At 36.9% G+C, this 64,020-nt stretch overlaps 1 protein-coding gene and 1 long non-coding RNA gene across 3 annotated transcripts; one reads left to right on the plus strand and one right to left on the minus strand.

Annotated features, from left to right (window-relative positions):
• Nucleotides 1-28,136: 28,136 nt before the first annotated feature.
• LOC122687445 lies at nucleotides 28,137-29,084 on the minus strand. Its single transcript, XR_006339145.1, has 2 exons — nucleotides 28,974-29,084; nucleotides 28,137-28,419 (listed from the first exon to the last, which is right to left on the minus strand). It is a non-coding gene; the product is annotated as an uncharacterized LOC122687445 (long non-coding RNA).
• Nucleotides 29,085-29,258: 174 nt separating this feature from the next.
• Nucleotides 29,259-59,709, plus strand: CHMP2B (charged multivesicular body protein 2B). 2 transcript variants are annotated; one of them, XM_043892958.1, is made up of 6 exons: nucleotides 29,259-29,391; nucleotides 45,996-46,087; nucleotides 50,072-50,266; nucleotides 53,790-53,892; nucleotides 57,706-57,812; nucleotides 58,013-59,709. In XM_043892958.1, the coding sequence occupies exons 1-6, from the start codon at nucleotides 29,358-29,360 to the stop codon at nucleotides 58,121-58,123; spliced, it is 642 nt and encodes a 213-aa protein (XP_043748893.1). In that variant the 5' UTR covers nucleotides 29,259-29,357; the 3' UTR covers nucleotides 58,124-59,709. The 2 variants fall into 2 exon arrangements, with proteins under 2 accessions (XP_043748893.1, XP_043748894.1); XM_043892959.1 differs by lacking the exon at nucleotides 45,996-46,087 and having other exon boundaries at nucleotides 29,261-29,391.
• Nucleotides 59,710-64,020: the final 4,311 nt, after the last annotated feature.

A 64,020-nucleotide genomic window follows, 5' to 3' on the forward strand; every position in this document is an offset into this window, starting at 1 on the left:
ATATCTGGAACAGGTCATATCTCATTTGCTATTGCTGATTAAAACAAATAATGGAGTAAGATGGCTTTCCATCTCTCTCTCTCTTATTTTAATCACCACTGTGCTTGTGTCTAAGATTATTTTGGAAATAAAACTAATACTTCAGTACTTGAATAAATATAATTTTCTAAATTGTTTTGGGAACTATGTTTGTGAGTATTTTTTTAGTGCTAATTTAGAAACTCTTACCTATCTGTACTTTATGTCTTTTGTTGACTATTTCAAGGAAGTCATTTCCGCATAGGTCATTAGAGTGTGTCAAAATATCACTACCTGAGTCATGTGAAAAGTGAAATCCCCTCCATGCATGATCTGAGATCATTTTGTAATCATTTACATGAATTGTCTCTAGTTCCTCTTTTTTCTGTGTGAATTACAGAAATGGTACTGGAACCCACCACTAGAGTCTCAGCTAAATGATAAACACCAAGGAGAGCCAAACCATTCTAGACCTGCCACTCCAGGCTCTGTGTTAAAGGAGCTGCCTTTCTCATCTCACTCACATCACGATTATCAGCTCCTTTTTTGTGAATTCAAAGATTTCTCCGACTCCTGTTGGTATATCATTAGTTCCACTTTTCATACAGAACAAAATCTTGAAAAGACAGATTATCTATGCGTAGAGGAAATGATTTTCCCTGAAGGGCATTTTCTTTCCCTTTACCCAGTGTATTTTTAAATGTCTCAAGCGATGAGGCTGGCTGTTCAACCCAGTTCAAGAACACACTTTTATTCAGCCCATTATCTATCATCATGAATTCAAACCTGCTGTTCCTCTCTGCTGATAATCTGTCATCTAACAAGAGCAAGGATGGCTTTAAACCGCAGGAGCAGCAAGCAGCCATTGATGTGCCTTCCAAGGAGATTTATTCATTGAACTCCACACACACAAAACAGATCCAATTCGATATTTCCTTGTTCATGTTTTACACAATTCTCCATGCTCTCTACCCCTTTTGGAAACTTACAGAGCTACTACAGAGAATTAAACAAATATTTAAAAAGTAGAAGAAGGGTGAATGGATGAATAAAATTATATACTTAGTCTCTCAAAATTAATCTTCAGGATAATATTTTAATTTAATGTTTATTTTATATTGGAGTATAGTTGATTTATCATGCTGTGTTAGTTTCAGGAGTATAAGAAAGTGATTCAGCTTTATACATATGTATGTATATATAATATATATATATATACATATACCTCCATTCATTTTCCGATTCTTTTCCCATATAGGTTATTATAGAATAATGAGTATAATTCCCTGTGCTATAGTAAGTCCTTGTTGGTTACCTATTTTATATATAGTAGCGTGTATATGTTAATCCCAAACTTCAAGTGTTATTATTTTTAATGGGACATAAATCATTATTTTCTGCACAGAAATAAAAAGCAGAAGGGCTGTCCTGCTGAAGGACTCTCTCTCCTGAATGTCCTTATTCTTCCTTCATTATGCTATCTATGTTCCCAGGATAGCAACATTAATTTGACATGGCTGAATTATGCTACCTACTGTTTGCTGTATAGCACTTTGAGTGCCTGAGGCTGGGTTTTCCCGCTTTGGGGATAGGGGGCAGAAAGACATGTCTAACTCTACTCTAGTATGAGAAGCAATTAAGCTACAAGTTGTTTAGCTGTAAGCAGTTAACCTCACAAACCTAATAAATTATTTGATTATATAGAATGCTTAGAATTTGACCCCTTTTTGAAAATAGGCAAAGCTTATTTACCTTGCAATAAGTAAATTGCAAAGTTTGTATTATTTTCCTTGTTTTGGTCATTTAACTATTTGAACATTGCCCCTCTTATTCCATGCTTTGGGATATACAAATGGCAAATAGGATAGCTGCAAGGGCCCTTTCGTTGCCAAATCATTTGGTTTGTATTGTCTTTGCCGCTACTATTATCACTTGTTTAGTTGAAGATTGCACCACTTTATTTCTGAATAAAAGAGAAAGCAGCCTTTGTTATTTTGGTCCCGTCTACTCAATTAAAAAACAAACAAACAGGCATAAAACCCTTCATGAACACTAATGAACCCAAAATAGTCTGCAATTAATTTTAAATTCACTGCTAGTTTCAAAAATTAGCTAACACTGCAAATTGCACTGACCATGATCAGGCCCTTAATAACAAGGCCTATTGTGTGAAATGTGCAAGTCAGCAGAAACACAAATGAAAACCTTTCGGCTTCAAACACATGAAAACAAACAGAGCAAGATGAAATCTGAATTTTCAAAAAAGCTTTAAGCTATTACATCTCACACCAGATAAATTAATAAATCACTTCAAAGAACACATTCTTTTTTGTGTACTGATTCTTGTGAGGTCAACCCATAAGAGGTATGAGAGCAAAATTCCTCCTTTTTTCCTAAAACCTCAATAATAATATACCAAGAAGTCTTAGGTCATCTACAGGGCTAATGATAGGTAAGTGACTTTTATTATTATTATGAGAATTAATTTGAAACTATGCAAAATTAAAGAAGTTCAAACTATTATTTAATCTAACACAAAGAAAGATAAAATGTTGGGTTATTATTGTACAGCTGAACAATTTTCTAATCCTGTTTTCAATCTAAGTATTTCTGCAGTTTCTTTGCTGTTAAAGAAGAATTCAGACAACTAAATCACAAATTTATGTTCATTTTCACTCTCTCTATATATTATTTTCAGTTTCCCTGGTGGCTCAGTGGTAAAGAATCCACTTGCTAAAGCAGGAGACAGAGTTTGATTTCTGGGTGAGGAAGATCCTTTGGAGAAGGAAAGGCAACCCATTCCAGGATTTTTGTCTGGGAAATCCCAAAGACAGAGGTGCCTGGCAAGCTACAGTCCATCAGATAGCAAAGAGTCAGACACGACTGAGTGACTAAACAACAATGATATATTATATTCACTATTTATGTAATTTAAGGTAATATAGACTTGTAGTAATCATTTCATATTATTTGTATTTGCTGTTCTTATTTACCTGCTTTTAAAGCAATACAACTTTGAGGTATAATTTTTGAAACAGTCCAAATGTTTCAAATAGCCTACCGAATCACAATATACCCTCTAGCATCATACTCCATGTTTAAATTCCAGTCTCATCATTTGTCAAATGGAGAAATCACTAAATCTATTGAAAACTTGAATTTGCCAGTCATATAGCAGGGATAACTACCTACTTCATAGGGACAAAAATTGCAGGGGCAATTTATAGGATTGATTCAAAGAATATAGGAAAGATATTTTTCTTCTTCCGTAATTGTTCTGTTGATGACCAGTTTCCATTGAATTCACCCCCTTGGCCTTTCTAGGCCTCCTCCAAAGCTCTGTAACTCATGGTCAATCCTTTTGTTCTTCATGCCTCATCATTTGCTGCTTCCTGTCTTATGAGAGTGCAACAATTTTCCTTCATTGAAACTCTGTCTCTTGAATGCCCTCTCAATGAAAAACCTTCACAACACTTCCTCCTATTCTTTGAAAAGTCTCATTCCAAATTCTTAATGACTTTCCCAACAAAAGAAAAGCAGATGCTCCCCCAAAACTCCAGGTTCCCTATATGTGACACCACACAGAGAAAACCTCATGTAAAGATTCCTTTTTTTCTCTTCATTAATTTTTTTTCCTATAGCACATTGTTCTGCATATGAATGTTATGTATACAGTCAATTATCCAAGCTAATGGAGGCGAGCTGTGGGAGAGATAATTAAGAAGAGCAGATAATCTACCCTGCTATTAGTGCAGGTGTCAGCAGAGTCTGGCCTGAGACAGCACTGTAAGGGGTGTGTGGTGGGGTGAAAAGGAGGCTTGTGGTCCCAGGATAGTTACAGAGTGGAGAAAAGACACTGAGGAGGGGCGGGGGAACCAAGCCTGGTGAGGCGGAGGCATTAGGACAGGTGATCACTCATTAATATGAATGTTGTGGATAATCCAGAATTTAGCATTATGTTTAAATGCCTACCTGGAAAATGATACTAATTGGTCTAAAGTCCCACCTTTGATTTGTATCATGAGCAGTTAGTTTCCCCTACTCCATAGTTTATATTTTAAAATGACAGGCCCTTCCATGTGTCCCAGAAGTCAATATCACAATTGTGCCCTTGTGACCAATAAAGGAACTGGCATAACCCAACACCAACACTGGGAAATCATTTAATACCCATATTCTATTGAGTATGGGTTGTTGCCATTAATGTACAAGTCAGAACTGTGAAAGTCACTCAGTCATGTCCTACTCTTTGCGACCCCATGGACTATACAGTCCTTGGAATTCTCCAGGCCAGAATACTGGAGTGGGTAGCCTTTCCCTTCTCCAGGGGATCGTCCCAACCCAAGAATCAAACCCAGGTCTCCCACATTATAGGCGGATTCTTTACCAGCTGAGCCACAAGGGAAGCCCCAAGTCAGAAAGTATACCTTAAAATTATGACCAAGTGATTTTTTTTTTTTGACCAAGTGATTTTTAATTAATTGTTTCAATCAAGTGATCTGTTTAAAAGTGCAAGAATATGTGAGCATCTCTTCACTAATTCAGTAACTATCATGTAAAGGCCTGTTATATGGTTTCCTGACCTAATAATGTTCATGTAGTGGTAAGGTTATATGTGTTCCAGGAGGCCATGTACTGTCTCCGTACTGTGAAGACAAAATAAGCATTTCAATACTCCATATATGGAATAAAGTCAAAATCATCAACCAATGAAAACTAAAGAAATATTTAAATATACATGGGAGAGTAGCAAGAGTTGTTCAGAGTACTTTATTTAGTGCCTTTAAAAAAACTGATAATAATGAAAATTCCTTGGCAATCTAAGAGCTTCTTTCACTTTTTACCATCCAGAGCGTCAAAGGAGGCAAAAAGTAGCAGATGCAAACCTTTCGATTTACAACCATCTTCCTCCAGCTTTAATGCTCTGGTGTCCTTTGGGCAGAAACACTCCAGGGTCTCAACTAGTGTGTTTTTCAATTACTGATACTATTCTGCCCTGATAGATAGGAAGTGATAAAACAACAAGTAAGAAATCATTTTTCATAATTCTTCAGAGTCCAATCTAGCCTCAAATCTGCTTCTCTTGCAGTCCTTCATGCTGTAGAAGCTGAGTTTTAGTGGATTCCACAGCCTCACGGTGGAATCACTTCACATATTTTTCAGTAGATTAGCCTCTGGAGTATTTCTTTCTACTCAAAGTCTACTAAAACAGAGGATGGCCCAAAAGCATTCTCACTGAGGAGACATAAATTTCAAACAAAATATTGAAGGAACCTTGCTTTCCAATAGTTCAAACAATATATTTTCATGGAATAAGCATCCCATTTTCTTTCCCAAATTGGTTGAAGGAATCTGGAATATTTAGATGAGGTGTTAAGCAGATAAAATCTCAGTTGATTTGTCAATCAGGAATTAGGAAAACTATGAAATTTCTTTGCTAAAAAAGAAATTGAATGTCCAAGGAAATTAAAATGGCAACTTGCCATAAAATGATCTCCTCTTTCAAAGAAGAGGATCAATAATATATTAAAGCACTAAAAATTGATATAAGGAGTCCATTTTAATTGGCTTCACTGTTGAGACTAATAGGTATTAACTTTCATTTTTATAAAATATTTCCATGTTAATGACTCTAAGATCTATTGTTTCAAGGATTTTCCTGAGGCACATGAAGCTAAGGTTGAAAGCAGTTAAGGTTGCATGAATTCCTTTACAAGCCTATTATAAGCCAATATTCAATCAAAATGATTATTGCTAGCCATTAAAAAAAGCTACTAAATATCAAGGGTAATAACTCTTGCATGTTATTACTGGGAATCCCTACAAAGCAAAAGGCTTTTGTATTACTGTTTGCAAAGACTGCTTAATTTATTTGACATCCTTGGGAAAAAGAAAAAAATCTGCTGTTCAACCAGAAAAGAAAAAAAAGAGAGAGTAGTCTTGTCCCCATTATCACTGAACAAGAAGTGTCAGGAAGCTTCAGGCTAGAATTAACATGAGATAGGCTATTACAGTTGTAAGAGCATTTAGCAGCCGTCCCTACTGACTTCGGGGTGATAATACACACAGCCCCATGTAATCTATCTCTTCTGCAGCTCTTTCTTTGCGTCTCTCCTCCTCTCATTCTTTACTAGTATACATGCTTTATTGTAAAGCTTACTAAGTGGTAAACAGCAGCATTTTTCTACCAAACTGACACCACGGCAAGAGTTTTACCTTCAGCAAAGTCATTTAAGAGTCACTGCTTATACGTAACCATTTTTTAAAAGCCAGATATAACATTCAAGTAAAGGAATATTTCATGACTCATGCTCTAAAGAGTAGACTATATCTGGCATCCTTTTCACTAGAAAAGTGATTTTCACATATTATTAATTTTCCTAGAAAGAGAATGCAAATATCAAATTGAAGTTCAAGAAAAGGATTGTTTAGAATGTGGTTTCATAGTTAATGAAATAAAATTCAGTAATGTTAAGAGGAAAAAATATTTCTTGATGATTCAGAATATCTTTAATTATTACTGTAAGTGATAATATCTACCTAGAACTGAGCATGCTCCAAAGGACATTTAAACCAGAGCAGCCCCATCTTTGAAACTTGCAGGGTAGAATGTATAAGAAATGATATTTGAGTATTTTTAGCTCCCAAATTTCTCCAGTTATTTCTAGTTTAATTTCCCTTAAGTTTCCCTAAGTTGGTATTATTCCATCCCTTGAAGTTAAAAATGAAAAGCAGGAGAAAAATGACACATGTAATTCAAATCTTAGGCATCCCAAAAATCCAACAAATACCAAGCTAATATAAAATCAAATTATTTCCATGAAAATTTCTCTTAAGCCAGGTGTTTACAACCTCAGCACTAATGACATGTAGAGATGCATCATTCTATATCGTGGGGTACCATTCCTAGTATTATGACACTGGGTTTGGCAGTATCTCTGATTTCTAGCCATTATATTCCATTAGCACCCTCCACACTACACCATGAGTTGTGACAACCAGAAATGTCTCCTGAGGGGCAAAATCATCCTCATTGAGAACTATTTCTCTAAGTGGAAGACCTAATCTAAATTTGATAATGTTTGCTTGCATCATTAACTTTGGAAAAAGGAACTATCACCGAACTCTCAGTTGCAAAATTTGAAAATGATTCACACACTAGCTGTGGCAAGACAGAGCTGGGCTCCGTGTACATTTCCTGCACACCTTCTGGGAAGCTGAGACATCATTATGCATATACAGGCTTAAGGCCCAAATACCATGAACATCTGGAAATACCAGTGTCTTAGTTTTCTCTGGCTGCCATAACAAAACACCACAGACCGAGTGGCTTAAACAACAGAAATGTATTTCTCATAGTTCTGGAGGTTGGAAATCTGAGAGTAGGGTGCCAACAAGATTAGGTTTTTGTGAGAAATCTTCTCTTGACTTGCAGATGGATGCCTTTTCACTATGTGCTCACATGACTTCTTCTTTGCATGTACCACGTGCGAGAAAATAGAGCAAGATCTCTTTTGTCTCTTCTTGTGTGTGCATGCTCAGTTGCTTAGATGTATCTGACTCTTTGCAATCCCACAGGCTGAAGCCTGCCAGGCTGCTCCATCCATGGGATTTTCCAGGCAAGAATACTGGAGTGGGTTGCCATTTCCTCCTCTACGGGATCTTCCCAATCAGGGGTTGAACCTGTGTCTTGCATCTCCTGAATTGGCAGGTGGATTCTCCACCACTCAGTTCAGTTCAGTCACTCAGTCATGTCCAACTCTTTGCAACTCCATGGATTGCAGCACACCAGGCTTCCCTGTCCATCACCAACTCCTGCTGCTTGCTCAAACTCACGTCCATCGAGTTGGTGATGCCATCCAGCCATCTCATCCTCTGTCATCCCCTTCTCCTCCTGCCCTCAATCTTTCCCAGCATCAGGGTCTTTTCTAAGGAGTCAGTTCTTTGCATCAGGTGGCCAAAGGGTTGGAGCTTCAGCTTCAGCACTAGTCCTTCCGATGAATATTCAGGACTGATCTCCTTTAGGATTGACTGGTTTGATCTCCTTGCAGTCCAAGGGACTCTCAAGAGTCTTCTCCAATACCACAGTTCAAAAGCATCAATTCTTTGTTGCCCAGCTTTCTTTATGGTCCTACCCTCACATCTCTACATGACCTCTGGAAAAACTATAGCTTTGACTACAGACGTTTGTCAGCAGTTTGTCTTTACCACTAGTGTTACCCTATACGTCCCTTGTAAAGCCACTAATCCCATCATCCAAGACCCAGTCCTCAAGTTCTCATCTAAATATAGTTACCTCACAAAGGCCTCAGTTCCTAATACCATCACATTGGAGGGATCTGTTTCTCTATTGTTGGAAGATAAATGATTGTCAGCTATGTTTTAATATATCATACATATAGGGTGTTCAAATTAGATAAGCCTAATTAATACTACTTGACACTTTCATTGAAATAGTTAAATCAGTTAAGTTTGAATTATTCCGGATCTTGAACTTGTCATTATATATATATATATGTATATATATATGAATAAAATACAAACATATATATATATATATATATATAAAATAAACAGAAAAATAAAGACTGCACAGATGTATTCACATAAGACCAAAACAACAATGTAAAATAGTTTCTTACTATTTACTACAGAAGTTTGAGTGTGGTTATTATTGGACAAGGGAAAGGTTTAGTGACTGAGGAGGCATGAGTGTAGCTCTGTGGGTCCCTCTGAATGAGAGGCAACTGATAATGATTCTGGGGGAAAATTTCATAATGAAAGTTGGGTACTCTTTATTATTCATCAAGTTGTACGCTTAGGGTTTGTACAACTTTCCTTATGTAATTGCTATAACTCAAATGTGTAAAGACTTGTCTTGAATTACATAGAATCTGAGTCACACATTTATTACTTTCATGGATTTAAAGGTAAATAAGACAGCCTCTATCCCCAATTGAGTCAAAGTCTAAAGAAAGATTCAGACCTATAAACAGATTGCACAATACAATATGATAAATGATAAATGAGATACATAAGCAGAGTTGTTTGAGACACAGAGGTAATTAACTCTGCCTGGGGAAATCAGGAAAGATCTTGTGATAAGTAGTGTTTGAACTGGTCAGAAGACATGGCAAGAGACCATCTTGCTTACATTCAAAGTAAGTTAGTTTTGAAGAAAATGTGTAACTAGAGGTTAGCTGATTTGGATTTCAGTTTTCAGATAGTTTCTATACTTTTGATTAAGAGTAAAAAAAAAAAAAAAAGAAAGAAAAAACATGAATCAGATGCAACCAGGTAAGAAATCTCTTGCTTTATTACCCAGAACTTAATCTAAATAGTAAAATGTTAAACATAGTAGGCATGAATATTTGCTTTTACTCTATCTTTGGGTGCCTTTATCATTGAAACAAACTTTAAAAAAACAATAACAAAGAGTGAGAAAATAATAGAAGAGATAAAATAATAAACTATCACATAAATGCTGATGGAGTACATTATACAAGCTTATACTATGCAAATATTTAAGCTTGGGCTTAGTAGCAAAGAGATAGAAAACCATGAGCAAATTTCTTCAAAAATGATTGACGATTTTCAGGGACTGATCATAAACACAAAAATTAACTGCTGAAGAAGAGGAATGGTTATTGTTCTCATGAATCCAAGCTTTAACCTTGAAGAAAATACAGGCTTCTAGAAGTAGATTAACAGCAGTACCCACATTAACCAGCATTTGGGGTTCAAAAGGCACTACTGTGAGTCCTGTGCGCTAGTAGTAGGCCTGTTTAAGACAGCCGTGAGAAAAAGGATTGCTTTTCATGAACTCAGAAGTTAGGTATAGGAATCGATGTGTTTTTGCAAGGGTTGTATTCTTGAGAATTATTTTTCTTTTTCAAAGCTGCTAGTGAAAGGTATGCTAGAAGAATTACTCAACTTGGAGTAAAATTCAAATTTTTAAGCTCCTATTCACTTTACCAGATATGATTTTAATTTGGGCATTTCTCATTCCTCCTTCTTTAGCAAAATTATTTCACGATGAGACACTAGACCTAGTCAGCTCCCAGGGGTGATTCTGAAAGTTTAAATCCTGAAATTCTTCTCACAATCACTTATTATTTCATAGCTCTCACTGTCTGTCTACACTACATTTCTGCTCTGACACCAAACAACAATTCTGTAATTAAGCCCAGCCTGTTTAGCAGCTCTGTGCTAATTTCACACTAATGGTGCTTTCACCACTTTCCTGAATTCTCTTCCTTTCTCATCTTTCCACTATTATACCCTCAGTGTGTGTTAGTTGCTCAATCATCTCCTTCTCTTTGTGACCCCATGGACTATAGCCTGCCAGGCTACTCTGTCCATAGAATTCTCCAGGTAAGAATACTGGAGTGGGTTGCTATTTCCTTCTCCAGAGGATCTTCCCAACCGAGGGATCGAACACTGGACTAGTACTCTGCAGGCAGATTCTTTACCATCTGAGCCACCTGGGATACCTGTATGCCCTCACTATCCATGGATCTATACAAGAATTGCCTTCAATTCTCTGTTATTATCAATGCCTTACACACTGGTAATGATGAATCACATGAAAATATTTATTGGAGTTCACTCAAGTTATAGTTTCTCATTTCACCTATACCACTAAAGCACTTACTACTATAATTCTCTTCTTTTCCAGTTCCTTGAGACATTTGTTGTGCTTACTCTTATATGCCTTTCAAAATCCCAAACATATCCTACACTGTTAAAAAAAAAAATGAGTATCACTCAAAAACTCCATAACTGTACTACCATGCTCAGTTACCTGTATGTAATGCCATACATTATTTTTTCCTTTTTTCCTGCGAATTCAGATTTTTCCTATTCTCAGAGAGTAAGCTTTTGACCCGTGAACTGGAAATTTTATTCTTCCTACTCTGGGCTCTCATTCCATTAAATAGCCTCTCTATCTTTACATTATTGAAACTCTGTTTTTCTAAACTAATTATTATAAGACAATTTGAGTTTTGTTCAATTTGTTCAATCTAAGAACTCTGCCTCTCACACCAATCCCCTCAAAATAAATAAATAAATAAATAAGCTTCTTTCCTCAATATTACTGTCTCCTTCAGTTACTGACTCATCTTCTTCCTTCCTTTTGTGGTCAAACATCTTGAAAGAATACTTTGTTCTTCATTCTGTAAATATCCTGAGTTTCTACTTACGCCTTGTCAATGGTATATAGAGTATTATAAACCTGCCTTTAGCTTTTATAGTAGGCTGTATATCCTTGGGCAAGTTATATAAATTTTCTAAGTCTGTAAATTTTAATACCTATGGCGAAAATTTTGTAGGACAATTATATGTCATAATGTTACATAACACTTGCACAATACCCGGCACTGTGTAAATGGTCTATAAATAGCAACTATCATCATTCCTATTCTTTCATATTCTTATTATTCCTACTATTGTTTCAACTCACTATATTTCACTTATGCCCATGACCTCACCCCCAATTATCTTATAGAACCGCTCTTCCTATACTCACCAATGACTCCTAATTGTCAAATCCAGTGAACTATCTAAAAAGCTTTATCCTATTTGAGTATTAATATTTCATACAGTTAGATGCTCTTGTCACTTGAAATACTTTCCTTGTGTTTCTGTTGTCTGCCTCTCTTAATTTTTCCTTTCGCTATTCCTTCACGGTCTCCTTCACTGACTCTTTGTTCTTTAGGTAAAAGTGTTAAGTCTCTCTGTCATGTCTGACTCTTTGTGACCCCATGGACTGTAGCCCACCAGGCTCCTCTGTCCATGGGATTTTCCAGGCAAGAATACTGGAGTAGAGTGCCATTTCCTCCTCCAGGGGATCTTTCCAACCCAGGGATCGAACCTGCTGCCTCTTGTGTCTCCTGCACTGGCAGGCAGATTCTTTACCACAAACACCACCTGCCTTAAATAATCCCCCTCCTACAAACTTTATTTTAGAAGTCTCTATCTTCTAGTCTCCAGTTCTAATTTTGGTCCTATCATACCTCAATTAAAATACTCAATTCATTGTTTGTCTAATGACTTTGAACTCCAGTGTACCTACCACAAGATGACCTTCTCAAAATTTAATGTTAGCAATCCAACGTGAATGTACTTATACTATGGAACTGTACACTTAACATGGTTAAAACGGTAAATTTTTTGTCATGTACAATTCATAAAAATAAATTTAAAAATCAAATGCTGGAGAAGTCTTCAGTGATTCCAATTACTACAATCTTCTCATTGCAAACTAAATACTTCAAAATCTGTTTCCAATTTATTCCTCTAAATTCCTCTAATACTGCTGTTTCTGTCGTTCTGATCTTTGCATATATTGTTCCCTCTACTCAAAATGTGTTCCCTTTTTGTCTAATAAGCACTTATTCATGATTTAATCCCTAATCTTTCTTCTGTTTTCTCAGAATCTCCCAGGCAGAGCCAGTGATTTCATATAGTTACTCCAATAATAGTGTTTTTGTACATACACACATACATAATACAGTGCTTAGGCTTTCCTGGTAGCTCAGCTGGTAAAGAATTCAACTGCAATGCAGGGAGACCCCGGTTTGATTCCTGGGTTGTTGGGAAGATCCCCTGGAGAAGGGATAGGCTACTATTCTATTCTTGGGCTTCCATCGTGGCTCAAATGGTAAAGAATCCATCTGCAATGCTGGAAACCTGGGTTCGATCCCTGGGTGGGGAAGATCCCCTAGAGGAGGGCATGGCAACCCACTCCAGTATTCTTTCCTGGATAATCCCATGGACAGAGGAGCCTGGTGGGCTACAGTCCTTGGGGCTGCAAAGAGTTGGACATGACTGAGTGACTAAGCACAGCAAAATACAATGTTAATCACCTTATAATTATTTCTTCTCCATTTCTCCCCAGCTAGACTGTAATGACATTAATCACAAGACTATATCTCATTAGACTTTTTATCCCTAGTTTTTAGTACAACTCCTAGAACAAAATTGCTACTTATTATGGATTGTACAAATAGATGCATGAGTGAGACTAGGTAGAAAAAATGGTGACATATAACATTGTGAAAATCCCTATTATAGTACTTTATTTAATCTAAAATGACAGCAGTTCTTAGAAGTACCTTCTCTTATGTGCAATTGAGAAGGAAAAAAAACTGCCAATAAAATGATATACTTTCCTGAAACATATACTTTTTATTTTATACTGTTGGAAGAGCTGTTAGACTTATTTAGATGCAAAAAAATTTTTAAATATAATTTATGAATATATTTAAAGAAAAATATAAGACTATATCACTTTGGGAAGGGTACATAATTTTCTAAGTCTCAAATTCAATTGATATGTAATTTCTAAAATATGTTTACTTTCAGAGACTACTTTTTTGAATTTTCTTTTATTCCTTCATCAGTGAGCATGTTTTCATATTAATTGTCATCTTTTGTCCTGCTAAATGTGTTTTTGATGCATGGTTATTTTTTTACATAGTCACTATTTCCTTCAAGATTTTCATTTAGATTCCCATTTGGCAGTTTTTATATCTGACACTAGATTAATCTTAGCAGGTGTTAACAGGTAGCTGTCTTTCAGTAATAAGGGCTCACACCCTCCTTTAAATGGTCCTTAAATGATTGGTTGATTGAAAATCATGAGGTTGCAGTTACCCACTCACAATGGCAGCAATTAACAACTAAGTCATTATAGTTTTGGGTAAGTTTATGTTCAAACTGGTTCAATGCATGCCCACTAAATAAATCAAGAAGTAAAATATTGCAACTCACTAAGAAAGGTTCCTACTTGTTTCTTCCAGAAAATGTATATCCAGTCTAATAGTTCAGACAATTTTTAACCTACTGTGTGCGTACATGAACCTATGTATGTGCATACAAATATGGAGTAACATTTCTGAGGAGATAATTTTCAGAAATATTTTGAGGTTAAAATGCAACATGAAGGAAACATTTGACCATTGGCAATTATGCACAATTTCTTGGTGACACAGTGTCTTTCTTCATCCATGCCCATAATCTTCATCTTCTCAGTGCTTTGGTATTGATGGTCTAACTTGGAGGCATGTCAAAGAGCTGCAGGATTCATCAGCTTATCCTATTTGACTAAATCGGAATTTATTCAGTTTTCTTCAACTGAATCACATGTTGCTGGAAGTGAAAGTGGTAATATTAAACTAGCTGAAGTTTCTGGCAAATGGATGGGGAAAATTTTAAAAATAATCTGTTACAACTCAGTTGGTCATACCATCTTCTCACTAATTGAAACTTCATCCATCTAGGCTGAGATACGTGGAAATTTCTCTTTCCTTTAGTTACAGAGCCTGGTGCATCATTACCAATCTTTTTACAGACATCTCGTTAATAAATATATGCATGTCTTATGTTCTTGGGTCTCATTAATGCTTTTGGTTGTTTTTTCGGTAAGAAATTATAGAATTATGTTCATTTCTCCTCTCACCCATACTTTTCATCCACTGTTCATGATTTTCACAATTTTGACTACTCATCCTTGAAATTCTCTTTCTTTCTGATTTTCCTAACACTAAACCAGAGATCCTCAACTTATTTATTTGTGCTGTTTATTTAATTTTTCTTGGATAAAGCTCACATTTCACAAAAGAAAGAAGATGAGCAAGATTGCTTTCTTAAAAAAAAAAACAAAACTGGTATGTTGAGAACAAAGTCGTCACAGAAAGTCATACAAAGAAAAGAACTGGAGACACACAACTTCACAACTTTTAACCCCACATTTCAAAACTCTGGTTTTCTTCAATGGTGGATAAAGGAGTTAAAGCAAAAAGGTGTTATCAGGCAGCAGAGACAGGAAAGTTATCTTTCTCCCATATACCAAAGGATCTAACTTGCTTTTAATAATATTCAGTAATATACTTTTAGTAACATGCTTATAGAAGTCAAGGGGGTGATTTCTTGGTTCACAAAGATTTTCCTGTATCTGCGAATAACCCACTAATAGGCTAAGTGTTACTTGCTCAGTCATGTCTGACTCTTTACAACCCCACGGACTGTAGGCCTGCGAGGCTCCTCTTTCCATGGAATTCTCCAGGCAAGAATACTGAAATGGGTAGCCATTCTTTTCTCCAGGGGGGTCTTCCTGACCCAGGTATTGAACCTCCATCTCCTGCATTGCAGGTACGTTCTTTCCTGTCTGAGCCACTAGGGAAGCCTGATTATACTAAGCCTGATTATATTATACTCTAACTTGCCTATTCTGAGTGTATCTGAATATCCTGGGGTAAATATTTGATCTGAATTAGGCATATTGACTTGGTATCCTTGGAATTCCAAATTTTTAAGGAAGAAACACAAAGGCTTACTGGGCATTTTACCTGTGTCATGTCAATAAATGTCAATACCTGGAATAAAAAGGCATTTCTTCAGCTCCTAACAGTCATCCTAGTCCCCCTTATTCAACTAAAGTATACTTTTCACTCTCTCAATTAAAGTTGTAATTCAATATTAAACACTGCATAGATTCACAGTGAGAATGTACCATTTGCTGATCCCTCATACAAGACCTTCCAAACGCTGCAGGGTTGGGAAGTGTGTTTCTCTTTTGTTGCCCCTCACAGACTCTGGAATAAAACCAAAAGCCCAAATCATGCACATTTTGTGAATAAAATTGAGCCTTATGAGAATCTTGGTAGGTGCACATTGTCAGAACAGATTTTTTGTTATCAGGTTAAAGGTGATTCTCAGAGTTTTATTAGAAAGTTCAATTCACTTACTTTGTATCTCTTAACCATTTGTTTTCCTTATCATCTGGGCTCTGAGGATGGTTGTATGTTCAGTTACTTTTTATTGTCTGCTCTTTACAACACACCTGTGAGTTAGAGAAATATGATTATTCATACTGTACAGATGGTGGGACTAAGGTGTAATGCCATCTATAACCTGAATAGCAGAGTCGGAACAAGAATTTATGATTCCCCAAACCTCGCGTAGAGCAGTATTTCCTGTGATATCCTTGCCCTCCCCTTAACATTTGTGAACAAAAAGCTGCCTATAATTGCAATCTTTAATCAAAATGCCAACTACTTTTCCAGAATGGGCTTGGCTCTTTCACTGTAAGTGGAATATATTATTCATTAAAATATAGGCAATGATTACTAGTAGTACTCAGAGATAAGTTTTAGCTTATTATTGGAAAGTATTATCTTCTGTGTTAGGTATAAGTTTAATTCCTTCTTCATTTGATTTCTTATTTAGGACATTAAAAAAATTTTATTTTATAATGGAGTATAGCTGGTTTACAATTTGATTTTAGTTTCAGTTGTTCAAAGAAGTGATTCAGTTATACATACACATATAGGACATGTTTACTAAAATAAACAACACTCTCTGGTGGGAAAAACGTGTTGGAAATAGCATGGAGCTAAGCTCTTAACCCTATGTGGAAACTTGCCAGCTTAGTCACCTAGGGTAAATGACGTTTTGTGTCAGAAACACATGAAAATTCAGACTAAACTTATTTTACTACTGGTAAAGAAAAGGAGGACATAGGGAGAAAAATAATTTGGACTGATACATTTTGTTATTTATAAAGCAGCTATACATCAATATTGAACTGATACATCAATATTAATAAAAAAGCCTTTCCCTCTCTAAAGACTAGATACAGAAAGAGAACATATTGGCCTATAGTGTGTATTTCCCCCACTCCTTTTCTTCTCTGGCTAATTTTGGAGAAACTAAATTACTTGAACATACAAAGGAAACTATAAGCAAGGTGAAAAGACAGCCCTCAGATTGGGAGAAAATAATAGCAAATGAAGCAACAGACAAAGGATTAATCTCAAAAATATACAAGCAACTCCTGCAGCTCAATTCCAGAAAAATAAATGACCCAATCAAACAATGGGCCAAAGAACTAAACAGACATTTCTCCAAAGAAGACATACAGATGGCTAACAAACACATGAAAAGATGCTCAACATCACTCATTATCAGAGAAACGCAAATCAAAACCACAATGAGGTCCCATTACACGCCAGTCAGGATGGCTGCTATCCAAAAGTCTATAAGCAATAAATGCTGGAGAGGGTGTGGAGAAAAGGGAACCCTCTTACACCGTTGGTGGGAATGCAAACTAGTACAGCCGCTATGGAAAACAGTGTGGAGATTTCTTAAAAAACTGGAAATAGAACTGCCATATGACCCAGCAATCCCACTTCTGGGCATACACACTGAGGAAACCAGATCTGAAAGAGACACGTGCACCCCAATGTTCATAGCAGCACTGTTTATAATAGCCAGGACATGGAAGCAACCTAGATGCCCATCAGCAGATGAATGGATAAGGAAGCTGTGGTACATATACACCATGGAATATTACTCAGCCATTAAAAAGAATTCATTTGAACCAGTCCTAATGAGATGGATGAAGCTGGAGCCCATTATACAGAGTGAAGTAAGCCAGAAAGATAAAGAACATTACAGCATACTAACACATATATATGGAATTTAGAAAGGTGATAACGATAACCCTATATGCAAAACAGAAAAAGACACAGAAATACAGAACAGACTTTTGAACTCTGTGGGAGAATGTGAGGGTGGGATATTTCAAAAGAACAGCATGTATACTATCTATGGTGAAACAGATCACCAGCCCAGGTGGGATGCATGAGACAAGTGCTCCAGCCTGGTGCACTGGGAAGACCCAGAGGAATCGGGTGGAGAGGGAGGTGGGAGGGGGGATCGGGATTGGGAATACATGTAAATCCATGGCTGATTCATATCAATGTATGACAAAACCCACTGGAAAAAAAAAATAAATAAAATAAAAAAAAATAAATAAATAAAATTAAAAAAAAAAAGAATAATATTAAAGTTGATTTTCTATTATGTAGAAATTAAATACATCTTTGCCATATTTATCATCTCTATAATATCCAAATTAAGATTTTTTTAAGTGTTTTCAAAGTTTAGTTTACCATCCACGTTGTTGAGACTTTTTTTTTTCTGTCAGTTAATGAAGCGCAGGGGCTAACCTGATTCATATGATTCCCATCTGTCATCGCTGCAGCAGTGATGAAGCCCAAAATGAAACTACATTCTTCATTTAGTTCCTGTACCTTGATATTAGTCAGGTAATCAAGCACAACTCCTGGGGTCTTGCATTTTCAGATGAAGAAGCTAAGGTCAAGTGAGTTGGCCTGGGTCACACAGCAAGACATCTAAGAACAAGGAAAAGATCCAGCATCCTTGGACTTTCTCAGACGTTACCAAGACCGCCGAACCATACCACCTTCTCAGGTAATTGCTTTCTCTGATATCGAGTGGGTCACATTTTCTTACCTCTATTTTTTTTTTTTTCTTTTTAAACAGAATTTTTTTTTTCTTTCTTTCTTCTTTCTCTTCATCTCTTAAACAGGCATTTAGAAATGCTGTTCTCTGTTTAGTGTTTCTGGTAATTATCTTCAAGGAAACCAGAATACAAATTTAAAGTAGTCATTAACATGCTGATTAGAAATTTCTCTCAAAGACTCAAAAGGCTGGAAGAGACCCCCAGAGATCATCTGATCCAGCCCCTGACTTCAGGCATGTTTCACCTAAACAGTTTCCAGCAGATGGAAAACTATATTTATGACCCCCAAGGAGAAAGTCCCCATCCTCCCTTGGTAGCAGAACTCTGTGCTTAGACCTGCTTTTCTACGTAATGTGTTATGTGCAAAATGTAGAAAAAGCAACCGCCCACTTTTGTAACATCAGATATTACTAAAATGATGGTTACCCATAATTTATACTTGTATTCATATGACTTATCTGACCAACATTTCTCACTCAATTTTGGAAAGTCTTCCTTGTCATTAAGCATTATTTTGACATAAAACTTTTTGTAATTTATTTTTAAATTTTTAAACCATCTTCTGGAAGATGCTGCATCTTCATGATTTTAATTTAGGTAAAATGCTTGCCCTGTCTATTTTTGTGCCTTTTGCTTCTTAAATGCAGAATGTGTCCCAGAGGAATACTAGTATTTTCTGTCAGTCTCTATTTCACCATTCTAACCTGAATAACCTTACACAGAATTTGAGGGAACTGTGAGACTTAAGAACTGTTTCTAATGGTTTAGAAATTGAATGATGAGCTGAGTGCATGTGTATATTCTGACTTGTTCACGAGAACGGCCTTCATCACTTTCTAAATTCTTTAGCAGATTGTGGATAAATGTGGATAAATGTTCATGTTCCCAATCCCACCCTCATGTTCCCAAACCCTTTTCTGGATCATTCCTTTCAGGGGCTGAGTTCAGCTTTGCCATTTATGCTTCTGACCTAAAATAACTTTCTGTCTTCATTAAAATCAGAATATACTTATAAAAATATTAGTGTTCTGAATCTCCGTATTGATGGCAGAAATCACTTGTTGAAAAAAGAAAATTTCCTAGCTCAAATGTATCCTGAAACGTATCCAAGAGAATGGGGAGTTTACCCAAAGGGCTGACCTCTCATATTTACACAACTGACCTTAATGAGCTACATGAATTATATCCTGGGCACTGAAAGTGGGAGGAACATACCATCATTTCTTCATAAACCAAAATGTCTCAATGCCTGCACATTTCTCAGAGACTGCCTTCCAGATCCTTTCTTTATTTTTCTTTATTATCTGCTTCTTTATTAAGACAGATCTATAGGACAGTAGAAGCACTGACTTGAGACCTGAGTCACTGGAGTTCCTTATAGAACTCCCACTGACCGACAGTGAGCTTCGGCAATTCTTTTTTATGGGTCATGATAGCTATTTGTAAAATGAAGAACTTGTAATTAATAACTTTTAAGATCCCCTTCTCCTCTAAAATTCTAGCATAAGTGAATGAAAAAATGAAGAAATAAATGACTGAATAAATTATTGAGCATTCTGGTCTGTGCTCAGGATCTCAGTCATGTCCAACTCTAAGATCTCATGGACTGCAGCCCATCAGGTTCCTCTGTCCATGGCACTTTCTAAGCAGGAATACTGGAGTGGGTTGCCATTTCCTTCTCCAGGAAATGTATTTATTTCTTACAATAAAATTGAGTGGCATTAATCCAACATGCATTTTTGAAAAATATTTAAATTATACGCTAAATGATGGTTGAATATTGTTGACTTGATATAAAGTTTATTGAAACCTAAGTTGTCAAACACATGTGGAGAATAAAAGAAAAAGGCAGTCAGTCATCTAAACATTTAAATATGTTGATTGTCAACACTATGAATGCAGCTTGAGTTCAAAATTAAATATCAATTAAATAAAACTGTCATTAAATACAAATGTACTATATCCATTAGAAAGAATTTAGAACAAAGCATTAAGCCAAGTCTGTTTCAGTGAAAAATTCCATGTTGGGATGGAAAATTCCATCCTGATGGATCCTGATCTTTTGGACAAAAGGCCTTTGTCCAAAGATCTTTTACTCCCTTTCATAGAAATCTGCTAGAGCTGATGTGAGAAAGCATCAAGAATACTCCCACCAAAATGAAAATAGGATAGGTTAATATTTTGAACATACCTGACTATGGTGTAGAGTAGTAGAAAAGAGCAGTCTATCCATGTCAGTGGGGTCAACAGTGCTCTTTAGAACCACATGGGTGGTGTTGCAAAGCACTGGGGAAACAATCTACAACTCAAATATCCCAAAGAATGCTATGCGGCCCAGTGATTCACACTTTTTATAAAAACATAGCCTCACTTCTGGCAGGCAGAATGTTATTTTTAAAGATGTTTACCTCCTAAAGCCTGAAACCTATGAATATGCTTTGTTACATGGCAGAAGGAAATCAGTGTCTAGAGGAATTCAAGTTGCTAATCAGCTAACTTTAAAACAAGGAAATTTTCCTTGAGTGTCTGACCACGTCCAGTGTAATCACAAGTTACCTTCCATGTAGAAGGTTAGAAGACAGCGTCAGAGACAGATTTGAATATGCTAACCTGCAAGACTTGAAGATGAAGGAAGAAGCAAGGGCCCAAAGAATTCAGGCAGCCTCTAGAAGGAATACATCCCTGATGAAACCTTCATTTCAGTCCATTAAGACCCATTTTAGACTCCCAGGCTCAATAACTAAAATATTACATTTGAGTTAAGTCACTAAGGTTGTGATAATTTGTTACAGCAGCAATAGGAAAATCATATAGCATCCTTCTGGTAATAAAGTCAAGGGTAGCCACTCAAGGGAAAAGTTGGCAGTAAACAACTTCTGAACAGCCTTCTTTATAAGTCAGTATCCTATTCCAGCTGATCGCAGACTTGTACTTAGAGTCTCCACATCTCCAAATGCAACGGCTGTTTTCATAAAAATGGTTTTAAACTATGAAGTCTGTTCTGATGTGTCAAATCAGCTTGCTATTCTTGACTACAAATTTAACCCTCCTAATACAATTGCTTTTCTTGTAGGGTAACTTGTCATCACTAAAATATGTTATTCTTAATTTGGCAACTAACTTATCAAATATTTCTTTATACTTCTTTATGCTGTACATGGAACAGATAATCACTAAATATGATTATTGTTTGTACTATTGTGAAGACTATGTAAAAAGTTAGCTGGAGAGAATTCCACAACTGAGTCTAAATACATATTAACAAGATTTCAACAAACTGAGTGCCCAGACTTCTTTTATGAGTGATTGTCTTAAATTTTTATAATATAGAAATACTAAATTTTTAATTATATGTTTTGAAAAGGCTAGTTTGTAGCCTAAACTGTCATTTTCACATATAAAGTAGAGAGAGAAGATATGAAATCCTCATATTAAACTGTGAAAATGTGATACAGCATTCCTCTAGCGTATGAACACTGCACATAGATATTACTGATCACTGCAATTGTGTCTATCAACAAGGTCCAGTTTATGAACTTTAGACATTCTTACTTTTTTTTGCATTAAAAATAACTAAAATTATTTTCAAAATTATTTTAACTTTTCATCTACTCTTAGGCATCTTTGAGCTTCTGAGCCAATTTTTTTGAGTATAACATGTTTAAGAAGAAATGAGGCTTAAAATGAGGTTTAAAAATGAGGTTATATCTCTAAATACAATACATTAATTATAGCCCAACTATCTGAAAGATCTCCAAACTTAAAATTTATATTCATACATTCAATTAAAGATGCAATTTTGTTAGTGGCCTCGAGAGACCATATAGTGTGGCATTTAATTCTTGAGTGCATGCGTGAATGCTCATGTCATGTCCAATTGTTTTGTGACCCCATGGACTGTAAACCACCAGGCTCCTCTGTCTACGGGATTTCCCAGGCAAGAATACTGGAGTGGATTGCCATTTCCTTCTCCAGGGTATCTTCCTGACCCAGGGATCAAACCCACATCCCCTGCATTGACAGGTGGATTCTCTACCATTGAGCCACCAGGAAAGCCCCAGAGGAGTACATTTATCTTTTTAAATTGTTTAATTCTTGACATACCGCTAGTAATTGTAATAGACTTTTAACTTCTTTAGAACAATCTTCATGTCTAACTCATTTTTAGATCCCTCAGAGTTACTTCCCTTGTGGCTCAGCTGGTGAAGAATCCACCTGCAGTGGGGGAGACTTGGGTTCAATCCCGGGGTTGGAAAGATCCCCTGGAGAAGGGAAAGGCTACCCAGTCCAGAATTCTGGCCTAGAGAATTCCACAGACTGTATAGTCCATGGGGTCACAAAGAGTCAGACATGACTGAGTGACTTTCACTTTCAGAGTTACTAACTAGCACTATATATTTCAGAGTACATGTGTTCTTTCACTATTTGTTACTGAATAAGCAATGACAAGAAAGCCACATAAATGTAGCTTGAAATGAGTGCTACTCTAAAAGGTCAACGTATTTGTATAGAAATTTCAATGCCATTGTTTTAGTAAATTGTTCATACTTACTAATTTACCAAGATCTAATATCCAGAGCCTTTCTTAATTTCTACTCGTGTGAAATAGAAAGTGAGATAGCTATTAAGGTTTATTTTATTGAAGAAGCAAATCCATTACCCCTATGTTGAAGTTCATTTCTATTTTGTATGGTAGTAGCTCTGTACTCCAGAATTCTTATTGGATTGAAGAGCAAATATACACATATGCTGTGTTGTGCCAGGGGGCACAAATTCAGTCTTGATTTACTCATGTGCAACTCCTATTAACACTGAGAAATTCAGGGCAAAGTTTAGTTTATTTTTCAAAAAGGATAACACTGTTACATATTCCAAATAACACAAGAACACTTTGTGACTATAAAACCAATGATGTGCAGCCATACACATTTAGGCTACTCATTTAGCTTTTCATTGACTAAATGTCTGCCTTGTCCAACTCATTTTTTATAGCAGATATTTTATAAAGCAAGATTTGACAAAGAGAAAAATGAGGTGAATTTCTGGAACTATAAAAGCACGGAGGCAGAAATTATAGGGAATATTTGAAATTTTAACCAAAAACATGGTGAACGTGTTAAAATATGGGAAAATGTTGCATTTGGCTTGCACACATTATTTGGTGCATAAATGTTGCATACATTATTTGGCTTGAAATGGATATATATGTGTTTGAGATAATCCCATTTGAGTGTTTGTCCTTTATTTAGTCAGATGGAATAAGTGATGCCTCTCTGCTTTGAATTTGGAGAAGCTGAGAGAGGGGGATCCATGGATAGATACTGAGCCCTGACAAGAGATGGAAGCCAGGAAGTGAAGGTGTAACAGGAGGTCCTTCTCTAACGTACCTTTCCTTGAAATCAAACCTTGGGTTCCTCTGTCAGCAAATGTGGGAAGTAGCAACCTGAGACAGCCCACACTCTTTGCTGTCCCGTCTCCTGAGTACACACAGCCTACCCATTCACAGCCGCGTGGCAACCGACAAGCATAACTGACTCTGAAGCACAGACTCAGCAAAGGAGTCTGTCCCCACATATTCTGACTCAGCACCTTGCCAGCTGGACAGCTGTGAAAAGCCTTTTGATTTCTCTCTTAACTGTTATGTGTTTTAAGAAATAAGAGATTTTTGAATTTTGCCAACAACTCTTTCTGCCCTAAGTTTCTAAAGTACTTATAAGTGAATCAATACAAACATGAATGAATGTCTCCAGGGATGCGTGAAAACTTTTATATTTGGGCTATAATTATCCATAATCAAGAATAGGATGGGAAGACTGAATAGGAATGTATATTTTTTAAAAACACCAAAATTTTTACTTGACTAAAATCTTGATGTAATTCAAAAACTAATAAAACTAAAGGGAGTTCTATCAGAAATTCCATGTAGATAACAAATGGCATAATTTTTTTAGGATCGCATGTAAACAATTATGTTCCATGTGAGTGATGCACAATGAAGAGAAATGAATAGGAAAGCAACCTGGATGGTTGCTGAAGTTCAATCTGTGGGATAGGTGTGTGTGTGTGTGAGTGTGAGCACATTCACACTTGTATGTGTAGTCCAGACATAAGTATTGAGATTATGTTGATCTCCTTCTGAGAAATAGAATACCATGCTCTGCTCTGATTCACATTTTGACAGGACCACTCTGTCTCTATACTGATACAAAAGAAGAGTGAGGTGAAGATGAAAGCAGGGAAATACCAATTACATAGATGGTTATGATCTGGAGGAAAATGACAGTTACCTGAATCAAGATGATCCAAAACCCCTAAAATATGTTGATCCTCTTGGCTTTACCATGTCTTTAAAGGTGAAGCCAATAAGATTTGATGGCATTACTTGTAGGGAATGGAACACCCTATCTCAAGATATTTGGGCTGAGCTATATTTTATTCATAAAAGAATTTCAAAATTTAAAAGAAACTTAGAAACCTTCCAATCAGGCCTTTGATTCTTCAAAAGAATTCTTCCTACTACAACTTGCTCCTGCTTGAACACTTCTGTGAAAAAACGCTCACTATCTCATGCAGCACGCATCCTGTTTTCAAAGAGTTCTGCTTTTGAAAGCTCTTTTCTTTATACTGAGCCAAAGCTTGCTCTGTGATGGACACGTATGCTATCATCACATATAAAAAGAAATACATATTTGGTCTTCATCCTCATTTCTGACATAAAGCTCCTAAAACCCTTGAAAATTCATAAGTGATAAAAGCAATAAATATGTATTAATATTCATAACAAACCTCTTTCAAACACACTGAGTTTATGATAATAAAGCGACTTTTGTAAAGCTTCTAAGGATGGTGGCTGGTCATGAGAGGAATGAGCCATGTGTTAGTGGGTTAGAATTTTGAGTCTCCTTCCTCCAACCTCTGGAGAGGGGAGAGGGGCTGGAAATTGAGTTCAGTCATCACCGATCAATGATTTAATCAGTCCTGCCTTATAAGGTATTAAAAATCCAAAAGTTGAGGTTTAGGAAACTTCTAGGTTCCCTAAACTGGTTCCAGCCAGCCAGAACACATCCACATGTCACCTTGTCTGGGCTCAAAACTCCATGGGGACATAAGATCCTGGATTCAGAACTTGGCTCTAGCTATCCCTTCACCTGACTGTTGATTCATATCCTTTAATATCCTTTGTAATAAACTGGTAGTCTAATGCAGGTGTCCCCAATCTCTGGGGAGGTTGGCTGGGACCTCCTGTCAAATCAGCAGCAGTATTAGATTGGAAATAAAGTGCACAATAAATATAATATGCTTGAATCATCTCAAACCCCCTCCCTGCCTGCCAGGTTTGTGGAAAATCTGTCTTCCACGAAATTTGTCCTTGGTGCCAGAAGGTTGGCGACCACTGGTCTAGTGAGTAAACTGGTTTCCTGAGTTCTGTTGAGATAATATAACAAACTAACTAAACCCAAAGGGGGTGCTTCCCAGGTAGCCCTAGTGGCGAAGAATCTGCCTGCCAATATAGGAGATATAAGAGATGTGGGTTCGATCCCTGGGGTGGGACGATCCCCTGGAGGAGGAGATGGCAACCTATTCCAGAATTCTTGCCTGGAGAATCCCATGGATAGAGGAGCCTGGTGGGCTACAGTCCATAGGGTTGCAGAGTCAGACACTACTGAAGTGGCTTAGCATGCATTCAAAGGTGGGGGTGGGTGGGTTATAGGAACATCTAGTTTATAGCTGGTTGGTTAGAGGCACAGTTAACAATCTGGACTTGCAACTGGCACCTAAGGTGGGGGGGCTGTGGAATCATTTGGGACCTGATGCTATCTCTGAGGAAATAGTGTTGGAATTGTTGGAACTGAGTTGAATTGTAGGACACCCAGATGGTATTGGAGAACTGCTTGGTGTGGAAAAAAAAATCCCACACATGAGAATTAGAGTTGGAATGTAATAAGTGAATGATAAGAGATGAAAACCTGGTAGAATAGTGGGTAAGAGAAAATGGTGGAGGAACGCAATTTGTTTCTTCATAGTATCCCCAACACATAACATGGTATGTGTCATTAGGAATACAACAAATATTTTCAATGAATAATTTGGAAGACTAGTATTGGGTCCTAATCACCATAAGATATTAAATCATTATTTCTTAAGATTTAAAAATAACATTAGAAAGTTTTCTCTGTCCACTATGCTTATACATATTTCTTGTTGATTCAGTGAGTTTGTATGTGATAATGTTAGTTTTAAAGCAATGAAAAATACCATAGTGTTCTACTTTATGACTCCCTGAAAGTGAAAGTCTGTCAGTCGTGTCCCACTCTTTGCGACCCCATGGACTATGCTGTCCGTGGAATTCTCCAGGCCAGAATACTGGGAGTGGGTAGCCTTTCCTTTCTCCAGGGGATCTTCCCAACCCAGGGATCAGACCCAGGTCTCCTGCATTGCAGGTGGTTCTTTACCAGCTGAGCCACAGGGAAGCCCAAAAATACTGGATTGGGTAGCCTATCCCTTTTCCAGTGGATCTTCCCGACCTGGGAATCAAACTGGGGTCTCCTGCATTGCAAGAGGATTCTTTACCAACTGAGCTATCACAGAAGCCCCTATGACTCCTTGATGTCTTAAATCTAAGTTATATTTAAGTGTACAAACCCTCAACAAGGTGGTGGTGGTGGTTTAGTCGCTAAGTTGTGTCTGACTCTTATGACCCATGGACTGTAGCCCGCCAGGCTCCTCTGTCCGTGGAATTCTCCAGGCAAGAATACGGGAGTGGGTTGCCATTTCCTTCCCTGAGTGATCTATAAAAATAAACAGGTACAGTTTGGCCACCAACTAATCAGAATAGATTCCAGTTTGCTTATCCAGCTATCAGCCTGCTTCAAACTAGGGGAGAATGACGCTATTCCAGTGCTGGGTTTAAATACTACACATCTCTATTTTGTCTTTATTGTAATGAAGAAGCCCCATCTTGAGCTCCTGCTGTGCACTTTTGGAAGGTCTTCCATATGGTTGCTGCTAAGTATTTTGGCATTTTCCCAACTGTTACAATTGGGTCAGTGGGGGGGATTGTGTAGGAGTAATAAAACAAGGGTGACGGCAGCGGGGAAGAACAGGATCACTACACACTAACAGCTTATTGCCTCTCAGGCATTCAAGCACTACTCCATGCCATTCATTACAACAGGCAGCCAGGGTAAACTGCCTCTCTGCCACAGAGCTTACTCCAGCAAAGGCCAGGCCGTCGGTGCACAGACTGCCCTGCTTACCTTTTTTCCCCATTTCTTCACTTTTTCAGCTTCCCACAGTATTTCAAATAACTGGAGAAGGAGTAAGATGATTATACTTTTCCTGAGAAAAGAAAGCTCTTCTGAGCAGATTCTTAGCTAAATTTTAGTAGAAACGGCAGGAAGAACAGTTAGCCCTAAGCGCTTTGAAGTCTCTACAGGGGGATAAATGAGGAGGGGAAATCTGACTACTTCAAATACTTAAAAATCCTTGAGACATAATTCATAAAACCAGAGGTGACTGATACTGTTATTGAGGTGTCTTCCTACCAGAAATCACATCTTTGGGAAAAAGTACTATTGTTTTCATCCTGTGGAAGGCAGTGTTGCTTAAAGCACTAATAGATTGGCAGAAAAAGAGTTCAATGCAAAATTAAAATTATAAATAGCAAAGTAATATATTAAACAGAGATGTGTACAAATACAAACACACAGAGAGTGAAAGCGGGGGAAGGAGGGAAGGAGGGAGAGAGAGGGACACATACACACACAAAAATGAACAATGAATTTAAGATCTTGATCCAAACATAATATTTCCCACATTTATGCTTATACACAGAAGGATTCTTTAAATAATTCATCATGCTTTTCCTTGTACATAATATAAAGCTTTTGTTCCACAGTGAACACCGATATACAGGTATGTAGCATTCTAATATCCCAGGGACGGCGGAGCCTGGTGGGCTGCCGTCCATGGGGTCGCACAGAGTCGGACACGACTGAAGCGACTTAGCAGCAGCAGAGCAGCATTCTAATAGGTTCACAGCGTAGCCAGCAATTTTTCTTGAGCAACTGCAAGAAACAGATATTAAAAAACAGTTGGAGACATTGAAACCGGTGTACACCAAATGTGTGTGGATTTCTTTTTTGTTTCCAGTCAAGAGCACTAAATAAAACACGTTGCATTAAGAAAGTTGCTCCCCACCCTTCTCCCGGCCACTTCCAAGCCTAGAAACCGGATCCCTGGAGACCCACACCGGTGATAGGAGCCCCGGGCCCAGGGCCGCAGTGAGCTCCTTGGGTCCTGTAGGGGGCTGCGCGGGTGGGCGTCGGGGAGACTGCTGAGCCAGTCACCGCGGAAAACTCCCAAGACAAACACCACCAGGGCACGGACCTTAGCATTATCATCAGCCCCTGCACTTAGGAAAGGCTTGATACATACAGCAAGGGGCTAGTCATTAATCAACTGGTTCCGGGACGACCCAGGCTTGTCCTAGGGGATTCTGAGGACCCCCCTACTTCCAGTTTCTTGTGGGCACGGAGAGCGCTAAGGGTCATCTCTGTCCCTAGGTCCGCGGAACCCGGACCTAGAAGCCACCTGACACCGCCCGCGATCCCCCAGGTACCGCTAGCACCGCAAGCGTGCATCCCTCGCGGCGCCAGGACCCCTCCAAGCTGGAGAGCGGGCAGCCGCCGAAGTGAGGGCAGCGGCCGCGGCTTCAGGCGCCGCAGTGCGCAGGCGCGCGCGCAGACCGCGCAGGCGCCGCCTAGAAGTGACTTCTCCAAAAAGTGTCTTAGTTCGCGGTCACCTGAGCTCCGGGCAACTCGGCTGCGGCAGGCTTCGTGGATACCCGCTCTCCGCGGGTCCTGACTGCAGACCCCGCCCTCTTCAAGTGTCCATCCGCTCTGCCATCCCGAACCCTTCGAGGGGCTGTCATATCCCTCCTTGTTCTTTCTCACTCGCGGGCCGGATCGGGCCGAGCCGGGCTGCCCGGGTGCGGTCCCTGACCATGGCGTCCCTCTTCAAGAAGAAAACCGTGGATGGTGAGTTCCGTGCCTGGCCGAAAAGGCCTAGCTCTGCGTTTCCCAGGCTTATTTGGGGGACTTCCGGCCTTGACTCTTGTTGCTGTCCCTGGGGGCGGGGCTGGATCAAGTGGCCCCACAGGTGACCGCCTTCGTGCGTCACTTTTCCGCTTCCCTGTCTCTTCGGACTCGCCCTGCCTCAGTCTCACCTGGGCAGTCTGGCTTCCTCTCTCTGATAACGCGGTCCTTAACAGCCCCGCCCCATCCCCAGGTTTCTCCTTCAGCTGTATCCTGAGCATTTCCAGGAGGCAGGATGCGGTTGACCCTTGAGTGCCATTAGACTTGGTGATTTGATGAATTTCTTGTTGGTTTCCTCTGAGTGGTTTACTGCTCCTTCAGTTTGGAGCTGTACTACTTGGGGGCATCCAAACCGGAAACCTGTGTTGACGTGGGGGTAGGGTTGTAATAGGCTCCAGTTACCGAATGAACTTGGTCTGGACCAGTCTTGCCCTGGGAACACCCCATCAACAGAGATGTGAAATAAATGCTTCTTGACTGACACCAGTAGAAAAATAAAAGAAATACAAGGGAGGTACCTGGATTTCGTTTTCATAGTTGACTTCTGTCCCATATAAATATCTTGCTGTCTAAAGTAAGAAATGTGGTTTGCATTATCTGCATAGACTCTCACGTTTTAATATGCTTGCATTGCTTCAGACATTTAACTCAATGTCATTTTAAGGGGAAAAAGTGAATACAGGAATATACAAATTGGTGTTGATAAGCAATGCTTGTCATATATGCTTATATAGCTGTTTAATTAGCCTTGATATTTTTCATTGACTTTACCAGGAATCAAATTCATTCATGTTATTTAGAAATCGTGTTTCTCATTACATGTTGAGTCTAGGTTGTTGCTGGTTCAATCAAAGAATCACTTCTTTGTAAGGGTCTAACTGCCACAAAAGGAGCAGTGGTAGCTAGACAGTGATTGGTACAAACAGGGTGCTCAGTCCAGACGTGGGGTAACTCCTTCATTCCTTTGTATTGACTGTTCCAGTGCCTCCACAATTATTTTGTGGAGGATGACAGAGATAGCATCTTTACCCTCCGAACTACCTTTTACTTCAGCACATGTCTTTTTACCCCTAATTTGTCACACAACATAACACTGTGTGACACATAATAATAATTTTTGGTTATTCTGAGTGGGTGAAATTGACTTTCTATTAACTGAGAAATACCACTTACAATATTTGAAATAACTATCAAGTTTGGGTAGGAAGTAATACAATTATGTGAAATGAGTTTTATGTGTATTTTACCTGAGAATGTTAATCTTTAACATGACACTATTTTTTCAGTGTTCAGTACCAACAGTATGGTTTTCAGTTATTGTATAGTACTCCAGGGGAAAAAAAAAAAGGTTTTTTTTTTTGGTTGTTTAAGTCTCATAGGATGAGAAGTTACTAAACAGAGGGAAAGGGTTGCATCTTCTTACTATGATATTACAAATTAAATTTTTAAAATTGACATTAAAAGCCAAACGTCCTAGCTCTAATTGCTTGATGTCTGTCAAATTACAAAGACATAAAAATCAGTTCTATATTCTCACTGCTGTGCTTCCTGGTGCTTTTGGCAGTCCAGTGACTATTGTACTTGAAGTATAGAGCAGAAAAAAAGACAATGAGGGTGTGCAGTGAGGATGTTTAACTGTATACTTATTTGCAGCTGGGTTAATTCATCCAAGAAATGATGTTTTTGCTAAAAGATCTTAAGGACTTTTGGAAGGAACTATATTACTGACTTAAAGATCTGAGTGTGAAATTTTTGAATATAAATTTGGCCACTATGTACATTTTACTATAACCACCAAACTGCATACTTGATGTTTTCTTAAATTATCATGTCAATTCAGATCCCTTAATGACATCTTAATTGTAGATCTGTACTTTTATTATTTTGATCTGGAGATTTGCCGATGCTTTTATTCTTTATTTTGTCAGGAAAAAAAGAAGATGTTTTGTTTAAAAGGTGACAGCATTCATCTTAGCAATAATGAGGCTATATATTTTGAAAGTGAACGTATTCTTAGGCATTTCTGCCAGATCCTCAGGCTCGTTGATTATTGATCATAAGATCTTTTACTATATGCTATCTTTTTACCTGTTTCAGCAGTAATGAAATTCTGATATATAAGAAAAATATGTAACTGCTTATAGAGCTGGAGAATAATTGAATCTGTCTTGTCTCTTTGGATTGGCTAGAGGAGTTGCATACTATATCATTAAAGAATACTGCATATGTAAATTAAAAGGGGAGAAAACATTACAGCACTTATTACTATTCAGAGTTATGTTTAATTCATTTTTGACACAAAGATGAACAAGTCTCTGCAGTGTATACTTTGTTACAGAAATTAATGAGAATTGTAGCTCAGTGCTAAGGAAGGGAAAGATTCTTTTGAATTTGAAATTACAATTGACTACTTGGTTTTCCTTTTACTGATTTATAAGAGATACATATATACACACACACACACACACATATTATATAGGACTTCCCCAGTAGCTCAGCAGTAAAGAATCTGCCTGCAATGCAGAAGACGTAAGAGATGTGGGTTCCATCTCCTGGGTCGGGAAGCTCCTCTGGAAGAGGTCATGGCAACCCACTCCGGTATTCTTGCCTGGAGAGACTCCATCAACAGAGGAGCCTGGCGGACTATGGCCCATAGGGTCATGAAGAGTCGGACACAACTGAAACGACTTGTGTATATATATGTGTGTATATATATATACACACGCATATATGTTTTTGTTTTGTTTTCCTTTTGTATTTTTTTCCCTAAGTGGACTAATGGTGACCTATTTTTTGAATTTAATTATGAACCTGTAAATTAAGATGCCGTGAGGACTTGTGAATGCACAGCTAAATATGCCTGTTAAAAAGTGAAGCTCTTTAAGCACTATATACTTTTTGTCTGTTATCCTCAACAAAGACAAATTGGAGGTGCTAGTCTAAGCCAGTGCACTGTGTTAGCATATTGTATCTGTATCTTATGTAATTCTTACAAAACCTATAAGTGCTGTTGTCATCTCCATTTTATAGATGAGGAAACTGGGAAGCAAAGGACTGAACAACTTGCCCAGGATCATTCAGCTACTAAGTGAGAGAGGCATGATCTCCTCTCTTTGGGCATTATCATCATTATTTGTTTCTTATTGAAAAGCCTGTAGCACAATTTAATTTTGCTGTTCTTGCTAAGTACATGGAATTCTCAGCATTTGGTAGATATCATGGGGTCTCAAAGAGTCAGAGATGACTGAGTGACTGAACTGAACTGAACTGGTGTAAGGCATACGTTTTGTCTATAAGCCAAAATTTTCTTAGAAGTATTTTCCCTTAACTCAACATTTTCTTAGGAAGTATTTTCCAATCTCATTTTACTCTTCATCTAAATCTCTCAAAGGAGTGATGATGTCTCCTATCTCCACTTCTTTACTTCTCTAACATCCCCCCCCCCCACCATTGTACAGCAGTTTGATTTACATCTCAGGTAATAAATGAGATCTTGCTAAGATCATCAGTGACTTCTAGATCACTGAATCCCATCTTTAGTGATCATCTCTTGGGCTGTGTTTTGCATTTGATTTTGATAATAATTTCTTCCTTGAAATTCTCCTTTGGTTTGCATGACATAACACTGTCTTCATTTTCCACAAATTCCTCTGACTACTCTTTTTCCTTTTATGTTTTTCTTTTCTTTCTTCCTTCCTTTCTTATTGTAACCTTCCCTTTAAATGTTAATGTTTTTCTTGGTTCCATCCTGGATTACCATTATTATAACCGTACATTTTCTCCCTACATGATCTTATCTAAACTGTTATTTTAGTTATAACCTAAGTTCTGACGGATCCCAATTGTGTATCTTTAGATATATTTTCCTGAGTTTCAGACCAGTATATCTAATAGTTTGCTAAGTATCTCCACTTTGATGTCCCAGAGTACCCCAAAGTAAAAGAGGTCCCAAAAAGAATTCATCACCATCTCCTTCAAGTCAGTTCTTTTCCTGGATTTTCCTCTTCCAATGTGTAGGAGTCCTTGATCTTGCCCTCTACCTTTAATTAATTACCCAAGTCCTCCTTTTGTCTCTTAAATGTTTGTCACATATGGTCTTTCTTTTTCTCATTCAGGTCCCATTTATCTTAAACTTTTTTACATCACTTTTCGCGTTTCCTTCTTGTAGCTTCATAGCCTTTAAATCATTCATCTGTAAAGTTGCCTGTGTGATTGATATATATGAAATCCCAATCTTACTATGCTCCTCCTCACTATAAATCCATTTATTGAGTCTCTAGCACGAAAGGATCAAGTGAGTGCCATGCTTCATCTGTTCCTTGTCTTCCTTACTAGCCATGTCATTTTACTGTCTGAGAACCCTTCTCAGATTCATCTGTATATACCGTACTCTTTCTCACTCTGACGTATTTTTAGTTATGATACCTTTATGTGTAGAGTTCTCTTTTTTTCTTCCTGCAGCTAATTTGAACTGTCTCAGGTTTTTTTCTTTCTCTCGAAATTCTTCTTCAGTGCCACCTCAGTTCAGTTCAGTTCAGTCGCTCAGTCGTGTCTGACTCGTTGCGACCCCATGAGCCACAGCACACCAGGCCTCCCTGTCCATCACCAACTCCCGGAGTCCACCCATACCCACGTCCATCGAGTCATGATGCCATCCAACCATCTCATCCTCTGTTGTCCCCTTCTCCTCCTGCCTTCAATATTTCCCAGCATCAGGGTCTTTTCAAATGAGTCAGCTCTTCACATCAGGTGGCCAAAGTATTGGAGTTTCAGCTTCAACATCAGTCCTTCCAATGAACACCCAGGACTGATCTCCTTTAGGATGGACTGGTTGGATCTCCTTGCAGTCCAAGGGACTCTCAAGAGTCTTCTCCAACACCACAGTTCAAAAGCATCAATTCTTCGGTGCTCAGCTTTCTTTATAGCCCAACTCTCACATCCATACATGAGCCCTGGAAAAACCATAGCCTTGACTAGATGGACCTTTGTTGACAAAATGATGTCTCTGCTTTTTTAATATGCTATCTAGTTTGGTCATAACTTGCCTTCCAAGGAGTAAGCATCTTTTAATTTCATGGCTGCAGTCACCATCTGCAGTGATTTTGGAGCCCAAAAAATAAAGTCAGCCACTGTTTCCCCATCTATTTACCATGAAGTGATGGGACCAGATGCCATGATCTGTTTTCTGAATGTTGAGCTTTAAGCCAATGTTTTCACTCTCCTCTTTCACTTTCATCAAGAGGCTCTTTAGTTCTTCTTCAATTTCTACCATAAGGGTGGTGTCATCTGCATATCTGAGGTTATTGATATTTCTCCTGGCAGTCTTGATTCCAGCCTGTGCTTCCTCCAGCTCAGCGTTTCTCATGATTTACTCTGCATATAAGTTAAATAAGCGGGGTGAAAATATACAGCCTTGATGTACTCCTTTCCTGATCTGGAAGCAGTCTGTTCTTCCATGTCCAGTTCTAACTTGCTTCCTGACCTGCATACAGGTTTCTCAAGAGGCAGGTCAGGTGGTCTGGTATTTCCATCTCTTTCAGAATTTTCCACAGTTTATTGTGATCCACACAGTCAAAAGTTTTGGCATAGTCAATAAGGCAGAAATATATGTTTTTCTGGAACTCTCTTGCAAACTGTGTTAAATACCTCACTCCTTGTGCCCCGTCCCACTTTTTTTTTTTAACATCTTCTTGATTTGTATTTTCCTGAATGAAAGTAGATCTTCATGCACTTCCAAAGTTGGATTATGCTTTTCTTAAGTTTTTCCACATTCCACGTTTGGTTGGTTGCATAGAGTCTTCAGCATAAATGAGAATGACTCTATAGCAGTTTAGAATTTAGAGACTAAATGCCAAAATAGTGGCATTTACTAACCAAGAGTGGTGTTCCCAGTATCCAGAGCATCCTATAGTCTACAGCCATCTTATCACCACCCACCTTGAACCTTTAGAGATAATTTGAGGAATGTTATTGACAGTAGAGGAACAAAGTTTCTTGGGTTTTAACTTACTGGGTGCTATTTACGTATGCTGGTTTTCCAGAGTTCAGAGCTTGTGAAGTTTTGACTAAGTTGGATAAATCTGTCAAGAGTGAGTTGTGATGCCACATTTTTGATAGCACAAGAGGGGATAAAATTTATCATCTACGTAAATTAGATCCCCTTCAGAAATATCCCTGCCTTCTTCCAGATAAACTACAACATTCTCATGGTGCTACCTACAGTACCCAGACCTTTCTTTGCATGGTATGTGTTCCCAGAATGATTATTATCCTGAATATTTTAAAACTCAAATTTTGCTTTCTGGTTGGTTCCTAAATTCTTGGCACACCAAAGAAAAATAATTGAATCACGAACACAGTCCTTTTCTGAGCAAAAATATTGCAACATTTTATTTATAGGAATGGAGACTGTTTATTTTTTTTTTTGAACAATTTCAGATCTAAAGAAAAGCTGAAATGACAGTATTCAGTGACTATCCATTTTCTCATTGCCTCAGTGTACCAATTATTAACATTATGCCACGTTTGTTTTCTCTCCCTCCTCTATGTATGTATGTCTTTTTAAGTATATATGTACACGTATCTGGGTTTTTGATGAATTATTTAGGATAAGTTATAGACATCATGAAACTGTACAATCCAGCAAATATTTCCCAGAATAGGATATTCACCTGTATAACCACAGTGGCATTATGGCTCTCAAAAAATTTAATAGTGTACAGAAGTGAAAGTGTAAGTCTCTCAGTCGTGTCTGACTCTTTGCGACCCCATGGACTGTAGCCCACCTGTCTCCTCTGTCCATGGGATCCTTCAGGCAAGAATACTGGAGTGGGTTGCCATGTCCTCCTCCAGGGGTCTTCCCGACCCAGGGATTGAAACTGTCTCTTACATCTCCTGCATTGGCAGGCATGTTCTTTACCACTAGCGCCACCTGGGAACTCCCAATAGCATTATTTAATATGGAGTGAAATTCCAAATTTCCTTAGTTGTCCACCCAACTCCCCCCAATTCATTACTGCTGTTTTCGTTGCTGTTGTTTGTGGGGGAAGTGATTACCTGGGTGATGAAAAGACTTCCCTACTTACGTGGCATTTGAGAGAAAAACACAGTGTTGAGAAAGAAATAGTTATGTGATGATCGGGTACTTGAGCCTTCTAGGCATAGGGAACAGTAAAGTAGGAGGCCCTTTCAGAAGCCCAGGAGCAGTTATTTCTGTATGAAATGTCTTTCCTTTATATTTCTCCATTCCAAACGTGATTCCAAAGGCTGGTATTTCTTTTCATGCTACCGTCTTCTACCTTCAAGTCCATCCATCTATCTGTGAGACTGTTCTTTCAAAGGATCTTTCACGCATTCCTTTACTTATCTAAGCTGGAAAATGCCCGTGGCAGTTTTCTGAAGTTGTTATTGATGAGGATACTAAAGGCTGTGTCTTCGAGACCCACATGAGACCCAAAGATCTGTTGACAGGTAACATCTTAAAACCTTCCTTAAATTCCTGAAAACACTGATATTTTAATAATCATGAACAAATTCATTTTAATGAGTTCCTCAGGGCTTGAGTTACTTTTGAGACTTTCCTGGTCGGGGAAAAGCATTCCTTGTTGCTTCCTTTTATGCTACCATAGGGCTAGACTCCTACTCTCTTCTTAGTGTTCCCCCTCGTCCTTTCAGGTGAGTCCTGCTGAGTTTTTCAACTTCATCCTGGTTTTTAAGCAAATCCCTGGCTGTCTGGACCACGTACAGAGTAAAGCTGTTGGCATGATTCTCTACTATCCTTTCTGTCTCCCATAGTTGTTTATTTATTTTTTGTTTTTATTTTTTCTTTATCATGTATTAAAACTGGATACATTTTCTCTCAGATTTCTGATATACCATGTCCAAAGCCTGAGAAACAGGTTTGCTTTGCATATCAAATTCTGATTTCTTCTCACCCACTCTCTCACTATCATTGTCCTTCTGTCTCTGTAAATTTGATTTTCAAAGCCAGTATTATCTAGTTACTGACCTCTAATATTAATATTTACTTCTTACCCCTTAACCTTTGAGTTTGTAGTGTTTTTGCAGTTTTGTTTTTTTTTTCTTCTTTTTTCTCATCAACCTAAGGAGATGGTGTATCCCCACATGGCCAGTACCCCATCCCCTCTATTGGAGCTCCACGTGACGGCTTCAGCGGAACTCAACGCTCGCAGCTCTTGTGTTCATAGCCATGATCAGAGTTTATCTGATACTCCTTCACCCACGCTACCAGTGCCACAGTGGCCACTGTTTCCTCTGATACTACCTTGCAGAGCTTGCACATAAAATACAAAGAGGACGCTCGCTCTCCTCTTGGATCTCAATCCCCAAAGGCCGGTTCATGGAGACGGTAGAGCAGGATGTGGGACCACTTTGTGCTCTTTTTTCAATCCATGTGATCGTTAGATTCAGGATAGGCAATACAGTTGCATAAATCAAAATGATTTTTCTCCGAAGAAATACATTTAAAAGCGGAGAATGTGGTATATATTAAATTAAAAAGTCCGTCATGACCTTACAGTAAAGTGGCAAACCCAGTTCATGGTAGAGCCAGTGCAGTCTAGGAGGCCAGCTTAAACACAGCTGAGTGGTGTAGTCTGTGAGTTGTGCCTTAGTGCTCCTGAGGCACAGTAAGCTTGATCTCCCTCCCTTCTCTCAAAAGATAGGTACTTGAAAGGCTGAAAGAAAAGAAAAAAGTGGGCTTCCCTGATACTTCAATTGGTAAAAAAAAAAATCCACCTGCAATGCAGGAGACCCTGGCTCAATTCCTGGATGGGGAAGATCCCCTGGAGAAGGGATAGGCTACCCCCTCTAGTATTCTTGGGCGTCCCTTGTGGGTCAGCAAGTAAAGAATCCGCCTGCAATGCGGGAGACCTGGGTTCCATCCCTAGGTTGGAAAGATCCCCTGGAGAAGGGGAAGACAGCCCACTCCATTATTCTGGCCTGGAGAATTCCATGGACTGTATAGTCCATGGGGTCACAGAGTGGGACACGACTGAGCAACTTTCACTTTTCATATCTGCAGCTTGTAATTACTTCTTGCTTTAATCCTCAGATGTGCAAACAGTATGGACATGAACAGAGTATAGAAATAACAGTAATGATTCAAGCTGGGGCTTGGCCTCAAACCCAGTAGAAAATTCTAGTGAGCTAGATCACATGGGAGACCCTTTTATATTTCACTTTTTATTTTTGGGCTCTCTGTTTTTCTTTTCTTTGGTAAGCAGATAGACCTTATTGACTAGGAACCAAAGAATGACCTTAGGTCTGTTTATATCTTTTGAAGTCCAAAATTTAAGTCCGTGATCTTATCACTCTTATACATATGTGTTACTTTGTTCAATAAGAAGAGCCTGAAAGGCTTTCATGCCCAGGGTGGAGCTGGCTGAGTGGCCTTTTCTATGTTGTGCTGGATGTGGGTGAGGAGAAGATGGGGCAGCCCCGGGATCCTTCTGACATGGCCAAGAGGTAACAGAGAGCACACCACAGGCACATCCCTATATTTTCACAGTTTGGAAGTTCAGTACTTCATTTTTCCTTTGTAGAAAATGTCATAAAATCTGTCATAGCTCAGATTTTGCCATTGTTAAATTATCAACCATCTTTCTTGATAACTAGATTTTATTGGTAAATTATTAGCCATCTTTCTTCATAACCAATACATTTTTTTACATATCTTTAAAGAACCTGTTAAATTATGTCTATAAGATAAATCCTTTCACATTTTGGTATATATATATATGTTTCTACTCCCTTAGATTACAGTTAACTAATATATTGGTAGAGTTGTTGACATGAAGTAAAATGGGAATACAAATAGGTAAATAAATAAAATACACTTCTTGCTCTTAGCTTGTAATCTTAAGAAGAAATCAGACCTACTAAGACATAAATTTAATGGGAAATAAACTTTGACTTCAGAACATTAAGAGTGTCTCAGAACCTTTCTCATGTTATTCCTTCTGAATTATTTGAAGACCAAATTACTAACTAGGAGTTTAGTACAGGAATTGTTTTTAAAGAAAATTTGTTTTATAGGATACACCCATTATCTCATATGAAAAAAAATATTTTACTGTCCTTTCCCTCTTACCTTAATATATTTTAAAGTGTTACAGTTTTGTTTTATACAATCTAGTGTATAACATTAGATGCTCTGGGATTATAGCTTAGAACTCTTTAAATATTAATAGGTCATTAACAATAGGCTGTGAAATATGCGGTAGTTAATTTTCTTTATTTTTCCTTCTCTAATATACAGTGACAGTTATGGTACACATAGTTACATAAAATTAAGAAAAGTGAAGTCAAACAATTTCGATTACATTATGTTTTATTAATGTATCATGTCATTAAAGTACATATCATAATACTTGTATTTCAACACAGATGGCTGTATCTAGTCTTTACTCTGATTCTCTGACCCCAAGTGTCTCCAGCACTTCATCAGTATGTTCACCAACCTGGAAACTCTTCCAATCTCTTTAAGAGTTTTTATAACCCAGTCTCTGGCTCTGCTCCCCTCCCCTGAGGGATGGGGCTGAAAGGCCTCACCTTCTAATCAAGAATTTGGACTTTCTGGTAAGCAGCCCCATCCTGAACTCTCCAGAGGTACACTTCCTTAGATCAAAAGACATTCCTATCACTCAGGAAATTCCAAGGGTTTGGGGAGCTCTGTGCCAGGAACTCAAGACAAAGACCAAATATAAATTTTTCATTATATGACCTTAGTAATGAAAAAATATATATTGATAACATTCAAGATAGGGGCACTATGTCCAAAAAATGGAAATTGGGAGGGTTTAAGTAGTGAGGATGAAAAGGTTGATGATTGTTTTGAAAGATGGGGAAATGAGAGCTTTCTTTGCTCTTTTGTTTAGTGTCAGTCTGTAGATTTCAGAGGAAAAACATCATGTGTGTAGACCTAATTAAAGTATGTCCACCTAAAATTCATATGCAGAAGCCCCAACCTCTAATGTGACTGTATTTGGCAATAGGGTCTTCACGGAGATAACAGGTTAAATGAGGTCGTGAGGTGGAGCCCTAATCAAGTAGGACCAGTGTCCTTATAAGAAGAAGAAAAGATACCAAAGAAAAGGCCATGTGAGGACACAAGAAGAAGGTGGCTATCTGCATGTCAAGGGAGAGGGCTCAGGAAAAACCAACCCTGCCGGCACCGTAATCTTGAACCTCTAGCCTTCGGAACTAGGAGAAAATCAAATTCTGTTGTTTCTGCCACCCAGTCTATGGTGTTTGTTACAATAGCCCTAGAAAACTAATAAGTCACGTTTTTTAAGGATAGGATCCCAGCCACTGCTCCATGAAACATTTCTACCCAAGAAATGCTAATAGAGTTTTCTTTAAAAGGATTCCTGGTTTAATGACTTTGGAGAATAATCGACCACATATTCTTCCCTTAAAGGTTGACAATGTACTTTTGTATATTAAATGTTCTTAGAAGCCTTGACGCAAAGAAATTGGTTTAAATTTTTTTCAACTTGAACACATCCCAGATATATTTGCCTACAGACTATCTCCTTCCTCTTTTTTAAGTGAAACATGATTCCCATCCAGAAGTTAGTGGGGGGAGAGAGCTCCTTCTCTTCTCATCTCCTATATAGGTATTGTATGGTTTCCTATTCCTTTGTGTAAGGAACATATAGAATGTGTCTTTAGTAAATCCTGAGTGTGAGCTGTCGACCAATATAACTGAACTGAGAAACAGAGTAAGTAAAGGAAGAGAAGTAGATGTTTTGTAAGTAGGATATAGGAGCTCTGACCTCTTATTTTTAACTTTTATTCAGTCATTGTAGTTGATTTTATATAATGACTTGAAATGTTTTTCATTCTGTTTAACAGTATTAGTTGTTGATATCTGTCTCTGTTTGTAGGGATTATGTCCCTGATAACTTTATTTTTTGTTTTCCTACAAGCTTCACAGTCAGAGGCTTTGGAATCAGAATGCCTGTGGGGTGAAGCCTAGCACTTTTTCTCCCTGGGCAGATTACCTCACCAAGTACCAATTCCCACCTCTGAAACAAGTGAAATAATAGTACCTACCTTTCGGGGTTGTTGTGAAGCACTTAATATACCTATTACTCAGTATAATTAGTTATTTTTATTCTGAGTAAAGTTTCATTATATTAAGAAATGTGTAGAGTATAAGTTGTGATGCTCCATCACTACAAAAGATAATGGTTACTGGCTTTGCTGCTATTTTAATTAAGTTGAAATTCACTTAACATTAATCATTTTAAAGTGAACAGGTCAGTAGCATTTAGTACATTCACAGTGGTGTATAACAACCATCTCTAGTTCTAAAACATTGTCATCACCATAAAATAGAGCCCTGTATCCATTAAGCAGTGACTCACCAGTCCCCTCTCTCTCCAGTTCATGGACATTTGAGTTGTTTGCACCTTTTAACTATTTTAAATATGCTGCATTTGTATAGAGTAATGGTTTGGGTATTTTTTTTCAGTTCTTTTGGGTAAATAGGAGAGAAATGTGAGGTGAGTTGGTAATTTTATATTCAACTTTTGAGAAAGTACTGAACTTTTATCCACAGTGGCCGAAATAATTTACATTCCCACCCACAAGAAGAACTAAAGAACCTCTTGATGAAAGTGAAAGAGGAGAGTGAAAAAGTTGGCTTAAAACTCAACACTGAGAAAATTTAGGTCATGGCACCCGGTCCCATCACTTCATGGCAAATAGATGGGGAAACAATGGAAACAGTGAGAGACTTTATTTTGGGGGGCTCCAAAATCAATGTAGATGGTGGCTGCAGCCATGAAATTAAAGGATGCTTGCTCCTTGGAAGAAAAGTTATGACCAACCTAGACAGCAGAGACATTACTTTGCCAACAGAGGTCCGTCTAGGCAAAGCTATGGTTTTTCTGGTAGTCATGTATGGATGTGAGAGTTGGACTATAAAGTAAGCTGAGCACAGAAGAATTGATGCTTTTGAACTGTGGTGTTGAAGAAGACTCTTAAGAGTCCCTTGAACTGCAAGGAGATCCAACCAGTCCATCCTAAAGGAAATCAGTCCTGAATATTCATTGGAAGGACTGATGCTGAAGCTGAAACTCCAGTACTTTGGCCACCTGATGTGAAGAGCTGACTCATTTGAAAAGACCCTGATGCTGGGAAATATTGAAGGCAGGAGGAGAAGGGGACAACAGAGGATGAGATGGCTGGATGGCATCACCGACTCTATGGACGTGGGTTTGAGTAAGCTTGGGAAGTTGGTGATGGACAGGGAAGCCTGCAAAGAGTCAGACACGACTGAGTGACTGAACTGAACTGAACTGGCAATGTACAGAGCTACCATTCTCCACCTCAACACTTATCCCCCCCGACCCCCGCCTTTTTTTTGGTTATAGCCATTTTGGCAAATGGGAAATGGTTTCTGATTTCCCTAATGAGTAGTGATACTTTGTATCTTTTCCACATATTTGTTGGCCATTTATGTATTTTCTTTGGCAAAATGTCTGTGCAAGGTGTTCACTCATTTGTTGAGTTGTCCTTTGTTTTTGAATTGTAAGAGGTTTATATATATATATACACATATATATATATTCTGGTTTCTAGACTCATATGTAATTGGTGTATATATTCTTCCATTTTCTACATTGTCTTTTCACTTAATAATGCCCTTTAGTCACAGTTTTTAGTTTTCATGAAGTCTGCTTTATCTATATTTTTCTCTTGTTGCTTGTACTTTTAGTGTCATATCTAATAATCTATTGCCAAATCCCAAATCATGTAGATTTACTCCTATGTATTCTTCTAAGACTTTTATGATTTTAGCTCTTATATTTGAGTCATTCTTCTCTTTTGAGTTAATTTTTATATATGGTGTGAGGCAGGAGTCCAATTTCTTTCTTTCTTTTTTCTCACGTAGCTGACTAGTTTTCCCAGTGCCATCTGATGAGGAGACTCTTCTATCTGTTGTAGTGGTGGTAGTTTTAAATTCTGCCTCTTCACTGAAAAGGTACTCTAGTAAAATGATTAAGACCACTGATTTAGGAGACAAGACTTGGATCCAAATCTGGCATTACTACTCACTACCTTGTGACCTTGAGCACGTTATTTAAACTTATTAACACATATTTTCTGATACATGTAAAATAATAGAAAAACCAACTCCATGGCATTATTGTGAACATTATACTGAATTGTTGTTTTTCAGTTGCTAAGTCATGTCTGACTTTTTTGTGACCCCATGGACTGGAGCACCCCAGGATCCTCTGTACTCCACTATCTCCCAGACTTTGCTCAAATTCATGTCCATTGAATCTGTGATGCTATCTAACCATCTCACCCTCTGCCACCCTCTTCTCCTTTTGCCTTCCATCTTTTCCAGCATCAGGGTCTTTTCCAGTAAGTTGGCTCTTTATTTCAGGTGGCCAAATATTGGAGCTTCAGCTTCAGCAGCAGTCCTTCCAATGAGTATTCAGAGTTGATTTCCTCTAGGTTTGACTGGTTTGATCTTCTTGCAGTGCATGGGAATCTGAAGAATCTTCTCCAGCACCACAGTTCAAAAGCATCAATTCTTCAGTGCTCAGCCTTCATTACAGTCCAATTCTCTCATCCATAAATGACTACTGGGAAAACCATAGCTTTGACTATACAGACTTTTGTCAGCAAAGTGATGTCTCTGCTTTTTAATGCATTGACTAGGTTTGTCATAGCTTTCCTTTCAAGGAGCAAGTGTCTTTTAATTTCATGGTTGCAGTCACTGCTTCCACTTTTTCCCCTTCTATTTGCCATGAAGTGATGAGACCAGATGTCATGACCTTAGTTTTTTGAATGTTGAGTTTCAAGCCAGCTTTTTCACTCTCTTCTTTCACCCTCATCAAGAGGCTCTTTAGTTCCTTTTCGCTTTCTGCCATTCGGTATCATCCTCATAATTTCCTCTTGCAGTCTTTATTCTAGCTTGTGATTCATCCATCCTAGCATTTCTCATGATGATATTCTGCATAGAAGTTAAATAAGCAGGGTGATGATATATAGCCTTTCATACTTTTGTCAGTTTTGAACCAGTCAGTTGTTCCATGTGAGTTTCTTACTGTTGCTTCTTGACCTTCACACAGGTTTCTCAGGAGACAGGTAAGATGGTGTGGTACTCCATCACTTTAAGAATTTCCACAGTTTGCTGTGATCCACACGGTCAAAGGCTTTAGTGTAGTCATTGAAGAGAAGTAGATGTTTTTCTGGAATCCCTTTGTTTTCTCCGTGATCCAATAGAATGTTGAGCATTTGATCTCTGGTTCCTCTGCCTTTCCTAAGTCTAGCTTTTATATCTGAAATTCTTGGTTCACATTACTGTTGAAGCCTAGCTTGAAGGATTTTGAGCACAACCTTGCTAAGGATGTAAAATGAGTGCGATGGTGGGGTAGTTTGAACATTCTTTGGCTTTGGGATGAAGACATCTTTTCCAGTTGTGGCCACTGCTGAGCTTTCTAATTTTGCTGACATGCTGATTGTAGCACTTTAACAGCATCACCTTTTAGGATTTTAAATAGCTGACTGCATTTCATCAGAACTCTTCACTATGACTTGTCCCTCTTGGGTAGCCCAGCATGGCATGGTTCGTAGCTTTATTGAGTCACACAAACCCCTTCGCCATGACAAGGCTGTGATCCATGAAGGGATCACATACTATATGTAAAGTACTTAGCAGGTTTCCTCGCAGTGAGGGGACAGTTTGGCAAACATTACCATCCATATCTGTGATCTTTTGAAGTAGTCACTATTTAGTAACAATTAATCTAAATTATAGTCAATCAGGTAGACTAATACTTTAATTCTTCAAAAGGTAAGACTGATGGATCCTCATGAATTGAGATAAATGAGAAAGACATTAACAATGAATGGACACTTACAATATATCAGGTCATTGTGAGTGTTATTTGCACCTTCATGATAATTTTTATTTTATAAGAAACTGAGGCTTAGAGTGTTAACTAACTTTACAAGAAACCATCATATAATGATCCAGTAGCAGAGGTGTGATTCAAATCCCTTTCTGCTTCGTTGGAAGGCTGGCTGCTTCTCTTTACTCTGTTATGATGACAACGACTTAGTGTAGAAAAAAGGGTTTAATAAATACATTGCCTGTCTTCCTTTTTGGAACTTCGTGTAATATTGAAGTAGGGAAGAGATGAAAAAGGTTCTGTGTGTGTGTGTGTTTGCTCGCTCGCTCGCTCGCATACATGTGACATATATATGTCATAAAAGCAATGTATAATAATCAGTTCTCTAAGGGAGTATTTTAGTGTGATTTATATATTCTTTTGACTAAACCTCAGACTATAGTGTATTTGTACTTCAGTGGTTTTTTATATAATCAATATTTATAATTCATTCTAACATTGAATAATTTTTAGTATATTGAAACAAAAAAATTTAACATCTTGTAAATTTTTTTTTTTTTAATTGAGGTTTCTAAGTCCAGTATTTTAAGTGGTATTAAAGAAGATCTTACAATTAATACATTTAGGTTTCTTTTGTGATTCTCTTAGATGTAATAAAGGAACAGAATCGAGAGTTACGAGGTACACAGAGGGCTATAATCAGAGATCGGGCAGCTTTAGAGAAACAAGAAAAACAGCTGGTAAGTAGAACATTAAATTTCAGTTTAACTTTTCTAACAAATTTAGAAGTCAGTGTTGGAGTAATTAGCTAACTAGGAAAAAGACACATGGCAGGTGGTAAGTGATTTACTTTACTAAGAAATGGCATTTAGTACCTTCCTGCAATTTCTGCTTACCTTTGTTTACGGTGTCATTCTGATTTTTATCAGGAGTCTTTATTCTGCTGAATATAAAGTCAAATTATTCTTCTGTCTGTGAAAGACATAAATGCCTAGGAAGAAATATTGCTCAAAACAGCCATCTTCTCAATCAACAGCAAACATAAAATAGTCCTAGAACACAGGAGACCTACACAATATTGTAAAACAGTTATTCTCCAGTTAAAAATAAATAAATAAATAAAAGAAAACAAGAGAGGGTTGCAAGAAAATAACTATGTTAACCAATGGGGTGTCTTACTTTATATTTTAACTCTTATTGACAATGTCTGTGATAGTGATATACTTTTAAAATAGATTGGCTATCTTTAAGAATTTTTCTGTTATGTTTTTAAATGTATATTGCTTAAAACTTTTTTAAAAACCAACATGGTTGAGGTATAGTTGACATGCAATTGATTGTCCATGTTTAAAGCAAATAATTTGACACATTTTGACATATGTATTAACTCATGAAACCATTAGTACAGTCAAGGTAATGAACATATCCGTCATCCCCAAAAGTTTCGTTATTCCATTTGTAATCGCTTCTGCCCATCCCCATTCTCCCCGTTTCCTCCTCAGTTAGGCAAACACTGGTTGTCATTGTAGATTTTACATTTTCAAGAATTTTATATAGATGAAGTCATAAAGTGATTTCATTTTTATATGACTTCTTTTATTTGTAATTATGTTGAGCTTAATCAGTGTCATTACATGTGTCATCATTTTTATTGATGAGTGTTATTCCAATGTACGGACATTTCAAAATTTGACTATCCGTTTACCAGCTAATGAACATTTGGGTCATTTCCCGGCTCATTTCAGGGTTATACTGATCCTGTGCTACTTTCATCATATTTCTGATACTTTTTGTTGCTGGTATATAGAAATACATTCGTTTTTTGGTACATTGATCTTTTATTCTGTAACCTTCCTAAACTCACTTAGTCTAGTAGTCTTTTTGTAGATTCTATTAGGTTTCTACATAGACAATCATGTCATCTGTGTAAATAAAGTTTTTCATCCTTTTATCATTAAGTAAATTAGCTATAGGCTTTTTGTAGAGGCCCTTTCTCAGGTTGAAGTTCCTTTATCTAGTTGTTGAGAGTTTTTATCAGGAACTAATTTTGTCAAGTGCTGTCTTTTTTTGCCTCTATTGTATTGTATTGCATTGTATTGTAGTTTTTCTTCTTTAGTCTGTTAGTATAGTGAATTACATAACTGATGATTTTCCAACGTTGAATCAAACTTTTGCTATTGGGATAAACTTCATTAGTAATGATGAATTTTTTAAAAAGTATTTTATTTCAATTTGTTGCAATTTTCATAAGAATATTAGTATCTCTGATCATAAGAACTGTTAATTTGTAGCTGTCTTTTTGTGTGGTGTCCTTATGTAGTCTAACATCAGAATACTGCTGACCTGAAAGCATGAGTTGGCAAGTGTCCCTTTCTGTTTCATTTACTGGAAGGGTCTGTGTATTTCTGTTTTTAAACGTTTGATCAGTTTCATCAGTAAAGTCATTAGGAGTGAAGTTTTCTTTATGGAGAGATGTTTGAACTAAACAAAAATCTCTTTGTGGCTAGATTTTTAAATTCCAAAATTTGCAATTTTTAGAAAATAGGTATAGAATGGATCAAGCTTTCTATGTTTTGAATGAGGTTTGGTAGTGCACATCTGTCAAATAATTTGTTCATCTCTACTAAATTTTAAAATGTAGTAACCTTGTGTTTGTGATATTATTTTCTTACTGTTCTTTAACATCTTTTGGTTGTTAAGTGATGCCCTCCTCTGCATTTTCAATATTTGTCATTTGTGTATTCTCTGCCTCAGTTTTTTTCTCTCTTCTGATTGGCAGTGGTTTATCAGTTTGATCAATTTCTTATAAAAGAAAAAGCTTTTGATCTCATTAATTTTATGTATTTTTTTTCCTTCCTAGTTTATAGATTTCATCTCATGTTTATATATTTCCTTCTTTCTATATACTTTGTGTTTTATTTTCTCTGCTTTTTTCTACTTTCTCTATTTTGAAGCCTACTAGATACTCAGTTTTTCTAAATGTAAGCTCTAACACTTAAATTTCTAAGAACTGTTTTTACTGCAGCTCACACATTTTGATATGTGTATTTTTATTTTATTAAGTTCAAAATATTATCCCATTTCCCCTGTGATTTTTTTTTCTATGTTGTCATTGTTATTGTCGCGACCCCATGTACTGCAACACGCCAGGCTTGCCTGTCCTCCACTGTCTCTCAGAGCTGGCTCAGACTTATGTCCATTTAGTTGGTGATGCCATCCAACCAACTCATCCTCTGTCTCCCCCTTCTCCTCATGCCCTCCATCTTTACCAGCATCAGGGTCTTTTCTAATGAGTTGAGTCTTTGCATCATGTGGCCAAAGTATTGGAGCTTCAGCTTCAGCATCAGTCCTTCCAATGAATATTCAGAGTTGATTTCCTTTAGAATTAAGTGCTTTGATCTCCTTGTTGTCCAAGGGACTCTCCAGAGTCTTCTCCAGCACTACAATTGGAAAGCATCAATTCTTGCATGACTTATTTCGAACCATGTTGCCTAATTTCTGCTTGTTATTTTCCTTTCTTATTTTTCTTACTGCTTTCTAGTTTAATTTCGCTGTAGTTAGAGATCGTACTTGTAGGATTCCAATCCTTTTATTTTCGTTGAGCCTTGTTTTTTGATCCAGAATGTGGTATATTTTTGGTAATCCCCCCCCCCTTTTTTATGTGCACTTGCAAAGAGTATTCTGCTGTTGGCGATGGAGTTTTTAGTGAATGTTGGTTAGGTCAAGTTGGTGATGGTGCTTTTGTAAATCTGTGTCTTTATAGCTTTTCTGTCTACTTGTCCTAAAATACAGCAATACAGGTAAGAAAGGAGTTGCTGATGTCCCTGATGCTACTTGTGCTTTTGTCTGTTCGTCCTTTCAGTTGTACCAGTTGCACTTCATAAATTTGGAAGCGCTATTGAAGGTGCATACACATTTAGGATTGGTTTGACATCTTTATGTATTAATTCCTTTATTATGAAATGCCCCCTTTTATTCTGGTAATATTCCCTTTTCTTTCTTTTCTTTTCTTTTTTTTTTTAACCTAGTTAATGTAACCACTCCAAATTTCCAGATTTTGCTAAGTATTTATATAGAATATATTTGTTCTGTCCTTTTACTTAGCTTTATTTAGCTTTGTTTTGCTAATTAAAGTTGCTTTTTTGAGATAGCATATATTTTTAATGTTCTGAGAAGGAAATGGCAACCCGCTCCAGTATTCTTGCATGGAGAATCCCATGGACAGAGGAGCCTGGCAGGCTACAGTCCTTGGGGTCACAAAGAATCAGACACGACTTAGCAACTAAACATCATCTAATTTGCCAATCTGTCTCTTACTGAAGATAGTAAATGGACCTTTTCATTGAAGATAGTTGTCTGTATTACTAGCTTCAAATCGACCACTGTACTCTTTTTTTTTCTTTGCTATCCTCTACCAATTCCTCATTTGATTTATTTTTTCCTACCTACTTTTGGATTGTGTTTTTAAATTTTCTTTTGGGCTTTATGTGAGTACTGTTTTGTAGACTTGCTTTGTATGTGTAGAACACAGTACTAGTTCCTTCTTATCCATATAAACATGTAAAACAATTTGCCCTCTCAAATGACTATTTGTATGACTTTGTAAAAGCCTCTTTCTTCATAATCAGGGTGAAAGGGTGTAATGTATATGCTTTGTCTGTTCTTCTCAAATCACTGAACTCCCCCTTCAATGATCTTACTCCTTCTGTTATTTCCTCTGTTAGGAATTAGAAATTAAGAAAATGGCCAAGATTGGTAATAAAGAAGCTTGCAGAGTTTTAGCCAAACAGCTTGTACATCTAAGGAAACAGAAAACAAGAACTTTTGCTGTCAGTTCAAAAGTCACTTCCATGTCCACTCAAACAAAAGTGATGAATTCTCAGATGAAGATGGCAGGAGCCATGTCTACTACAGCAAAAGTAAGTGGGGACCTTTATATCCATAGCTTTGTGATTTCATCTGAGATGTTTAAATATCAGCATTCAAATTAGCTTTAAAGCTCCTTCTCATATATATATATATATATATATAAATAACATATATATGGTAGAGAATCTTTGTAATTTTTAATCAAATGAGTTGTAATTAAACATAATCCAGATAAATATTTCTAGGCTTTTTATCAATTTGTTTTAATATAAAATTTTCATTTTAGGTACTTCCACTGTTCCAGGATTGCATGTAGCTTCTAAATTTTTAAAAGTGACTTAAAACATTATTTTTTTTTCCTTAAATTTTAAAAAGATTTTGGTGCTTCTTATTTCATATGCTGTGTATTTTGATATAATAATTTGAATTATAATTTCCTCATGATTCATTTTCATGACTGTGTCAGAAAGATGCATGAGTATTTTCAGAAGAATTTATCAGTTCATTTTATCAGGAATCTAAGTTTAACTTACAGTCCTTATATTAAAAAAACAGTGGTTTTTACTGTAGAACTTAAAAGACTATGAGCCTTTCAGACATTTAATAAAGAATGAGCTTTTTGATGTGTATTAAGAACTGTGAAAGACCAGAAGCTCAAGACATCGGCTCTGCTTTCACATATATTACGTAGTTCATTTTGGGGCGGGAGGAGGTTCAGATGTGCTAAAAGGAAGCTTGCACTCTACAACATTCTGGTCCCATGTTTCAGTGAACTGCACAGATCCTTGAATGGAGTGATGTGAGAGACTTTCCGGAAGACCAAAATTATCAGTAGGCTTTAAATAAAGGGAAGAAAGAGTATGAATATGAAGCACTAAAAGAAAAGATTAGCCACAGAGGAGAGAAAGTACAGGGTTATATATATTAGGAAAATAGTCCATAACTGTTAATTCTCATTATTTGCAGTAATTACATTCTGTAAAGTTTGAGGAACACTGAATTAGGGAATATCAAGCCATTGTTCCTAGGGGAAATGGAGGGTTAGGTTCCTGTGAGCCTTTGATCACAATTGTTAACTAGTCTAGACCATACTTCAGCCCTATGCTTAGGGGAGCATTTTAAACAGTGCGATCACCAACCAAAGACAAAAAAGTAGGCCACAAAGATGACACTAATTTCCATTATTAGTGCTGAATCAAGATGGCAGGGTGTCATCTTGGGAGACCTAAATTGGAATTATGCTTGTTGGGCAACCCAAACTTTGTGCTACTCTATGCATGTCCACAAACAAGCATAAAAGTACTGCAAGTATTGACGTGAGGTTACAAATACATTTTAGTGAGTAGGCAGATTCACAAATAAGGAGTCCAGAAATAATGAGGATTAACTAAAATTGCCTTTTAGACCATAAAACACATGAAGTAGAATGTGCCCATTTTATGTACAGTAAGTACAGTGGCACATGGTGTTCCTTAAAAAACAGATTGTTTCAAAGCTGTTTATTCTGAATAAAGCTTATTCTGTCAGTTTACTTACTTTTAATGGATCTTAGTCATTTACAGTGGAAATGCATGGTTAAGAGCAAAAAAAGTTTGTTTTCCTTTTTTGGTTTTACAAATCGATAGAACTAAATATCTGTCTAATTTGAAGATAAGGTCCTATCTGAAGATCACACACCTGGGCTGGATAACTTTTCAATAATATTGAGGAGGAAGACAACTCATTTTGCAATTTTCTGCAAGTAATAGGGGAAGAAAACATACCTAATGTGGTCCTGCTATATAGCAATGTGCAAATTAGAATTTTCACTTAAATTTCTTAAAAATTTGTTAATTCAAGAAATGTTTGTTTAGGCCCTCTAAGCAGGAACTATAATAAGTGATGGGGATGAAATGGGAAGCATAACCAGGCAAGTGCTGATTAAAGTCTATTTCCAAAGCAGCCCATTTGAGAGGTATTTTTAGTTCAGTGATTGGGCTTCCCTCCTGGCTCAGATGGTAGAGAGTCTGTCTGTAATGCAGGAGACCCGGGTTCAGTCCTGGGTCAAGAAGATTCCCCGGAGAAGGGAATGACTACCCACTCCAGTATTCTTGCCTGGAAAAATTCAATGGAGAGAGGAGCCTGGGCGGGCCACAGTCCATGGGGTCATAAAGAGTCGGACATGACTGAATGACTAACACTTTACTTTTTTCCCCTTTAATTCGGTGATTAGACACATGAGCTTTGGAGTCAGATTACTTGGGTTCATACCTTACTTGATAGCTGTGTGATCTCGACAAACTCTTCATTCTTCATTTGTAATAGGAAATGGTAGTACCTAGTACATAAAGACTTGTTAGGTTTAAATGTATTTAACTTTAAATATTATTATATTGAATACATATAGTGCTTAGAACAGTGCCTGGCCCACAGAAATAATATATATCGGCATTAGCTGATCTGTTATCACTGTCAGCGTCGTAGTTGTTATTAGTATATTTTTGTAACAATACTGTAATTTGCAAGTAAAGTCATATAATTTACACCAATACATAAAATAAACTTTTATCTGTAGTGCGTAGGATTTAACAGGAACATCTGTTCTAACCTAGGGTGTCAGAAACTGCTGCCCTAAGGTGGGAAACTGAAATCTGAAGTATTTATAGTGAAAGCAGATAAAGAAGAGCATTCCAACAGAGGGACAGTATATGCAGAGGTCCTGTGGTGGGAGGGAACACAGTACATTTAAGGAAACAGAAGATCAGTGTATCTAGAGGGCAGTGGTGCAGAATGAGACTGGCCTGTTAGGCAGGGTTAGGATGTTTGGTCTCACAGGTCAATTTATGGAATTGGGTTTTCAGTGCTAAGAACAACACAAAGCCCTTAGAGAATTAGGTATGTGTGAGCTGGTGGGGGATGGGAGGGTACAGTGTTGTATTTGAAAAAATTACTTTGGCTGCAGCATGCATAAAAGACTGTGTTTGCTTCCTATCTTTGAACTGACATATTTTATGTAACACACATACAATAAACACATATACCCAGCTACATATATGATAATTTATAAAATACTTTGGCCATACTTGATATCATTAATTTGTTTTAATAAAATTAGTTGTGAATATAAAATATTCATGTATTTTGCAAAGCTCAATGTTTTTATCATTTCTTGAAATCATGGTTTTAAATGAATAAATAGGTTAAATATGTGTCCTATAATTCAGACATGAAAATTTTTGGAAAAAAGTTAAATTTTTTTTCAATTTAGACATTACCTGCTTGCCACATAATAGACAAATGTAATTTTCCTATATGAGTAGCAATGGATTTTGTTAGCAGTATTTTTTTATTACTTAATTTTTTGCCTACTGTTCAGATGAGTTTTTCCACAGTGGTCTTTATTATATAGATGTTAAGCAGATGGTTTCCAAATGAGTAGTTTAATTTTTTTTTGTAATATTAATACTTTTATGTTTGATTATGGCAGATGTTTATCTTTTAACAAATCTACCTTTATTGATGTATTCCCCTTGGACTTATTCCATAGTAAAATTTTCATAATTATGTAACATGAATCTTTTCATATATTTAAAGACAATGCAGGCAGTAAACAAGAAGATGGATCCACAAAAGACATTACAAACAATGCAAAATTTCCAGAAGGAAAACATGAAAATGGAAATGACTGAAGAAATGAGTAAGTTTAATAAGCTGTAATGAAATTTTCAGTTTTTTCCTCTTTGAATTAGCAAGTTTATTTACTAACAACCTCATGTTTATCCATGAAGGCACAAATGAGAAAATAAATGATGCAGCTCCCTTCTAAATAGATGACTCTATTGGAATTTCATCGAGTTTTTGTGTAAGGCTCAAAATTATATTAACATTGAGCTGAAAGAAAAATGTAAAATATGTGATGCCATATTTCTGTGCTATTTGGCCTCAGCAGTTTTACTTTATAGATTAGAGAATCAAAACCAACTTGTGAATAAAACAATGCTTCCTAGTATAAGTTAGATAATTTAAGAGTTTTGTTGATTATTTCATACTGTAGAAGATCTGTAAATATATAGAAGATATATTTATATATTTTCATATTATAGAAGATCCCATATATATCATACTCTAGAAGATCTATTTATATTATAGGTAGAGATAATGGAGCTCTTTCGTTCTTTTTTCTTTTCCCCCTTCCAGAGTCTAAATTTAATATTTAATTTTCTTCTTATTGAGTATAAACTACATACTGTGGTAGAAATATGAGGAATAAGAGGAATAAGGCTATAAACAAATTTATCATTACACCACCTGTAGTGTTGATATTATTTCTTTCCTATATTTTTCTATATCTTATAAAGTGCAATAATATAGATGATTTTGAATCTTATCTTGCCTTTAAAAAAACACAGTAGTATAACATAAACATGTCCTCATAACCTTGAATTTTCTGTTTTTTTTAATGGCTTTAATATTCTGTAACATCAATATATCCTAATTTATTGAACAATTCTTTATTGGTTGGTAAGATTGTTTTAAAATGTTGAGTTTATGTGACAGTCCTTTGATAAATATGTTTCTGTAATATCTTACCTGAATTTCTTCAGTGTTCTTAGACTATTAACTTTTATAACACTTTTGGTTCATCAGTTCAGTTCAGTTGCTCACTCGTGTCCGACTCTGTGACCCCATGAACCGCAGCACTCCAGGCCTCCCTGTCCATTAACCAACTCCTGGAGTTTACTCAAATTCACGTCCATCGAGTCAGTGATGCCGTCCAATCATCTCGTCCTCTGTCGTCCCCCCTCCTGCCTTCAATCATTTCCAGCATCAGGGTCTTTTCAAATGAGTCAGTTATTTGCATCAGGTGGACAAAGTATTGAAGTTTCAGCTTCAGCATCAGTCCTTCCAATGAATACTCAGGACTGATTTCCTTTAGGATGGACTGGTTGGATTTCCTTGCTGCCCAAGGGACTCTAAATTTGGTTCAAACTACCAGATTATTTCAGAAGGACTATCCAGTCTTTATTTCACCGATAACAAATGAGCGACCCTTCACAGCACCCTGGTCAACATTGAATTCTTACTTTATAATACATTGAATTGTTACTTGTATAATACGTCAAAACTGGTATCATTGTTTCACAAAGATATTGTCTAACTATTTCACAACTATATAGGGATATGTCAGTGTAGCTGTTGTTTATCTCCTATTTTTACCTCCGAATTTTAATTTGACAGCATTTATTGTATAAAGTAGTATCAAAATTACTAGGATTGCTAAATTCAAGCCTAGTACTTTATTTCAGAGTATCTATTTTCCTTCTGTGGTTTAATGACACTGCTTCCTGGGTGGCTCAGATGGTAAAGAATCTGCCTGCCATACAGGAGACCTGGGTTTGATCCCTGGGTTGGGAAGACCTCCTGGAGAAGAGGGCAATGGCCACCCATTCCAGTATTCTTACCTGGAGAATTCTCTGGATAGAGGAACCTCATGGGCCACCTTTCATGGGGATCCAAAGTGTCCGTCATGACTGAGCACACATGCATATGTCTTTGACAGTTTCAAAAGTTCTTTAGTTTTTACTTTAACCTTAACTTTTAAAAATATAATTTTTCAAAAACATCATTAGTGAAATGTTAGTGGCTGAGAGAATTGTCATTTATATAATGATCATAGTATCTAACATGTTTTGTGAATTCCAGTGATGGCACAGGTGTGAGCAGGTCTTAGTGGAGGAATTAAATATTCCATTAAGCCATAATGAAGAGAATCAATAAGCCTGTATTTAAAACTTGTATCTATCACAGTTGTTCTCATTTGTATTTTACTAATTTGCAAGTCTGAAAGAATAGTAGTTATTGATGGTTACTCATTTTTTCAGTAAAGTATATTAACATTAGTATTTTCATCCAAAGATAAATACAAGGTTTAGATGGACATAGCTTTTTCAAATTAGAATTTATATTTTACAGTGTTGTTCCAATGCTTGTTCACATTCAGGTTTTGGAAACAAGATCTTTGGGAAGTTTTTATTACATCTTTAATTTTGTTAACGCTTTTCCTGAAAGCATTTTTCTCTGCTAATCCTTGGTTACACCATTCCAGTGCTTCTTTGTCCTCTTCTTTCATTTTTTTATGTGAGTAGTTTTTCATTCAGGCCCTTTTTAACTCTAACCTGGACTCCCTACAGCCCTTGTTACTTCACTACCATCTGAGTATCACTGCTAAATAATTTTTCTGGAGGCTTACTTCTGAGCATGCTGATAAGATTCCCATAGTGGCACTTTTCTAACTACAAAAATAAAGTCCCACATCGTAAATCAAAAACAATTTTCAGGTCAAGCCCCTTTCTTTTCTCAATGCAAATATTGAGGCCCAAAGTGGTAAAGTGACTTCCCATAAAGTTGCCCAGTTACTAAGTTACTAAGTGGAAGAACTGAGATACTAAATAAAAGTTTAGCATTCACTTTACTTCTTCAGAGATGGTGTTCCTTTTTTTTGGCCTTAAGCTCTTTAGCTTTTTCCTGTTGATTTTATACTATTAAACTAACACAAAAAATCAAAATTATCAAACAATGCTCAGTAGAGATCTTAACCAATATCAAGCTTTTTTAGCAATGTCAAGGATACAAGCTATTAAGATACTCATGCAGAACAGGGAGAGGGGCGGGGCCATCCGAAATGACTCTCCAAGTCATTTCTTCCCATAACAGACATAAGCATCACAGATGATATGTCTAATCCATTTGCTTATTTCATGTTGAACAGAACATTTACAAAGTGTAGGAAATATGTTAAATGTATACCTCAAATGATCACCTATCTTATGTGTTATTTTGGAGGAACTCATAGATATAAACCCATACATTGTAGCTACAACAGTGCTAAAACGAAAACAGCCTGCTAAGTTCATAAACAGGGACTCTCTTGCAGGCAAGTATTAGTCTTATTTACCAGACACCCAATTAGCAGGTTACTTACAGAAAGATCAAGCTAGGTTGCTTGTCTTTCTTCCTCTGGGACCTTCCCCAGTGATCATGTTAATAGCAATCGTAGGCCAGTTTTTTAAAATTCTTTCCTTCCCAACCACTTTCAATTTATACATCTTACATAGTCAAACAGAAGAACTTACTCTTCCTTACATGTATCCCTGTTGCTTTCCACTGTGTCTTTGCTCATGCTACTGTATATCTATGTGTGTCCTTCAGTGACACATAGAAAAATACACATAGAAAAAAATACCATCTCAAGTATTTTTTCCTTCCAGATGGGTGTCATCTCTTCCTTTTGAAACTTTTATAATCATTTACCTTTCCATTTATCAGAATCTGTTTTTTTTTTTCTTTTGTTCTCCTTAAATGTAAACTCCCTAAGGTATTTACTTTTCTCCATCTATTCATAGATTTTATTTGCACTGTGTAAATTACATTGCTGGGCCTTTTTCTAAAAATATAAGCCTAACCCGAAATCTGCTTGAAAGTAACTTTTGCTTCCTCTTTTCCCCTCAAGTCAATGACACGCTTGATGACATCTTTGATGGCTCTGATGATGAAGAAGAAAGCCAAGATATTGTCAATCAAGTTCTTGATGAAATTGGAATCGAAATCTCTGGAAAGGTATGAACGAATGTTCTATTCTCTCAGATGGAAATACTTTCTCTTCACTTCATTGTTTTAAGTTTTCCTTTATGTTAGGTGTATGTTTTTTAATATTTGTTTGAAAAGTAAATTACACCTCTTTGCAGCACGTCCTTTATGTCCTAACCCGAAAGTTTGTTAATACACATTTTTTTTTTCTTTTTCTCTCTTTAATATAGATGGCCAAAGCTCCATCAGCTGCCCGAAGCTTACCATCTGCCTCTACTTCAAAGTCTACAATCTCCGATGAAGAGATTGAACGGCAACTCAAAGCTTTAGGAGTAGATTAATCCAAAAAGCCATTATATTTTGCCTATTATAATTATTTGGTATAAACCAGGCACAATGAAGATTCCTTTTACAAAGCACATTTATTTTGCAAAAATGAAGACCACGGTAAACAGTTGTTTCCTAACCCATGGCTGTTTTGACTCTTTTGCCAAAGAATGACAATGATGCAAAAATGGGAACAGTTTGGATTTTAATTAGAACTATTTGAGAGTGATGATGTGTAAAATGTTGACTTCTTTTCTGCATGGCCTAGAGAAATTATATTCATTCCTTAGTGTATTTATGTTCTGAATCTTTTTACACAGAATGCAAATCTTGTTAAAGCCATGAGGCACCAACTTAAAGAGACTTGTAAGAATATTAAATAAAAGTATACCATTAATTCTGTGTCTGTTACCTGTCCTTTGTAAGTGATATGTGTTACGACCATAGGCGGTTCAGCCGCCAAATTATTTTTAAATCACTTGAAAGAAGAGTGCTATTTGAACATCTGTGTTAAACAAAACCTGTTATGAGCTTTTCTTTTCTTTTCCTTTGGGAGAACATTCTACTTGGTAAGTTTATTACCTTTGAAAATGTGCTTGGCACCTGCCTTAAATAGTACAAACATATTGTGCACATCTTTAAATTATTTTAACTGACAGAAAAGAACTACATTTTAAACTCAAATTGAAGCCTCTTACAAAAATTAACCAGGCTCTTTTTTTAAAGCTTATAAAGTGAGTTAAATATAATTAGCAAAAACAGACACTGAATTAATAACATTTTATATTAATAAAACAATATATTTTGGTCTTTCTTCCCAGAACTGAGGAGAATTCCTCCATGTGAATTATAATTTAATCTCTTTAGTTTTGAATTATATTAATGTGTATATCAAACCTTCATTGAGGTTTGATGAAGCCATCATCCTCAATTAAGTAACACTACTATGACAGTATTCAACCTAAATTTTAAAAATTAGCATTTTTTCTTGGTAAATAAACTACAACTTTGTCAGAAGTTACTGCCTGAATGTGTATTAATGTATTAACTGCATTTTTTAAGGTAAAGTTGCTATGGTATTTAATGTATGTATAGAAAGTGAGAAGAAATGAAGACGTGGCAGATTAGTTAGATAGAATTTAGAATTAGGTTAGCTTTGAAAAACGATGTTGTCATATATGGATTTTAGCACATCCCACCCTTTAAAAACTCTTCTGGAGGAGATCAAATAGCTGTAACCTGGTTAATTTGGGACAATGGATGTTTTGGACTAATATGGACAACGTAAATACATTTTAGGACTAGTGGACATATGGCATAAGGATTGAGAAAAATGAAAACCTAAACTTTATAATCCATAAACCATTTTATAATGTTCAAAGGTAAGATTCCATTATTGATAACATTAAATACATTCACCCTGAACATTGATGGGTCAAAACATTTTACTTGATTATGGAATGTTAACACGACTTGTTTTGATTCTTGGATGTACATAATAATGCCAACTAACTTTATTTACTTTCTTGTTTACATGTGGGGGTTTTTGTTTTTAAAATTATTTTGTTAAAAAAACCTCAATAAAGATTTATTGCTGTTATGTTTTTTCCCCTTATCTCTTTTACTCTATTTTTGACTTCTGTTAAAGTTAAAAGTTTTATGCATATCTGGTAATTTTTCAAAAGAATAATTTTTATTACTTTCTTGGAAGGAAAAATTAGATAACAATGCTGTTTATATTTACACACAATAATTGTCTGTTTAAGAACTAGCAGTTGGTATAGAACTGATGCTTGTGAGTGGAATAAATCTAATAATTGGTGGTTTCACATGAAATTTATCTGATAATTTCTTTCCTGGAACTTGCAGGAGATAACCATTTTTAAATCTTTAAACAGATATGTCTTAGAGATTTTTTAAAAAGATTTCAGTCAAACATGAATGCCACAAGACTTTGGGACTCAAAGGAAAGAGTAGAGTCATTTTGATTTGGCTATATTTATAAAATGCTCTAGTTTTCATGAGCATTGTCTATAAATTTGTGAGTTACGCTTCTTGTTGTTCAGTTGATAAGTCGTGTTTGACTCTTTGCGACCCCGTGGACTGCAGCACGCCAGTCCCTGTCTCCTAGAGTTGGCTCAAACTCATATCCACTGAGTCGATAATGCTCTCTAAGCATCTCATCCTCTGCCGCCCTCTTCTCTTTCTGCCCTCTATCTTTCCCAGCATCGGGGTCTTTTCCAGTGAGTCAACTGTTCACATCAGGTGGCCAGAATATTGGAGCACCTTCAGCGTCAGTCCTTCCAATGAATATTCTGGGTTGGTTTCCTTTAGGATTGATCTCCTTGCAGTCCAAGGGACTCTCAAGAGTCTTCTCCAGCACCACAGTTGGAAAGCATCAATTCTTTGGAGCTCAGCCTTCTTTATGGTCCACCTCACATCTGTGCTTGACTACTGGGGAAACCATAGCTTTGACTATACCGAACTTTGTCGGTGAAAAATAAAACTTCCTTTAGACCCTTAAAATTAGTAAACAAGGATTCTTTCACACTGAGTTTAATGAAACAACTGATTTATATGTTTACTTGATTTTCCTCATTTCCTACCTTTGGCAAAAGGATTTCTTTAGCAACTGACAAGTGTGCCAATAGAAAGTGAGCTGAGGAGGATAGCAGTTTCTCTTACTGAAGGATGCAGCCCGATGTCATATTCTGTTACTGGATGTTAATGTCATGGGTGGAGGATATCACTGAGTCTGAGAGAAGTAGAATTTGGTACAAGAATGTCAATACTCATCTTAGAGAACATAAAATGACCATCCCTGTCAGCTGATTGTGTTGCACAGACTACTCTGTTTGGAGGGGGAGTGCCTGGTTATGGCAGAGGTAGTGGAAATGAGTTCAAGAAATTAGCACAACCTTGTAAATCAACTATACTTCAATAAAATAAATTTTAAAGCAATGTGCCTATGTAGACCAGAGTGGGAAATCTGGTGACCTGTGAGCTTCATGTTAACTGCAGAGTGAAGTGTATTATTTGTAATGAACACCTTTAAGGAGAAGCCCACCCTCACCCCATGGACACATATACATTCCTTACTAGCCCAGTAGCCACACTCCTAGCCTGGTCCTGGTGGGCTCAATTTAAATATGTATCCCTGCTTCAGACATTCCCATGTTTAAACTGTGTATGTGCAAATCTGGAAAAGAGACCTGTGATAACTTCCTCTTTTGATGCCATTGCTCTACATGAACAGGGTTTTGCAGCTACAGAAGAATAGATCAACTTTTCAATTTCTATAGGACCTGAGTCCATAGATGTGTTTAAGACAATTCCTATTACTTAGTTCTTTCAAGAGTCAGCTGGATTGAATTTCCCCTCAAGGAAGCCTGAGGATCCTGAAGTCTGATTTCAGGTACCCAGCTATGGGAACAGCATACATACTCCCCCTCTCCACAAGCCATCCTCCCAAGAACCTGAAAATACGCACGGGTGCACACACACAAACATCTCTGTCCCAAACACTGAAAATATTTCTTTTAACTATTTTTACCATTAGATAAGGAAAGTGAAAGTGTTAGCCACACAGTCGTATCCGACTCTGTAGTCCCATGGACCATAGCTTGCCAGGCTCCTCTGGCTATGGGATTTTCCAGGCAAGAATACCAGAGTGGGTTGCCATTTCATTCTTCAAGGGATCTCCCCGACACAGGGATTGAAACTGGGTCTTCCGCTTTGCAGGCAGATTCTTTATTTTTACCATTAGATATGGAAAGGTAAGTTAAATGAATTTCTTAGCCTCCTCTATAGGGTAAAACTGAGTGTACCAATAGGTATAAGTGACAAACAGATCCTTCCATCTTAATGGAACTCTACCGAATTCTTGAGGATGTCCCACAGAAGAGCTCATAAAAACAAGAAATGGAAAGGCTGTGTGGCTAATGTCAGCTTTGGATGTATTCCCAAATGTTAAATGCATAGACACTGCACAGTAAATCACATTTGCCACTTGTTTAATTGCAGTTTAGAATTCTAAATAACATTCACCATTTTCTATTTTTAAGGAAGCCAATATCTATTAAAATACTATCTAAATAGTTAGAAAATATAGCCTCAAAACTCATTTATACAAATGAGTGAATAGCAAATACCAGTACATTTACAACTAGTAAATAGCTAGTAATAAGGGACTAGTATTATTACTATTACTAGTAATAAATAGTAAATAAGGTATTGCTATTTCAATATTAAAGATTGCCTCAAAATATTTTTTAGGGACAAAAACTGGTTTCCAATGCTAACTATCTAAAGTTGGAAAGAATGACCTTATAGAAGAATGTCTGATTATAATCTAAACTTAACATCTGTAATGATGGCTGAGGCACATACCCGTGCTTGTTTTTGCTATACAGAGTCAGATTAAACATTCCCAGAAGTTTCATATTTAAGTGCAAAGAGTCACTATTCTAGATTTATAATGCATTACTTTTGCTTTTATTTGCAAGTTTCAACAGCATGTATACATGTATTTTTAGAAGTGTCTGTCTGTCTGTACCTTTTGCTCTGCCTTTTACAAACTAATGAATCACTTCCCCAACTAATGTATGTTTTAAGCAAATGAATTATCAAGAGAAAAGTACTTATAAATCCACATAGCTGAATAATTTGGAATTTACTCTCAAGAAAAGTCTATATATACATACTATACATATATATGTATAGTATGTATATATGTGTGTGTGTGTATGCATATATATATGTGTGTGTATATATATATATATATTTATGTATCTGTATAGTATTTAACACCTCCTATGTGCTAGATGTGTATTTAAGCATGGATTATCAGGCCACTGAAACCTGATTTTTTTGTTTGCTTTTAATAATATATCAATGTTTCCAGTTATCCAATTGATGTTGATTATGTGTGCACATATATATATATATAATCTACATAGATGATGATCTTCATAATCCTTAGTCTTTATTAATATTACAAAAAGCAAGAGACAGGACAGTATAGTTTATTTAGTAAGCATTCTAAATAATAAAATTTAGTCTAACTGTTCCCATTTTTTGTTATATAAAATAAGTTAGATAAACATTGCCAGCAGATTGACATTCAAAATGCAAAACAAAGTCACTATTTGATAGTGGTAACACATTACAGTTTGCTTCTACCTACAAGTTTTAAAGAAGTGCATTCTTTTTTTAAATTGAAGTATAGTTGATTTATAATATTATGTTAATTTCAGGTGTACAACATTGATTCAATATTTCTATAGATTATACTCCATTTAAAGTTACTATAAATATTGGCTATATTCCATATGCTGTACAATGGTGCACAGTCTTATTAATTAAATACATGCTCCTTAAGGTGCAACTCCCTGAATTGAAAAGCTCAATACAGCAAATTTTTTCTTTAACAATAAATCATATTCTAACCAATTAAATCAAAAATGATCCTCTTTTCTGATGGGACCCCAGATGATTTTCCAGGTTGTGAGATTTCAAAAATGAGCTATGGTATTAAATTTGACTCTCTTCAACTTTGTAGCCACTGTTAAGAGTAAACTCCCTTGTTCATTTAACAAAGATTTCTTTCCGCTGTGAGCAAAGGCTTCCCCACGCACTGGAGAAATAGCAAGTAAGCCAAACATCTTCCTTGTAGTTTTATAGCTTATAGAAACAGTAGTGTGGGGCTCAAGAATCCATAAAGCATATTTTCCACAGCTAAACATCAAAAAAGCTAATGTCTGGGAAGAATAAAAAGATCATAAATTAATATTTCTACAAATTTCTTTTGAAACACTTCTTTGGGCTCTGTGCCCTAATTGTTACTTCAAAGGTGTCACTTCTGATTAAGATTTATTCCTAAATGCAATAATAAAATTCTAAGGCACCTCTG

The sequence above is a fragment of the Cervus elaphus genome, chromosome 31 (assembly GCF_910594005.1).
Source record: "Cervus elaphus chromosome 31, mCerEla1.1, whole genome shotgun sequence".
Lineage (NCBI taxonomy): Eukaryota > Metazoa > Chordata > Mammalia > Artiodactyla > Cervidae > Cervus > Cervus elaphus.

What these genes read in the sequence shown, in the direction of transcription:
- CHMP2B (XM_043892958.1), top strand. Translation starts at nt 29,358, where the DNA reads ATGGCGTCCCTCTTCAAGAAGAAAACCGTGGATG. An exon ending in AGAAACAAGAAAAACAGCTG is followed by an intron (nt 46,088 to 50,071) that starts GTAAGTAGAACA and finishes TTCCTCTGTTAG; the next exon opens with GAATTAGAAATTAAGAAAAT. An exon ending in GAATCGAAATCTCTGGAAAG is followed by an intron (nt 57,813 to 58,012) that starts GTATGAACGAAT and finishes TCTTTAATATAG; the next exon opens with ATGGCCAAAGCTCCATCAGC.